Below are 72,089 nucleotides of genomic sequence, written 5' to 3'. Positions count from 1 at the left end.
CATCATATTAACAAGCATGTATGAGAAAGCATGGTAAGAAAGCCTTTTTAGAACCATTTGTATTACAACAATAGAACAAAAGAATCCAGCCTTAATAAGAGAATATTGGATCTAATTAACTAGACTGGTGAATTTCATTGAAAATTTTAAAGCAAGAAATTTTTTTTAATTAGTGCAAAGGAGAGACCAATGACAATGCAACTCAAAGTAAAATATCACTTGTGAAGAAAGATTTTGTAAATAGCTTGAAGGACAAGACAATGAGTATCAATTCGCATACAAGGAAATCAATGAACCTCAGATAGGAAAAATAAAGGAAAACCACCAAACAGATTTATTCTCCCAGTAAAGCACTCATAAAACCCGAAGGGCTTAAGGATATTGTAGACATAAAGACTCCTTATGAAAAACAAAAGTAGTTCAAAGCAAAGGATATTTTTACCACAATCAGAACACTATAAACCTGGACATGAAACAAAGTCTAAATGAAAAGAATGAACTACGAACTCAAACAAGCCACCAGAGCTTGGCATATTACAATAGGAGGATCCCTAAAGAAGTTGGGGAAGCTTGAATTTAAACACATCATAGTTAAAATGCAGGCAATGAGCAATTTTTTATGTTAATGACATACTTGTTGAGCGAATCAAAGCAGAAATAAAAACAACAAAGTATTAAAGATAGAATACAAATTAAAAGATCTCTGAGAAGGGCTAGTTCTAGTTATTTGGTGTTGAAGTTTCAAAGTTGAGGTCTGTGTTTGCTCCTACCTTTTGAGAACTGCCCACAAAATAAAACCTGGACAGTTTCCCCACCAGTAAATGGATTACTGAGTGCACTGGGATTTTTCAACCCTCCAAACAGCAGGCCACGGCCACTCAATGCTAAGCTCCATAGACTAAAGATCAGCCCAAGTATACTCGGGTTTGTGGCTAAGTCTTTTTAAATTAGTTAGTATGGTTAGTACACAAAATAAAATTTTTTTCTAGGATTTTTCAAGGATAAAATGAGCTTTTTCTAGGATTAGTAGGAAGAGTTTGAAATTGTGAAATTTTTAAAAATAATAACTGCTGATTTTGTTCCAGTTCATATAAACAAGTATCAGAAGTAGACAAACTGTTTACGCCACACCATAAAAGCTTCAAAAGCAATCTTTAATAATGGGCAATAAGGATCATCTTGACTGCGATTGAACTAAAAACATAATAAAACCCTACTATTTAAAAAATTAATGATAATGAATAACAATCGGTAACTTAAAAAAACATCAAAAGCAATTTCAAAATTTTGCTGTGCCGGCTGCATCAAGAAAAACATTATGAAATATTTTCTCAACGCTTGTTTGCTTTATACAAGCCAGGATTTTAAGATTTCAATGGCCACAATAGTTTGACATCTGATACATGATTTTTAGCCACATTAGATTCAAAAGTGCCACTATTTGAAACTGTGGGTTAGGCAAATAAGGTGCAGATTGTTTTGTTTGAAAATTATTTAACAACTTAAATCAAATTTTCAAACAATAAAAAACTATTGAAATAAAATTAAGATATGCAGATTTAAGGTAGTATAGGTAAAAACAAAATCTACTTTTTAAAATAATTGTAAAATTTACGAGATGAAAAAAGATTGAAATCTCAAACACTGAGTGCACTTTTGGTAAAGCACAAGCTTGGTGTTAGGAAGAATCCAAAAATAAAATAATTATTAAATGAGTTAATTGCAAAAATTCAGCTAAGTGGAAGTCTTAAATAAGTAATTTCTTTAGTCAACGAAATTCGACACCGGTTTTTCCCAAAAAAAAAAGTTTCCCAAAATAACTGGATTTTCCAAAAAAAATTTATTTTCGAAATATACAAATAAAATTGCAAAACTCTGAAAAAATATCGCAAAAAAGGGGGAGTTGACAAGTTTTTTAATGTACTTCTTAGAAAATACATGACAAAATTCAAGGACTAAAGCTACTTTATAAAAATTCTCAAGGTTTTCTAATTAAAAATAAAACTTTTTATTTCAAGTAGTTTTCAAGGTCTTTTTTAAAGTCAGGGTTCATACTCTATTTGAATGAAAAAATTCCATGACTTTTCCAAGACTTTTTCATGACTTCAATGAAAATTTTCATGACCTCGTTACACGAAGAGAACAGCACTATTTAATCTCAAACTTGGTAATATTTGGAAATGAGCAAATTAGCATCAGCTAAACGTCTATATGAATGCCACAGCCATATTGAAGCACTTACTCGTATTGGAAAAAATATAAGTGCACACTTAAAAAACTAAATTATTCTTATTTGTCTTCATCATATAAACTTAAGTAAAGTAAAAATGCAGTGAAGCGAATACTTAAATGTCTGATATTTTTTAAAAACAGGCAGAATGATATTGAATGGGACAAAGGTTGAATGAGTCATCACTAAGTTTCAATAAATTTGCTTCAAAAGTTGCCTTTTAGTGTCAACAGTGACTTTAATCATTTACGTAACTTGACAGTATTTTGGTTCTTTGAAGTAAAGTCACATAGTTTAGTTCTTTATGTTTCTAAACCAGATCTTTTTTGAAAAAACCATTCAGTAATGAATAAATCTTCTGATTCAAAAGTATATTTGTTTTGTTTACAAATTTGCATATTTTCAAATGCATGTAAATTAATAGGTTCAAAAATTCCAGAACACGTTTTAATTCCCGACGTTGAACATAGCAGTGGATCGCATGGATTAGTTTTGCGTGCCGTATGTTGGGCACTACTGTTTTAGAGCATTAGAATTCCTCTTTTTCTGTATTCTATCTCCTGACTTAAGATCTTTATTTTCTAAAACATTCAACAAATTAAGATTTAATAATAAAGTCCTTACGAGTGATGGAAATGGAATCAAACTCGCATGCAATTGAATTGCTTTTTTTTTTTGAGCGGATGTGGCAAAACTAAGAACGTGAAATTTTGCTACTACAGAATATGAAACATAAGAAGTGTTGAAAATAACAGAAAATTCAAAATAAGATGTCCAGGCAGTAAAATCACATCGCAAAAAATGGCAAGTGGCTGCGACAGAAGTGGATGCAATGAGATTTAAAAATTCAGATTTGATTTTTGGATCGTTCAATTTTCCACTTTCAATAGCTTTTATGTGCTATACTGTTAAATCACTCAAGATTTTTAATGCTCCTTTAGCTACTGTTCTTTTCTCTTTGTCCAGGAAATTTTTCCATGACTTGAAATAAATTTCCATGACTTTCAATGAAAATTTCAATTTTCCATGACTTTTCCAGGTCTGAAATTCTGTTTTTTTTTCCCCATGACTTTCCAGGATTTCCATGACCCGTACGAACCCTGTAAAGTGTACAAACTATGTACTATACAAATCTATTTCAAAGATGCAAAACCACTTCAGTTAGAGACATATTTTTGTTCTTCTATTTTTTTCATTTTTTAAAAAAAGTTTTATTATATAACATTTTCTTTCAATCCTTCCAAATCATACAAAACCATTTTTTTTTTTAAATATTACATTTGATAATACTTCAGGAGAGTCTATTCAGGAGTTTTGGGAAAGGCAATAAAATTTTGGAGCCACCCGAGTTAATTTTGATATTCAGAGAGTTAGCAGCTAATGCATGTAGCTTAACAGAGTTTGCATGGCATAAAAAAAGCGAATTTCTCATTACAAGATAACGTATTAAGATTCTAAAACTTTTATTAGAGTACCAACTGCGTTAATTTAAAACAAAAGGCAAGATCCATTTAAAATTATACCAAACAGAAAACAAGTAAACTTACTCTTTTTAGAAACTCTTCAGCACAAATTCGAGCCCTTGCATTCAAAGCTAATTTCATTTCACTAATTTCTTTATCTATTTCTTCCATGAAATGGATGACAAAATCCACTAATTTATGTTTATACATTTGTTCAGTATGGAAGTTTGTTATAAGAAATGAAATGTCATAACCCTGAAAATAAATGAAGAAATAAATAGAATGTAGGGGAATGTGTGGGACAAAGTGAGATAGTTAAGATAACTTTTATCAAATTGAATAAATTGGAAATTTGTTATTAAAATTACAGTACATGGAGAAAGAGCAATATATTTTACGACAAGTTCTGCAATGAAATATTTTTTTTAGTTTTGACAGTAAATTTATACCTCCAGAAAAAGATGGAAATTCTCCACTTTTATTTTTTATGGGGCAAAGTGAAAAATAAAATATTTTTCTAATGACATATTTTCTATTTAATTATTAAAGATATTTTTGATCAAATGAATGAGTAAATAAAAGAATAAAAGAAAAGAAAATGAAAGAACCAACAATGAAATAAAATAATTAAAATATGAGAAAAAAATAAAGAGTTAATAAAATAGTGAATGAATAAGAAAATAAGTGAATGAATGAACAAAAAAGGGTATTATATAGTGAAGGAATGTAAATGAAAAGGTAAATAAATGAATATGTAAGTAATTTAATATATGGTTGAATAAGTAAATGAAATGAACTATTTCACTTTGCCCTGCACGTACTTGACTAATAATACAGAATATTAAAAATATGAATAAGTTTAATATTAACTAAATAATTACTTCACCGAACATTAGAAGGTCTCAGTTAATATTTATAATGTTAATATCAAGAATTTTATCGTTTAGTTTATAACAAAAATAATTTTTGACTTACAACAAAATATTACAATATGATGTATGAGTACCAATCTTTAAAAATTGCCTGTATTATTATCTTCTCTGATTTTCAGAGGTAACGTTTTCTTGACTGGAAAAGGCTACATGTGTTACTACATGGTTAAAAGATTACCAGATAGGTGGAGCTAAAAGCAGAGTATATATTTCACTATTTAACTTTACCCCACATTCCTCTATTTATGTAATATTCCATGAACCATTTTCCATAAGCAAAAACAACTAAAACACTAACAACTGATACACTAATTAATCAAATTAATAACATTTCATACATAGGAATGATATTAAATGCTAAAATATTACTTGATAAAACTTTGCCAAATGTTTCTCATTAACGCTATGAGGACCATTTGTAAAAAAAAAATCTCTCCTGGTAAATCTTAAGGTATTCAAAATAAAACTGAAAAGTTTTTCGAATCACACATCCTAAGATCATGTTTAGAGACACAATTTTAAATCGCCGAAAACTATGTAATTCTGTGTCAAATTTCCGTACATAGAAACGCTATACAGCAAATGTTTAATCTTGGACAGAGTACAATGTCAGGCTGCAAAGGGATAAAAAAGACCAGGCAGCTCTACAGTTTGGTCTTTCACCATTTTGCTTAACTTCAATATTGTGTATCAGGATGGAGGATAGTTCTGTTGCACATAATGAGAATGTTGAAGTCAATGAGTGAAGAATACAGCAGACCACTCCCAATTATAAACAATTCTTCAGTAGTATAATAATAGTAAAAGATGTTCTTCCAAGTCTGTTAATGACCTAGTACAATGCTCATGTTTTTCCAGGTTTTTGACAAAAATTATGATTTTTGTCAACTTTTTGATCACAATAAAATTCCTGAAAAGTTTTTCCTGAGTTGTAGGAACCTTGTGAAAGGGAACAGGATGCTGATCCCTACTAAAAAATACTGCAGCTGTACATGTAAATAACTTCTGGAACTCTTAAAATTTCAACTGGCATAACAAAAACTGGAGGGAAAAAAAAAAAAAACTTTTCTCTAACCCAACTCCAAAACATTCCTAATATCTTTTTTCGTTTTACTTATTTATTTTCATATGATGAAATAAACACAACATTTTGGCTTTAAAACTTAATGCTAGAAAATGCTTAACACTTTTTCTGAAGATTTTCACTGAACAATTCTTGGGGGAAAAACTCGAAAGCGGGAATATTTTCCCGATTTTAGTCCAACCGTTTTAAACAGATGCTAAATAAATACTTACACATTCTGCTACAATTTTACAAGGTCTGACTATAAAATAAGGACTATATAATTACAGCAAAAGACCGAGTAAGCAAAAAGTGCAATAATTGTTGTATTCATAACTTTTCCTGATAGTGTGAATAAAAGCTCTTTTCTTAAAAAAATAATAATGTAATACGGCTACAGTACAAGGTTTTATCGATATTAATACAAAATAAAGACCATAAGTAACAAAAATCATTATCCAAAAATGAACCATTTACAAAAATTGTGATCGCAGAAATGAACTTTTTTGTGCAAAAGAATGAAAAGTGGACATTTTAGACATAAAAACGTTCATTTCATTTTATTTTCCTTCTTTTTAAAAAGATTATTTCTAGTCAAAATCGTGGAAAAAGGCTCCTATTTTTTTTTCAGAAAGTAGGCGCACGACTTGCATGTGGGTGTTTGATTTTCTCCCGATTTTGCTCCTGAAAGTAGGGTGTCAACCTAAGCGAGTATATACAGTTTTTAAGAATGTCACATCTAAATGCAATTTTTGAATAAAAAACAATATACAGGACAAATGTATTTAAATAAAAATTCACTGATATAATTTAAAACTCAAAAATTACAAGAAACTGAACTTGCCTCAATAGGTTTTCTTCGAAGAACAATAAAGTTTTCAGCTCGCATCATCATGAACCTCATAAACTTATGACACAGAATCTTTTCAATTTCATCAGCCTGTTTAATTGCAATACTGATTCGTAAAGAATTTATTGAGCCTTCAATTAAGACTTTCTCCTTTTCGTTACGGCTTATGACCACAGGTGTAAGCAGTAACTCTTTTCCACTCCTGAAAGAGTTTGATACAAGTAATAAAAAAAGTCAAGACTCTGAGAAAATAAAGACATTAATCCATTACACTCGAACCTCGTTAAAATGAACTAAAAGGGATCTTTTGAACAATTTGCATACCTGCCAACCTCCGAGAAAAAAAATCCGGAAGATTTTTTTATTTTTATCTACAAGATTTTAACGCAAAATAAAATCAAACAGGACACCTACCCTCTTTACATTTAACAATATATTAGTTATGAATTTCATATCAATTGAAATTACTTTCGTTTAGTAAATATTACTTTTATTGCTTTCTTTAAAAGTTTGGAAATAACATTTGTTACTCATCTTAAAAAAAGAACGAAGCAAAAACAGCTCGAATTGAGAGAATGAGAAGATAATTGGCGCCGAAATTGTGCCCCTAGTTGCCCGCCGCGACGCTTGCTTTGATTGGATCCCTATGAAGTCATGCGTTGTATCACTCAGTGACGTCATAATCTTGCCTTGCTTCTTCTTGTGCCATTCTCTTACGGCAACCTTTCCTTGGCTACTTGGCCTAAAACGCGATGCCACGTTCCACAAAATTATCGTTACCGCCAAAATTGGCGAGATAATTATTTTTCCTACAAAACGTGAAAAATCCGGAAGATTTTGCTCATAACCGGAAAAACGGAAAAGGACATAAAAATCCGTAAAACTTCTGGGAAATCCGGAAGGGTTGGCAGGTATGAATTTGTCTTAAGTGTAATTTACCTTATTCGAATTACAACAAACAAACAATAGGACACGGGTGAGGGGCGGATTCAGACAACCATTTAAGGGGTGTCATGCTGACGAATGACCATCCCCTCCTCCCCCTCATGAATGAATACCAAGTTTTGGGCACAAAAAATTTCCGAAATGCTTGGTGTCAATAAAAAACAACAAATCGGCCAGAAATAAGGCACGTTTTGAAAGGTTAATACACTTGTGGTTAAAAAAAATTCCCCCACGTTTCCAGGTTGTTTTCTAGAAAATTCCAGGTTACTCGCTTCATTCAAAACTAAATTTGAATAACAGTATTTTCAAAATAATCAAAATTGTTTAAAGGAGCAATGCTTAAGAAATGAAATGTAATAAATAATTCATAACCCTTAAAACAATACAATTAAGACAAAATAATCACCCAGCTCATAAGTGTCACTTTCTTGGCGCCAACAAGAAAAAGTCGCCAAGCGGGGGGGGGGGGGGATATGACATTAATTACAAAACTCTCAATCATCAAACTTTAACAGGATTGAGGTGCATATTGAATTGCATTAAATCATTATGAATTGTTTAATTAATTAATTTTATTTTTTATATGTTATGTTTTTATTCGGTTGACTGACACTGTACACATTGCTTGAAAAATTCATAGTTGTTACATTTAAATGCAAAAATCAAACCTCCATACCTCATAACCTGTCTTTCTCTATTTTTTATTTATTTATTTTTTTTATTTATTTTTTTTTTTTTGAACCATCAATATTTAAGATAGATAGGTTCAACTGTATATATACAAAGAGAGAAAGACTGAGAGAGAGTTGAGGAGGGAGGGGGAGGACTGGGCTTTTAATGTAGAAAAGAATTATCATTAGTGACAAAAGTTAGGAGAATTTGTCACAATGATGAGAAAAAAAAAATTAACAATATGAATTGTAAATGTACTATTTGCGCAGAATTGAGCAGGTTGAGAGAAGTTTCTAAAACTCTTCTGAAATTCTAGTTTAAAAAATGGAATTTTAGACTACAGTGACTCCCAAAAGTGTTTGTACACTCTGACATTCTTTAGTAAAACCCAAAAAACGCGAAACCGAATTTGAATATGAAGACCAATATTTTTTTACATCCTCTAATTTTTTCAAAATATTGACCACCAATACGCCACAGAAGTTATCGTACACTCAAATATTTTCGAATAAATTCATGATTAAAATCATCATATGTCGTTTTTTTTTTATTATTTTTGCATTTTGACCCTTATAAGTCATTTGGCTTCAATTTTTTGTTTATTTTTTCTTTAATATTCTGCTTATTACTTTAAAATGGTAATATTCGTAAAAACCACCAACACCATTCCAAATTTGTATTTTTTCACAGTAGTGGTAAATTGCTTTGAAATGTCTCTAAATTAGTAAATTTATTCCATTCCATGGTAAGATGCTGGATAAAACGCTTCAAAGAAAAGAATCGGACCAAAAACAAGGTAAGGAAAGGTCAACCGGCAAAGTTGACAAAGCGTGATCGGAAATTTACAGTTAAAAAATTTATGAAAAATGCACATTTGAGTGCTGTAAAAGTTTCTGCAGAGTTAAATGAAAACTTTTACATTTAATTTTCACCTAAAAATTTTCGTCAAGTTCTCTGATTAGCTGGATTACATGGGACCTCTTCGGCAGAAATTTTCTTGGCGAAAGAAAGAAAGTTTACGCTTTTTGTCGCAAAATCAATGATAAATAAGCTCAAAACATTTTGGAATTACGTCTTACTTACAGATAAAAATTAATTTAACATTTTTAGTTAAATTGTTGTATAATTGTAAATAGAAGAAAAAATGAGGAACTTAATCTTAAGAACTCAGTTAGACCAGTTAATCAAGACGATGAAAGTGTTCTTGCGTGAGGGTGCATATCAGCATTAGGACTTGGTATTTTTTGATGAAATAATGAATCATGCTGTTCATTTAAATATTTTAAAAACCAGTTGTAAACTCTTAGCCAAAAATTTGGTTATCGGAAGCAACTTTGTTTTTTTTAGATAACGATAAGAAGAACACCGCTTTCAACGTTTGCGTCTAGTGCCTCAAAAATTGTCCTAAAGTTTAGAAAATACCCCTTCAATCTGAAGATTTGAACTTTATGTAACATATTTATATATATCTGGAGGCTAGATTATGAAAATACGGCTTTGAAACAAAAATAGAGATAGAAACAGTAAGACTCGAAGTGTGGTTGAGCACTTACTCAGAAATTACTCAAAAAAAAAAAAAAAAAAGAATGAAATCTATTCCTAGACGTACAATAGGTGTTGTTGATACTTCATAATATTCTACAAAATAATAACTTAATCAAAAGTAAGATTATTCAATAATACATAGATTTTTATAAGTGTACAAAGACTTTTATGAGATAAAATTTCCGCCACTTTTTGGTTTTTAATTTTTAAAAAATTAAGTTTTCAAATTTAAAAAAAAATTTCATGTAGTTTTGTATAAAATTGATCATAGATCTTATAATTAAATACCTATTCGGAAACATTAATTCTGACCAATAGATAGGGTCCTATTTCATTGAAAGTCGCAGGTGTAAGAACACTTTCCGGAGCCACTTTATATTTGGAAGAAGAAAAGTTCAGTGCCTTTCATCTTAAATTTTTCGAAATTGAAGTATTAAAAACGAGATTGCAAGGGGTCAATGAGTTTCTATCCACAGTTTTCCGGTATTGAAGTTTGAAAAATACAATTTTAGATCTTCGATGATGTTAAAAAGACGGAGTTCTTGGGTTATACCCAGAAAATTGAATTCCTAAAAATGCAAAAGGCCACCTTTTGTAATGTTAGGTGAAAGGATGAGGTTCAAAATTCTTCCCAAGAGTTTGTTTTCCAAAATAGCAATTTTAAACTTTCTTTAGTGATATTAAAAGGATGGAAGGCCCATGGACTACCCTTCAATTTTTAAAATTGAAGTTTAACACACACAATTGTGACATATCTTTGGGGTAAGGGGAAGAGATCAGGGATTCTTTCGCAAACCTTACAATATTAAAGTTCAAAAAATGTAATTTTCAAAGAATAACAGCAAATTTCTGCCTAAAACTTGATTGAACAATTTACAAAAATCACATTTTTGCTTGAAATTAGTGGTTGATGATTTTACTAGTTTGGAAAATTTTTGGTGTAAAGAACAAAGAAAACAACTGACTAAATTATAACATAGAATGAAAAAATATTTAAAAAAAATAACAGAGTGCATGTATCTAGGTAGAATTACGGTAACCGGGTCGCGTTGGCGTATTTTTTCAAAAACAGCCAAATTTGGCACCTACGACTCAATGTAAACAAAGTACTACAATGTAAACAAAGAAAATTATCCAATGAGAGTTGACCCAAAGAAAATGGGTGGAGCTTCGGATTGCTAAAACTATCACCTTGGTAACTACAACTGTTTATTAACCTTTTTCTTTCTCTGATTGCAACCATAAAGAAACAAAAAAGAAAAAAAGCATTAGAATTCTTTTTCCTTTTTAAAATGTTGCAAAACATGGAAAGAAACAAATGATTAAACCTATTTTTTTCATAGAACTATATTATTTTTCTTACTTTGAAATTAAGTTTGCAGAAAAGACAACTTTTTCAAGATGTTAACATAAACGTGGGAAGATAAAGCGCAGTATCTACAGAGATGAATTTTTGAGACATTAAAAGAAACGTATTTTGGATTAGGTACTAACAATAGCGAAATGATGGAGTTTGACCTTTTTTTTTTTCAGTGGAAAGCAAATAAGCAAGCTTGTACAAGAATGCTAAAGTACAACACATGACGAAAATGCGAAAAAAAATTTAAAATAAAAATTTGGAGATACTGTTCTTTATGTTCTCATTTCAGTATTGTTGAACTCATTTTTTCCTTTAATTTGATGATTTTTTAAATAAAAATAATATTTAGAAGCGGAGGTGTAGGAAAAGAAATAAAATAGCATGATGTATGTAAACGAAACGCTTCATGACGTAAATGGTGTTACACTTTTCATCAACATGTTGAATTTCTTAACATTAAAATAAAACATAAATTTCTACCGAAATTTAACAACAGTAAAAGTTGGATAGAACACGACATTAGTCTGAAATAATCTGAGAAAAAGCTATTAAAAATACTTACTGTTTAGTTAAGACTTAAAACGATCTACTAAATAAATTAAACCACATCAAAAGATCCGAGAACATTATCAAAACTTAAACTATAATTTTAATTTTCTGAATAAGTTATTACGATAATTAATAAATTTTAAATGTAAGATAGAACAATAAAATATGAAGGAAATAACTTACTGAGAACACATTCCAAAAAAGTATCCAAAAGGTATGAATAACTAATTTTTAAATCTATAACTTAAAAAAGTAAAAAGTGGCAAACATTTCACTATGTAAAATTTCAACATATTCAATGTTTCGAAGATCTAAAAATTGAAAAAACACAACATGTTGCCAATGTTCAGAAAAAAATCACCTTTGAGAAAATTAAAAATATTATTCTATGGAATTAAAAAAAAAGATTTATTGGACAAATAAATTACAATTTTGTAAATGTGAATTCGGAAATGGTTGATTGGCCAAACGAATAGCGAATCAGCTATGGTGTAGGGTTACCAAAATTGCTCCGTCGCCAAGGTAAGGTAGCGGGCTTCCAGAAAGAAATATTTATCGCCGCGACCCGGTTACCGTAATTCTACCTGTATCTCCTAAATATTAACCATTTTTAATACATTTAAAGAAGATTTTGCACCTTCATTTGACAAACCAATATTTAATTTTTTTCCCGTTCCCGAAACTTGACATCTAGCAATGGTATTTCCAGAAAAATTACAAAACTATTAGACAATATTCTTGTATAAACCATCATGTACTGTTTCAGAGATCAGTTACTGGTTATACCATTATAATAAGTATAAAATTAAAGTTTTTTGACATGGGTTTTTCAAAACTTGACAACTCTGGCTACGACATTTGCGCATGAAAAAACGTTCGAAACATACAATTGGCAAAAAACATTGATAGGAAACCGAAACAATGTATCAGCAATTAATTAAAATTTGAAAACAAAAGAAATAGTTTTCTAATTACCTTACTTCTACTTCCGGCTTGTTATGCCTTTCTACGACTTGTGATGAAAAATTTTCCAAACACATTGCAGCATTTAATGTGTGCCTGACGGCAGTAAGGTAAGGTCTCAGGGTAGCAGACTGTAGAATGGTTTTATAATATTAATTATACTGTAGAACAAGATAATTTACATTTCATGCTAGCAAGAACTTCAAAAAACAATGTCATATTCTAATGCTTTGAACATAGAATGAAACGAAACAAATTAAAATTTTATTCAAGAAGTAAAATAATATATAATTGTTATGAATAAAGAAAATAATAAAACAAATAGAAAAGAGAACCTTTCACTCACCATTGTAAATAAATTTACAACACACCTCACCGAAGCGTCAACACGCTGAACGTGATCCTTAAAATGGATTGCATGATTGGTTAAAATGATACATATGTTTCTGCGATAAACCAATCACAGATCTCGAATGCTGTCTCCAAAATCCCACGCTGAATACTTAGGTTGCGTTTGACAAACTCAGCCGGTGTACCGATGACTAACCAGTTATTAACCAACCAACTGGTAGCGACCGGTCGATGTCGACAAACGTAAGCTTATGGTTACGTTTGCATAGAGTTACCGATCAACCGTGGTTGGTTGAAAGGGTGGAGGGAAAATTTTTTCAGATTCGTCGCAAATGTTAAATTTCAACTTTATAACACGTATAAGGACCGTGGTAGCCCGATCGGTAGAGTGTCGGATTCGGGGCCGGAGTGTCCTAAGTTCGAACCTCGATGGTCGAAGATCCACCGTCGTCATTAAAGGGGACTGGGCGACGTTAAATATTCTCGTTGTCTCAATGTCCTCCAAGTGAAACCATACCTCTGGGGGTGCTAGCACCAATTAGCAATTTGCTCCTGATCTAGTTCTAAATTCTCATTAACTGTTCGATCTAGTTCGATCCGGTGATGGTGCTGCCATCTATCGGTATAAAAAAATGATGGAGGTAAAGCACTTAGTATGCAGTCCTCGATATAAATACAGTTGTGTCTCGGAATCGAAATCGAACACGTATAAGCCGCGGCTTATCTAACCAAAATTACAGTATTTAAAACTGAAATTTTGGAAAGTTGCCAGAGGACTGTCTCAATTCTGAAAAATGCTCCTACATCATCATTAAAGGAATGATCATCCTTTTGTTTGTCGGACTTCAATTTGGAAAAATTTACTGGTTTCTAGAACTTTTCCTTCGTTTCTAGAATTAAAAAAAAATCCTCTAAAATTTCGTTTTTAAAAGCTTCAATCAAAAAAACTATTTAAAGGGAAAAGCCTTCGAACCTATGATAACATCATCAAAGATCATCTACAGTTGCGTTTCTGAAATTTGAATCGCAGAAAATTGTCAAAGAAGGGCCCCCGAACCCCTTCTTCCACAACATTACCAAAGATCTTCTAAGAACTGCGTTTCAGAAGCTAACTTAAAAAATTTTCTTGAAGATTAATCTTGCCACCATCATTTAAAGTCGTCTTAAATTTTTTTAAGAACTTGTGAACTTCAAAAAATTTCCCAAAATACTCCTAACCCGAACACTCAAGTCTACAAAAATTAGGTTTTGTAGCAAGAGTTTCGAAATTTTTCCATGCGTATTCACCAAATATCCTAAAAAAACAAACAAACCACTGACGTAGACCGGAAGTAGCGAGTCTTATTTCCGGTTAAGCGCCAATCTCCATTGCTAGAGATAGGTGTTCATAGGGAAAGCGATTTTGTTGTGCTTCTTTAAAAAGCAGAATAATGTCTTCTGCGTATTTCAATGCATTAAATAAGAAAAACAAACTTAGTTATTGTTAAAAATTATCTTTCAATGGCTGTGACCTTACCGATCCTTTAGTAGATGGATGGCGAATCTATTGCTAACGATTGATGTTTAGTCTTCAGGCAATTTTGTTTTCTTTCAGTTCTAGGTAGAATCATGGCTTTTGCGTATTTTAATGCATGAAATGAGTATAATAGGCTTTGCTATTCTCAAAAATTGTCGATCAACGGATCTGATTTTCCTGATCCTTTAAATACAGAAATAAGAAAAAAAAACGAGTCTTCGTTTGTCGATCATTACATGTCGTCGATTTCAATGATAAGCATTTATGAATACCTCCTAAACAGAAATAAAGTTGATACAAAGTCTGCTTTCAAGAATCACAAATCTACTGGATTGCAAGTACATTGTGAATTGTAATTCCTATTCTTAAGTTGAAGCTATTTTTTCAAAGATGGAAGCTTTTCTGCACTGTGTTCACACAGAATGGCTATGACAGGGAGTTTTGGTGTCATATTCAATCAATTCTCCTGTTGTAGCTTTTCAGTTCACACACACTTATTACAGTTGCTACCTAATTTTCAGGTTTGATTTTTAATATATTTTATTACATATTTGTTCATCACTTTTTTTTTTTTTTGTTTTGTTTAATCAACTTGCTTCTGTAGCAAGATTGATAGGCATAAAAAAAAATTGAAAGATAACAAAATTTAAATTTAATCTCCGAGTTCTTTCTCCTGCGTTAAAAATGCTTTGAATGTAATACCAATAGCTGTACTATGATACTATACTATAACTTTAATTAATGTGTTTGTTTACCGATTGTCGAATATCTAAATTTGTTTACAATTAGAGCGCCTAATATTAAAGTACCGTCAATAACTCGAAGTCCCAAGAGACGGGCTAAATGGTTCGAGTTATTGATAGTTCGAGCTATGGGAAGTTTTTTTCTCATGAGGTAATGAATAGTGGTTCTTTATTTTAATCACACAAATCAAACTGTTTGAAACCCGTCAAAACACTGGAAACTTTCAACTTTGCAGGAAGCAAATAAAAAATTGTTCAGGTTGAGTTTTTCTAATAATCAATTTAATATAGATCAATATAGATCTTCACACATTACAGTAAAAATACAAAGCTGATGAAATTAAGTTGAATGTTTCCAGCTCGTAAATACCTCGCACAAAGTGTGTTTACTACATAATATTCATTAAGATTCAATCCTTTCGCTTTAAAGCATTGGCTTTGATTCGACGATCAGGACCTTTAGAAATTTGAACATCTTTATTTCTGACATCTTATTTGCTCCTGTCCTTATGCTGTACCCGAAAGCAGAACAACATCCCCTCATTTTACGAAAATTTTGCGCCTTTGAAATTCATGATTAATTTAAAAAATTCAATCAAATTACAGATACGTAAACAGAGCAATTCGTCGTAAGAAGCAATACAAATAAGACTTCCGCCGGAAGTTATGAGTGACCCCGTGCAGCCCTGCCACCTAGTGTTCAAAAGAGTAAGCGTGGCTTGGAATTTGGTGAATAGGCGCTTGAGCCCCTCTCTCTCTAACGCAATCAAATATAATATACAATTTCTTTTTTAAAGTTTCGATTCAAAAAAATGATCGGACCGCTGAGCCTTTTTCTCTCCTTGTGTCCAGTCCAAAACATTTTTTGACCTACCCTGGATGTCCAGGACTCCCTCGCATAAGGCGCATTTTTGCATTATTGTTTAAGAGGGTATGTTTATTACTTTTTTCATATATATATATAAACATTTCCCAACTACTTTAGACATTTGAAAACTTCCCAAAAACTGTTGAAAATCATTGTTGAACTATATATTACGAGTGGCGTGCATAAGATCCACACGACGCGGAGGGTGCAAGCTCTGAAAAACAAAAGAAAAGCTTAAAATGTTTTGAAAAAATTTTTCTGGAGGGCCCACACCGAAGTCTGTACACTACTGTATATTAGTTTCTTTTACTATACTTTTTAAAAAGCTGTATTATTCAATATAAAATACTGAGTGATAATATAAGAGATAGAGAGAGACATAGGGGTCAAGTAAAATTTTCGGAAACAAAAGGAAATCCGATAACCAGGCAAAGTTCGGTGGGAGATTTTCCTCTGGCAGAAATGTTAAAAGGGATAAAAATCTATGCTCAAAACCAGTATTTAGTAGCCAATGAAGAAGCCTCTATTTACAATGAAATTCCCTTTTGAAAATTTTCGTATTGCGGGTAAAGAATTCGCGTTAGCTCTAAAATTAGCTAACTTGCTTTTATAGCTATTTCGCATGGGTCAAATCTTATAATGCAAGTCCACTGTATACTGAATACCACTGGAATATAAGAAAAACTGAATAATTGGATCGCCCAATACTTTAACGTTTGGCGACAGAATAATAAACAAATTTTAATAGTTGACCATTGGTAATCATTCTTACTAAAAACTACTATCACATTCTAAGTAATTTCAGAGCTCTTAGGATATTTTTGTACCTAGAGAAAAAGGGATCTAAGTTCGGGGGGGGGGGGGGGGGGGCTAAAGAAGAATCTTTACATTAACACTGTTAAAGGTTAAACTAAAATTACTTTTTCGTAGAACAAGAAAAAAATGCTGAATGAATTACATCTAATGGTTTCACCATCAAGGTACTTTAGCTGTCATACTCCATTTATAATTTAGATTACTATTATCATTGCAGGGTTGTGAACAAGAGATGCATATTTTATTTTCAGAAAAAAAAAAGGATAAAAGATGAGGTTACAGGAAAAACGCAATAAACAAGTTGAAAAGGAGAGAGAGGGGGGGGGGAGACGCTTAGGAAAAAAAGAACCAGTCTCAGCCTTTTAATTTTAAGTTATAAGAGAAAACACTCAGACGCAAAGTTTAAATTTTGTTGCTTTTCCATTTTTCTTGAATCATAAGATGACATCGACCATAATTAACAGTTATCAAATCAAATATCAGGATAAAAATTATGAATTTATGCAGAACTACAGATGAATAAAAACTGCTGCTGATTAATAACGGAGGAAACGCAATGAAAACGGAGGTAAAATCTGCACAAGAACAAGAGGGTTTTACTCAACTTAGTTTTACTTTTGTAAACACACAGACGGAAATCATGTCAAGTGTATGAAATATAGACAAACTGCGATAGGAAACAAAGTAGGGGAGACTATTGTACCTTGGACCATTTCTAAAACTTTTTGGTTTTCAAAAAAAAAAAAAGAATGTGTGATTTTTATGGTTTTTAGTTATTAAAACTTAACTTCAAGCCTTTTTGCATAAGTAAAAAAATATTTTTCTATTTTTGTATATTTTTTCACAAATTTTACGTAATTTGGTCCATGGTACATGATAATCGTGTACCTTGAGTCAGACCTCCAGTACTTGCTTAACTGCATAACTTAAGTTGTATTCAAGTTTATTGGACCCACTTTCATTCAAGTTTCTTATTAAGCGCCTAGTAATGGTTGACCTGCTCACTTTGAATACTTTTTCGGCCTCTCTAAAAGTCATTTTTTTTTGTCAGGATCATTACTTCTTACTGCTTTAATAGCAATTTGCAATGTCTCAACATCTACCAGATCCAGAGGAGTAGCTAGACCCGACTTTCGGGGGGGGGGGGGGGTTCTTCTTTTCTATATATATATATATATATATATATATATATATATATATATATATAAATTTTTTTAGTATTAAAAAAAGAGGGAGGTGAATCTTACATACTTTGAAATGGGGTGCCCCAATTCCGATACTTGCGTCAAACAAAACAAAAGCAAAGAATTTATTTTTTTAATGTTGTGGAAAATTTAACTTTTCTTTCTTTTTCCCTCCATTTAATTTAAAGTGAAATTTTCTAGCAACGTCTTGTCAAAACCAGTCTACCTAAATCAGGGGGAAATCAAATATCTGATGAGCGTGTTCCGTTTATTTCAGTGTGAGTGTTTGATTTAGAGGCTAACACACATCTACAAAAGCTTGCATCCCTTGAAAGCTAATAGATACTTCCATTTCCGCCTGTAAACTGGATGTTTGACTTTCAATCTCATCGATGGTCAGACTATAAAGACTATTTTTATTAACTTGGTTTGCACTAGAAGTATGAAGCAAAATAAAAAAAGACTTCTTGAATTATAACCCGCAACAAATGAAATTGCTTTTCATATCGTTATATTTATATGTTGCTTTTTATGTATTTACATTTATGCTAATTCTTAAGCATTTAATAAAATTTGAATAAAAAAGTTAGGGAAGAAATATTGGCGGTAGGAAGTTATTCGCTCAACATCATACCATCAGTTCTCCTTTCAAGTCTTTATTTTTAATTTTATTAGCTGTTTTAGAATTTACATAAATATCTTTTTGAGAGAGCAACAGCAATTTCGGGTATTATAAACAGAAGTCTTTTTTCTTTTCTACTTTTTAATCTGAACCAAGCTAATAGAAATAATCTATATTCATTTCGTTTTTAAACATTTTATTTTTGTAATGCTATGCAGTTTTTCTTTTGAATTAAAATAAAATTACCTTCAGAAGGGTCCGATGGGACTAATGCTGCTTTGCAGTCTGTACTTCGTTTTCTTCACAAGACGTTAACTTTCTCTTTTTAGAGCTATCCTTTTCGTCATTTTAATTTTTTTCTTTGGATTGCAAAAAGCTTGTTATCGGTTTTTCTCCTTCATTATGCAACAACTTTCACTTTGTACTATTTTAAACAGACTGTACGTTTCTAAAAGAAAACGCAGTAAATACTGGCTGAAAAATCAATGTGATTGCAATGGATACTCTGGTTAGCAAAGGTCGTTTTGACTATGACCTATGACACACACGAGACCAGACCAACAAAAACCTCTATCGTCTCGAATTCCGATTATGCTATCATTTTTGGATTCGAAGCCCAATGATCTTTAAAGCAGCAAACAAAAACATTTTCTTCAACTCAGAAACAGAGGAATTGTCTTCAAGAGCTGAGGAGGTAGTGGAAAAAGGGAGAAATGTGTTCCACGAATAGGCTTTCCAGGAAGATTAACCAAAGGACAGTCGTTTTGCGCACTTTCTTGGAAGAAGAGTAAAGGGGTGAAATTCACAGGTTTGACATGTAAAATGAACATTTCAAGATCATGGTTAAAGGTCATTCAAGTTAAAAGCCATTTCGCTCTGTTATCTGGATTAGTACTGTTCTTTGGTTGCACTCTTTCTTAAAATTGTGATTCCTTAGAAAACCGAAATGATTGGAGTGAAAAGAAAGTATAAGTTTTTTTCAAGTGATGAAAAAAGGAAAATCGTAGAATACTGGCCAAGTTAGATTTGCAGCAATTGCTAACCTCAAGATCCTTCAATCCTTCAAGATAATGAATCAAAAAAAAAAAAAAAAAAAAAAAAAAAAAAATCAGGGACCAAAAAGCAGTAAAAGACTTTTTCTTGAAAAAGATATGCTTAAAGTTTCTTTTACTGTCAAAATGATTCCTTAAACTCGCCATAAAGCACTTAATAATGTAATAATAGAATAAATACCAAACAAAACTAATAAAGAGGAATTTTAATCAAGAACCCATATTGTCTTTAGTATCGATTTCAAATTTTCACCATCATATTTCAAATTTCTATAAAAGGTTTCTTAAAGCCCCAGTATCTCAAAACCTCTTTATCTCGATTTTTTCTTTAATGTGAAATTCGAAATATACAGATTCGACTGTATGCAATATTCCCACTGCGCGGCTTATAAAATTAAACATATTTAGCAATTTGCAGAATCTATGACAAAGAAAGGCTGCATATACGTTGATTTAACAAATCAATCTCATTTCTAAAGCAAAGTGTCAAATTTTACTCAATTATCAAAAAATTGTCGCAGCAGAAGGAGGCGTCTTTATGCTTGAGGATTACACATGGAGCTGATTTTCAATGGCATTGGAGGGTGGGGGGGGGGGGGGGAGCAAAGTGAATTTTTGACTTTTGTTACTCAGAAAAAAGTCGTTTTGATTATTTTTCTTTTTCTTCTTTTTCTATTTTTTTGAGACTAACGTTTCGGGGGGGGGGTTGTCCCCAACGCCCCCCCCCCTTAGCTACGCCCCTGACCAGATCCCTCTTGATTCCAGTTTTACTTAAAAAAAGAAAAAAAAAAAAACAGTCACTACAACCTATTGTACCTTGATCCAGTGGTTCAAGGTACAGATGGAGCTTGTTTTCAAGGTACACAAGAGTGCATGTTTATACAAAAGTGGTTACCCTAACCTAACAGCTATGTAAAAAGTAAAGACTAAATGTTGAATACACTTACCGAGAGATAGGCAATAGATATAATGGTCAATCAGTTGGGTAACACAAAGTCCAATTTCATTTAACCCCTTCCCTCTCGCTCCCGTGAATATGCCGGGCTGGGGCTTTGATCTTCATTTCTCGCGCCCGTGATATTGCCGTGATGGGGTGTGCAATATTAACACGACGAAACGATTAAAATCAATTCATTTCTTTGGCCCGGAATACAATTTATTTCTCTTTTTATACTCTAGATGGCAGCACCAGTCAATTTTAAACATAATTGCAGATTCTAAATGTAATTGCAGAGATGCAGGAAGGAATTTTGGTACTAACTTATCTGATTGTGACGTTGGCCTCTGAATGTCAAGCGTTGAAATTTACCATACAAGAAAAATTTACTTATCTTTACTTATATTACACAAAAGATTAATAAAATTCTTTTTTAATGTTTAAAAGATGTATTTCTTAAATTTTTGCTGCTTGCTTGTTGACTCTTCATAAAATTTTAAATTTTTTAATCTAAAAAATATTGAAAATGAAAAATTGAATGCACATGCTGTTCATATACTTATTTTTACATAATTTTCTTAAATAAAAAAAATAGGCACTTTTATGACCGTTTTCTTGAAAATTATCCGATTGTTAAAGGGTTAAGTAACACTGGAATTATTTACTTTTGTTTGCACAAATCACAAAACAATCACTGTCCCAGGGCCAGATTTAAGGGAGGGCAGGCGGGGCTACTGCCCCGGGGCCTCCACAACAAAGGGGCCCCCACAATAAAAAATTTTTACAAAATATCCTAACTTTCACAGGTCGAAAATATCGGATATATACATATATATATATCAAAATATTCGGATACACATCAAAGTATCGGATATTTTCGAAAATATGATGATCTTTTCGAACCCTGATTAGGGGCCTCCACTCCTTTGTTACCCCAGGGCCTCGACACTTCCTAATCCGGCCCTGCACTGTCCACATAAAAGCTGGAGTTTCAACCTACAACTCACTCTGACAGGTGGAGAGACTGTCATGGCTGATATAGTACTGTGATTCCTCACTAGGTAAAAGCGCTAGCTGATTAGAGTGCATGGCGCAAGGTAAACCATGGTCAAGGTACAACAGTCTCCCCTACAATCCAAGCAGGGGCCTTGGTAGCATGTCATTCTAATAATCCCAAGGTGGTGGCTTCAATTTCTACCCTTTGCAATGGTTGCAACCAAGGGCGGCTCCAGAAACTTTTTAACTTACCTCTACTACTTAGAAGTAAGTTAAAAAGTGCACTACCTGAAATGCCAATAATCGCATCAAGACTAAGTTTTGCAAAATACCCGAAGGAAGGATTTCAATCTTTTTTTTGTAAGAGCACTGAGTTACATGAATATTTTATGTTTTTGTAATTTATAATATATTTTCTTTTCTTGCTCTGACTGCATCGTCTATCAGGCAGGGTTGGCCGGATTGGACCCAATTGGGTTGAACCCAATGGGTTTTTCTGAAAAAACCCATTTAAAAAAACCCATTATTTAGCCCACTTTTGGATTTTTTAAAATTTTCCGAGAAGTTTTTAAAAAAATTAATTAATTTAAATACTTTCACAATTTAAACTTCTTTTTTATTTGTTCTTCACCACAGACAATGGACATAAAAAATGAATTTTTAACTTTAATAGTATTTCTTAAGTCTTAGCAGCACTAAAACAAATACTTCAAAGATTTTAAATAAATATATTTAACTTTTTTCTTTAACTGGTCGATAAATAACTCAAATTATCTTGACTAAGTCCTGTCACGTCTGATTTTCTCAATATTTGTAGACTATACAGAGGAAACTACTCTAGCTAAAAGACTTTCATGTGAATTATTTTCTGCAAACCAACAAGTCACAAATCTCGAATAAACAAGGTATATTTTTTAGAAACTAACAGGTTTTCAAATGGTCGGACAGAAAACAGAAAAGGATGTACAGTATTTTCATTATCTTACGAAAAAGTTTAATATTTGTTACTCCGTACACAGAAATAGAAAAACAGGCAACATAAAATTCAAAGAAATGTCTTGATTAAGCTGGAATTCAGTAAAAAAGGATTTAAACTACTTGAGGTTCAACAGTAGTTTTGCATAATAAAATGAAATACAATAAAGTAAAATGAAAAAAATGTAGTAATTACAAAAGAACAATAGATTTTATCACTCAAGAAGTAACTCTGCCTTAACTGTTGATAATCATGGAAACTAAAAAAATCAGAAACTTCACCATTCTTGGGTTTTGTTGCCTTTTTTACTTTTCTTTAGAAAATGCTGAATTTTCCAGCTTTTTTTACCCCAAGACAATTTTTGTGCTTTGTCCATATAGTTACGCTACAATATGCTACTACCCCACATTTTCCCTAAAAAAAGACAAAAAAAACACATTTCTTTTAAAAAACCCAGCTTTAGTTGGGTTTTATCGAAAAAACCCAAAAAACCCTGGGTCCATGGGCTTTTAAAAAAAAAACCGGGTTTTTGCTAACCCTGCTATCAGGGATGCAAAAAGTGTGCAGGTATAAGCAGTTTTATGCCTACTCTAAGTGTTCTTGTCTAAGTGTTGTTATGTACCCAGGGTTACCAACCTTGGAGAAACTTTTGAGGAGCATCTGTAATAATTTTGAGGAGCATTTTAAAATTTTGCGGAGCAACTCTGTATTTTGTATAAAAATCAATATAAAAAAATTAAATCTCTTATCTAAAGTTGTTTTTGTGCTTTGATATTCATTTTAAACACTAGATTAAAAATAATTGTTTTTAAATTAATAAAACTGCTTTTTAAACATTATGTCATGCTTTGAGCATGAGCAGCTTTAATTTACCATATTTACACGCTTGTAATAACAAACTTGCAAAATATAATGAAAGTAAATTTAATTTATTAAAATCTTTGTTAAACCTGGTCAGCGTTAAGACCAAATGGGAAATGTGGAGCAAAATAACTTCTTTGGAGATGCGGAGTTTCGCTATGTTTGCCAGTATTGCACTATAAGTTAGGCTTGCTAGATTTCTGAAGTGTTCAAACAAGACCTGGCTGGTTTTAAGAGTGTGGTAAAGGGAAGTTAATTTTCAGTACTTTAAATAAATGGTTACTAATTATTAACCTAAACCAGGGGTAATAATAAATGACACGAGTGGATAAATTTGAATATTTTATTTCTTAGATGTTGATATTTACAAATAAGTTGCTTTAAAAAGAAACACTTTGAATGAAAAATAAAAATTAGAGACGTACCGAGCACTCGGTAACTACTCGGTACTCGGCCAATTTGCCGAGTACTCGGTACTCGGCCAAATTCTGATCAGATACTCGGCCAATACCGAGTAGTTGCAAAAAATTGAATATTGTCCAAGACAGATACTAAAATTTATAAGTCAAATTTAAATTTTGAGAATAATGAAGTTTGTAATGCTTCAATGGAATAAATCTTTATTTTAATGTCCCCAAAGTTAATAAAACTTGTTTATTAAAAATTATGCAAAAAAGGTAAGTATAGAAAATATGGAATTTTTATATTAAAAATGGATTTTTGCTACAAATAAAAAATAGTTATAAAAAATATAAAAATACCTTTGCTTAAAAAATAAAAGGAAATAAAAATGTTAAAAGCACAGTGCAGAAACACTGCAGAGACGTATTTTGGCGTTACAAGGAATTCCTTTTTCAATGCACTAAATGGGAGCTCGTAGATTTAAAGGCATCCGACAAAAGTCGGATTTTTTTGTCGTATGTCTTTACATTCTTTAGCTCACATGTTATGCACTGAAAAAGACGTTCCTTGTAACGGGGGGTCAGAAACACGTGTCTGCAGTGTTCCTGCACATTTGTTTTATCTGCTTTTAAAAATTATTTATGTTTGGCGGACTAGAACTATAATTGATTGGTATACAGTGAAACCCCTCCTAACGGGCACCCCTCTTATGCGGACAGTTTTTAATTCCCCAGTTCCAATGCAAATAACATTATTAAACCCCTGTCCTGCGGACACCTCTCTATTGTGGACAAAAAAAAATTGTCCTGTTAGTGTCTGCATTAGAGGGATTTCACTGTAATTTGTTTTAATTCCAACTTGATTAATCATACCTTTTATTTATTTATTTTGAATTTTAAAAATAATTTTTTTGTAAAATTTTTGACACAAACAAAATTGTTTATATAATGTGTAATTAAATTTGAGCAGGAATTTAGTTTTAAAAACTATTATATGGACAAGGAGGTTTATACTACTATTCCAATAAGTTCAAAATTCATCACATGTGTGTCGGTGGTTCTTCTTAAAACATAATTGGTACTTGGTAACTCGGTACTCGGCCGAGTAGTGAAAGGCCGAGTACTCGGTACTCGGCCAAAGTGCTACTCGGTACGTCTCTAATAAAAATTCAAACAATATTTCGGTTTTAATCTTATTGTAAAAATCTTTGCATGAAAATCCAATATTAATTTTCACGTCAACGTTTCAAATGACAAAGTAATTTCCCTAATTATTTTTAGACTGTTTTTGTTCATCCGTGTAATCAAATTGATCTTTTATTGGGACGGGAAGTAAACCAGCCAGAACACCGGGGTTTTGTCTGAAAACAGGGACTGTCCCAATTAAACTTGGATGCCTTGGTCACGATTAGTCGTGACCAAGAGCAGACTCGGACCATATGTTTTTAAGAAACCAATAAATCAAAGCATTGCAAAATTTCCACTGAACAAAATTAGTGCAAAAGATTTTAAAATCTTTTAATTTGTAAATGGCAATTATGTGAGCATATTTTTTGAATATTGCTCACATAATTGCCAATTACAATCAACCGTATGAAATCTATAATCGACTAAAATCAATTTCAGATGTATAACGGGTTCAGACAACGGAAAAATACAAGGTGGGATTTTCCAACATGAACAAAATGTTAAGTGAGACTTAACTGCTTGGAAATGGGCTTTTTTCGAGTGGGACCAGGGTTCTCGATAGAGTGTTAGAATCAAAAGAAATCTCACTCAAAAATATTTCAAAACAGGACTATCTCGAGATTTTCGCAACGTCTGCTAAATTGAATAACAATTTTATTTTTCAATCTCTCCTAATTTTTAATAATCTCACTCTAATTTTAACAGAGGGCGAGATTCTCTCATCCAAATTTTGGAAATATTGGGTGGAAAATATTGGGGGATTTGTGCTTAGTCATGCTTCCTAGAACAAACCTTGGTAAAGCAAAAAAATCCATCGAAATTTAAGCCAACAATAACATCTTGAATGTTATATGTCAAAAAGAAAAAGTCTAAAGGTTTAATTTTGAAAAATACGATGTGAATTGAAATGTGTGAAACTAATTAGTTAATGATTAGTTAGTTATTCAAACATGAATTTAACACAACAAACAAACCAGAGTAGTCTCTACTAAAAAATAATAAATTAAAAATATTATAAAAATAGATCAAATGCATGAGAACCTTACTTTTTATAGCAGTTATCTGAATAACTTCATTGGTTTTTCTTACAGAAAATTTGACGTTGACAAAATGCTTGATCCCAGCTGTATGTAGTTAGAATCGACTATATTTTCTTTATAAAATGTATTCTGTACTAATTTCATTTTAGTAATTAAAAAAACAGGAATTTGGAAAAAATTATCCTGAAGATAAAATGTTTTAGAGGTTGCCTTCTTTAAAATGCTTTCTGACAAACAACACTCACTCAGTAAAAAATTCACGATTCGGCCCAAAATTTATAGATTTGGGCCTGTAAGTACCTACAGCAAATTTCCGATTATTAGTGGAATAGAGTGGCAAGGTATACGACACAGAAAACCTGAATAGCGGTATAACTTTGATATACACCCCCAAAAATTATGCGCCAAATCTGGCATTCCCTACGGACTTTTTAGGGTTGCTGTTCCTTATTTTGGTGTTGCCAATTTAGGTTTTTTCAGCTTTTAGGTTTTTACTGTTGCCAAATTTAGTATTTTCATGTATTTTGTACCATTTTTTGAGTTTTTTTAAAAGTTTTGTGGCAACAATTTTTGTGGCAACAAAGTTTTGTGTCAACAAAAACAAAAAAAGTCGCCAAATTTCCAATTTGGGGGGGGGGGGTACATCAAAGTAGTTCCACAATAGCTAAAAAATATTAATAAATGTCACACATTCAAATAATAAACTAAAAACATTGCTACACTGCATCTACTAACATTGAATATATAAAAAACGTAAGTAAAATGTAAAAGCAAACAGTAACACAATCATAAATATAAAAAATAAACAAAAATCCGAAAAGATCGGGAGTTTACTGTCTTATAATAATAATCACACGGCAATAGTTTTTAGTCAATTAATGCATAAATTACTACTTTGATCAAATCAAACAATTGTTTGAATAAATAATTAAAAATCAGGCAAAACAGAAAGAACGTCCAGCCACATTTTGAGAGGCTGGCCATCGTATTTCAAATCTGGAATAAATTGAGCACCCTGTTCCCACCAGTCAGTTAATATATCTCCAAAATTATCAAGTGTTGAAGAAGTGTCATTAACACAGGAAGATGCTTCATTTAATTTTTGCGTCATCTTTTTCAAATCTTCAAGAAAAACGCTGAACATCTTTAAATTATTAGGATTATAAACATCAATAAACATATTTTTCTCAAAATCATTCTCATTCAATTTAACTTTTAATTGATACCACTTTTCATGCACTTTATCAATATTTTGAAAAGGTAAAATGACAAAAGATTCCAACAAATCATTTGATAAAGAACTTTCTGCTCTGGCCAAAATATCTGTCTTTATAATATTCTTTTTGTCACAATATTTCCACATCGTTATTCCATCTTGCTCCAAGTGCTGTTTCAATTCCACAATACATTTTCTTAAGACATCTACTTTAGTGAAAACATCTTGGTGGGCAAAGTTACGTAATCGCGCACTTTCGGACAAAATACATTGATCTGTTTTTTCATGAGCATTAATTAACCATGAAATCTCATTATAAAGCTTGAAGTACTCACATTGAAGACACTGAAGTTCATTAATCCTTTGTTTTTGAGCAGTATTTTTCTTTAGAATCTTGCTTAACTCAGATTTTTCTTTTTTAAGACACTCTTCTAAGAACATATTGCTCTTGACATACATATCATTCTCAGCTAGGATTTGTAATAGAGGTAATGCATTAGCATACTGGGAGTTGTTTAACTTATTTGACAAGTAGTTTTCGCTCTTTTCTTTTTGTTCAACAACGTGAGAAATAGCTTCTGAAGTCTTTTTAACTTGAAGGCGATTCAATATGTAATCATATTGAAGTTGATTAATAAGATTATCTTTATTATGCACTTTTTTCTCATCATTGCTTGACAATCTATTCTGCAATGATAAATTGATCACACTGTCTAAGCTGTCATTGCATACTTTTTTTAGAGTTACAACTAAATCTGGTAAAAAAACAGTATTCTTAGCAAGTATACTGTTGAAATTTTGCAATGAGGTTTCATAATTATTGTCATGAGTAATAATACTAGATAGATTTATCCTATAAGAGCAATCGTGTAGCATACCAAAGATTTCATTAAAAAACTCTGGAGTCTTAGTGGTTGCTCCATCAAAGTTAGAAATGAAATTTGTTTTCGGGAACAACTTATTCCTATTAGCAAGGGCAGTGATATTATTGAGTATTATCTTGAGAGACTTATTTTCTTCTGTATATCTGTGCTGTAATACATTTAGAAAGGCAGATTTCTGATTACATTTCAACGTTTCTGCCTTAATATTTTGGATGTCACGTTCAATACCAATGATACGACGTTGATTAGAAATAGAATCTTTTAGATGAATTTGTTTTTCCTTAGCTTTTGCAATAGCATGGCGCAAGGCATTAGCCCTTTCACCAAACAAGTATGGCATATCTGCTTCATCATCCTCTAATTTACGCTTTAACAGCAAGGATCGCTTAATTTTATGTACTTTAGATTCTGAATGAACATGATCGAATACATATGTCCAAATTCTTCTATTTTTCCCCGTCGTAAGGCAACGTAGGCTTTCTATATTTGGTATCTTTTGTAATCGACCTTCAGAAACGATGTTCAATTCCTGAACAATCCACTTTTGGAGTCTTTCTGCCGGATCATTCATTTTGCTGACTTTGAAAAACGAGGTTAAAAACACAATCACTATACATTGAACTCAACGTATCATTGAATAAAAGGGCATTCCTTAAACTAGAATTGAGAACAAACTACAGTGGAACATACATCCTCACACCTTTCTTACAGCGTACAAGTGATTTTCAAATGTTGCGCCACGAAAATCGAAAAAATTAAATGCAGCTTACTGCTTCACTTCATTTCATCTGCTACAGTTTGCATTTGAGGTGGAGTTTCAAGATTTATGCGTCGGCGGAACTTATATTCTGAGTTTGATAATTAAAAAATTGTCAAACTCAATTGAAATTACTGAATTTAATCTCTAGTTATGTGGTAATTCATCCACATAATATAACTTTGTTCACTAATATTGGTGTAAGCCTTTCAACTAAACTGGTTCGATTTCCAAACATTTCATGAAATGGTGACAGCAGCAGAGAAGAGTGCAAATTATATGTCACGTGATCAAGTTTCGTCAGTCTATCATTTATGGCGCCAACAAGTAAGTTTATTTAATTAAAAAGAGAAAAATTTCGAATTTTAGATTTTTTCTTCATTACTTTTTCATCTTTTCTAAAAGCACAATGTAAAACCATTGAACTGTTTGGTTTCAGTTTTTAACCATTCGGATGGAACGTTCTTCCTGCATCTTGTTCAAACAAATATGGAGGCGCCCTCTTTACTAGTGATTAATGAAATCATGTAGTTCTGGTATTAGACATTTTCTCTTTATATTTGAATATGTTTTGATTTGATACTCCTTTTCTTTTATTGCTTTTAAATCAAGCTAGGAAATGATCGATAAATATTTCAGCATAGTGAATTATTGTTTCTTGTGCAGTAATATTGATATGGAATTTACATCTTCCTGTGAGTTTTTTTTTTTTTTTTTTTTCGCGTTCAAGGAAGCTTCACATATTCTGATTGTTAATGGAGATTATTTTCTATTATTATTTAATTATTATATATCATTTATTAAAGTACTTCATTGCGTATTAGTTGCGCAAAGACCATTTTTATACCAAAAATATGCTTCATTTTAAATGCACTTTTAGAATGTTGTTTACATATTTCCTACGTTGCTTTTACTCTAAGATGTCCAGAAATCGAGATTATTTTTGCGACTATTAGTTTCATCTTTTAATGTTGCTGCTGTTTAGTTAAGATTTTTTGCACCTTTTATTTTGCATTTATTATTTTTGACATAATAAAGCTCTGATCAGGTTTTTTTTTTGTAGATGTGTTTGTTCAATTGTTTTGAGTAAACCTTTGAATCAATATTTTTTCTAGGTTTTAAGTCTTGTTTATTATTATGATATGTAACTAAGGATAATTAATCAATAAAGGTTCATTCATTCCAAAACCTGTAATTAATATTTAATTTAGTGGTTTAAAGACAAATTTGCACTTGACTCATAATTGTACATTCATCTTTTAAAAATGTTATTTGAAGTTTTTTTTTTGCTGTCCTGTGAGTATATTGAAATAGAGTAACTGATTTATTGGTGATTGACCAGGCATGTCAGACTAGAGAGAGCTAATGGTTGCTGTAAAGTAATTACAGAGCAGGTGGCTGCAAGATTGTACACGAACAGGCAAGACACAAACAAAAGCAGAAAAAATAAAATACACATAAAATAAATAAATTAACAAAACACATTGACAATAATTGATAAAATAACTAATGAAGTAGAAGAGAAAACTAGTGGTTCTAATAGTTGTTAATCCCAGCAATTGGCGACAGGGCCGTTGTTAAATTTGTGGAATTCATAGGTTTAATCACTGAAATCTCAGCTGAAGGTGAATATACTGAGAAGTTTGCCACAAAATCATCTGCCAAATTATCCTATGTGCTCCTCAAGAAAGATGACATTGATGTTGTGCAAGCATCACAAAGTTGTAAAAATATTACCTCAGCCAAATCGCAAGTCTTTGCCCAATGCGCCTTTTGTTCATAAATTTTGTTCTGTAAACATTTTTTGTGGTTGTTTTGGATTAAAGTTTTTATCCTCCAATGCAATAATACTTAATTTAAAAAAATTTTCTCCATTAGTTACAGTGTAGTTCAACTTTAAACAGCATATACCCATTTTACCCCGAAGCATGGGGTAAAATGGGTATACGCAGGGGTAAAATAGGTATACCCCTTTACACTAAATTTAAAGCAAAAAGTTAATACAAACTATGTCCAAATTAGATCTAAGATACACAATGTATAGAATATTGAAGAAAAACACAATTATATTTCATGATATTTCTGCTATGGGTCATTGAAATAAAAAATGCTGTTTTTTATACCCATTTTATCCCAGGTGACCTTATATAACATCTGATAGACTCAACAAGACATCATCAAATCAACCAACCAGTGCAACCGGTTATTCTGTCTGAACATACCTTGTATATAAATCAATTTCATTAGTGTGCTAAGCTTAATTTTTTTTTTTTCGTTTAAAAAGTAAAACAATAAATTATGGTTTAAATGTACATATTTATTCAAACTAAATTATTAAAATTGTAATAACAAGCTTGCATTATTTTCCGGTGTCCCGGTTGATCATATCAGAAATCGGGCAAGCTTACGTATAGTGTTTAAAATATTTAATAAAATTTTAAACATTCAAAGCAGTTGTGAAATTTTGTTAGCATTTTGATGAAAAATGATTCTAGTAGAAACTTGGTTATTCTTCAAATTAAAAAAAAAGTTGAATAAAGTAAAAACCAATTTATTTGATTCAAATAAATGTGATATGGGTTTTTAGACTTGTCTTCCCTTTCTAACAGCATTGAACTGTTTGCTAAGACATGCATTTACTATTGTTAACTTCTGATTTCATATATTTTCTTATTTTAGCTTGCCTTATTGACAGCACATTTTGAAAGCCCAGTGAAAAAAGGAAAAGAAAAACAATGAAGAGGCCTCCAAATACAGATGTTGAATCGGGTAAGTGGAATTAATTTATTTTCAATCTTATAAATGTTCCACTGTTGGGAGTGTTAGATTTTTATGACAGTTTTTATTAACCAAAAAAAAAAAAAAAAAAAAAAAAAATCAATATTTGTAGCGGATTTTTTACAATCCCTTACAGGTTTCCAATTGTTCTCATTGGGCTTGTGTTAGCATTTTCTAATATCTCTGAAGGCCAATCAGAAGTTCAATTTACAAACTTGTTTGGTTTCTATTCCTATTTTTATCTTTTTAATTTGTGCCTATTTACGTTGTTCATGGTTCATATGCTTAAAAAAAATCTGCTTGAAATAAAAAGTTGAATTTTCCAAGTGCTGGAAAAGCGTTAAAATGTATCTTTAGTCCTTGAATTTTGTGTTTTATTCCAAAAAAGGTACATTAAAAAAAAAAAAATCTTGTGTGGAGGGGGGAGAGGAGCTAAGCCCAAAGACCATCATTTGGGGAATCAGGGGGAGCTAATTTCCCCCTTCATGATTTCAAAACATGTTAACAAACATATCTTTACGTATTCTGCTGCTTTCTTCCTTTTATATGCATTGAGTATGTACCATCCCTCCCCCCCCCCTCTCCACTCTTCTATGCAAATCTTTGAAATGAAAGGCTTGCTAAGCCCCATTCAAAAAATAGCACTAAAATTAAATGATGATAAGTGCATGTGGCAAGTTTGGTAGGACGATAAAAAACTTTAAGTATTGAAATTGCCGTTGCCCATTTCACTTTTACAGAAAAATAGAAATAAGGTAAACTTACAAAAATTTCACTGCTTCTTTTTTTATATGTGTAATTTATTGCTTTAGAAGAAGGCTAATTACCTTTAGTGAAATCGGAGGAAGGACAGAAAAGGTTGTTAATCGATCAATGCTCCTCTGAAATTTTTTAAAAATTATAGTCTTAAAAACGCAATTTTAGTCGATCTTTGATGGTGTTTGGAGAAGAAGGTCAATATGTGTGTAGGGGAGAGGTATTCAAGAAAATTGTAATATTGACATTAGAAAATGCACTTTTAGGCAGTTTTTGGTAATGTTACATTGTTAAGAGACTGAGTATTCCTTACAAATTATTTTTTTCACTACTGAAGTTAATTTTAAGTTATCTTAGGTGACTTAAGGAAGTTGAGTGCTTATCTTGGAAGTCTTCCAAGTCTAAAAAACTGAATTTTAGATTGTGTTGCATTGCAGTAGAGGAAAGGAAAGGAGATTTACTCGCGAAAATGTGTTCATAACTGAAGTCAGTTTTAGGCTCATCTTTGGAAAGAAAGGGTTTGAGCCAATAGTATTGCTGAAAACGAGAAAAAAACATTTTGAAACTGAAGTTTTAAAATGCAGCTTTAGGCTATCATTGGAAACGTTATGCTATTTGGGACGGGGTATGGGGCATACAGAGCTGTTTCGTAAAATGTTCAAAATTGAAGGCTTAAAGACGCAGGCAATTTTTCACATTTGGTAAAGACTGCTGTTCAGGTTCTTCACTCGAAGTCTTTAAAGTTTCCAAGGACCGCGCCCCTAGTTTCTGACAAAGCTGACATGGCCTCTCGTGGGCCCTTAAAAGTGAATGTGTGTTGGTTTAGAAAGCATCTTAATGCAACATTTACAAATTAAACAGTTGAGGTATCATCACGATTCATAGTTCAAATTAAACATAAACCATTGATTGATGTTGCGCTGAATAAAAGGCATAAGAAAAATACTGAACAGAAATATTTTTATTAAAAAAAAATGAAAAATGAAAAAATCCTAATTAGATTATTTTTGTCACATATTTATCTCACCAGAGAGAGCGCAACTAATTTCCTTCAGTTTTTGTCCTGAACGAATATAACTTTTAATTCATAACACACAGTGCCGCTTGAAACGATGATAACTCTCGCTATCCCCAAACTCCGAACCAAACTGAAACTTCCTAACTTCACTTGTCGCCAGGCAAGCAAGCTGCGTATTCGGAGTTGAAGGAAATTTTCAACTCTAGAATGAATTCAACTTCGGGATCCATGCACGAAAATGGGGTTTTTATGTAAGTTCTACGCATTAACGGATTTGAAGCCGGAATGATTATAGCAATGCCAGTACGAGAGTACTTTCATTTTCATGTTTTTTCAGTAGTTCATTGCAGCTCTTTGATTTGATATTTTTTGACTTCAATTGAAGACCGGAATTGAACCTGCCAATTACTAGAAAACCACTCGAGAGAGATATTCTCGATAAGAAGAGGAAAACACTCAACTTTAAGTTTAAATGATGCAGTTTGTGCCATCTCTAAATTCCAAAATTTCGTTTGAACAATTTTTTTTTTTGAGAAATATTTCACAAAATTAATTCATTTTTCATAAAATTATTTGATTTTTCACAAAAAAAGACCCTGTAAAAAATCCTGGACAGACCTCTGAATTTATGCTAGTGGTTAGATTTATATGAATTTCAAATGGTAAATTGTTAAAAATAAATATAAACTGAAAAAGTTAAAACTTTTATTTATTCAATTACAAACTATGAAATTTCAAATAACAAAATGTAAAATAATTTTCTGAGTTAAGAATTTTTCTGTACAAACTAGTTTCATAGGATCATGTATAATAGTTGTATAAAAAGCAAATTACTTTACTAAAAATATTCTTTTTTTCTTCAATACTTACTTTTTTTGTTGACCTCAATATCTGCAGTAAGAAAAGGTTGTTAAATTTATATTTAAAAAAATGTTCCAGCTTCATCTGGGTCTAAAAGACGTCGGAGAATAAGCAGCAGTGAAGATGAAGATTTAAGTATGTATGTTTTGTTAATTTTTGTAATTATTATGTCATTTTTAGTTGCAAGATAATAAAATCTGTATTTACTTTTCAGGAACAACTTCAAATTCAGGATTTACTGAAAATCCTCCCTTGCATAAAATTTATAATAGTTCAAGCAGGAAAGAAAAACCTGATGAGGTAAATTCATTCATCATTTTTATGTTCCTTAAAAAGTATGCTATAGTAAAAACTTAGGTTATAAAAAGCGTTTTTAAACATGAGTTTATTTGCATAGCATATTTTGTTACTAATAGGCAATTTCACTGTTACAGATGTAACAATCAGTATTTAAACTTGCACAATTTAAATTTGGCTTGATAAAAATGTACTTTTTTTTGTATAAATTTGATGTTATTTATATTATCTTTAATTTGAGTGCTGATTCCTTAATAACAATAAATAAACACAGCCTGATTTGGACTTAACTTAGAAAACAGCAACATTTCTATGTTTTATATTCCTGTGAATTATTCATGGAAGTACTTGTTCTAAAGAGTTGAAACTTCCTAAAGCCATAAAATTGTTATGGATATTGTTTGTAAAATTTATAATAGAAATTAATATATTTGTTACAGACGTAACCTCTCTGATAACTGCACAAAGCAAATAAAAGCATGTATGTACTAAGAATTTTTGTTTAGAGAGTGCAATGGTATAGATTAACGCATCATTTTAACATTCTAAGTTATACCTTATAGTTTTCAAAAATTTGGGGAGATATGTGGCAGGACTCCCTGCATATACCACCAGGTAAATAACTCTGTAATAAATAAATTGGTGCACCATAAGAAGTAATATTATCTTTGGAAAAATTAGGCAAAAGAAAAATTTGAAATTATCTAGTTATTTTTTTACTTTTTCTAATTCTTAATACAAACAACTGGGCGGGGGGGGGGGGGGGTCTATATGCCTAACTCTGATAAAGTCTTTTCCTGTGAATCTGTAACAGGCTCTGGGAGGAATTTTCTATGATTACAACATTCTTTATTACTGACCAAACATATTTACATCCAGGTTTATTTAAAAAATTGACAGCTGTTTATTATTTTGATGGATAATCTATAGATTAGGCATGTTTCTGCTTAAAGTGGAAAAAACTGTCCTCACAAAAATAAATTTTTGCTCAAGTCGCAAAATAGGCCTTATCTAGGGAGATCAGATGTACTAGTTTATTTTTTTTTTAGTAATTTTACTCTAAAAAACTTAATTAGATAATTCTAATCCAATTTTTGTTTGAACACATGTTTTGAAACTAAAGTATTCAGTGCATCAATGAAACAGTAGTCTAAATGTTAATTTTTTTACAAAATACTTTTAATGGAGAGTAAATAACAATAAAATAATAACTCAGTGACTTTAAACAACACTCATAACTATTAAATTACAAATTCTTTGTGTTAGTTTTTAACAAAAATGTAATATTTATTTGGCTAAGCTGTCAGAATGATAGAAAAAAAAATAATTTGAACTTTGACATCTTGAATTCAAATTATGTTTTTCGCAATCACGAGTGTGTGTGTGTATGTGTGTTTGTGTGTGGGGGGGTATTTGTTTGTGTGTGTGTGTCGGTGTGTATATGTATGCGTGTGTGTGTGTGTGTAGGCAAGTGACACAGCCTGGAGACTGTTTTCGGAAGGCCTGGGGAAAATAAAATCATAGGAATTCAAAACAGTCAAGTGAGAACAATAAGCAATTGTGATTGCTCAAAAAAGGGGGAAAACTTACATTGAACTATAATTTTATTGATGAAAATTATATGTAAAGTATAAAATACTTTAGATTTCATCTTGTTGAATGATCAAACTACTTGGTGAAAAATCTACTTGGTGAGCAAAATGTTTTTATGTTACACTTTTTTTCTCACTGTTTAAAGTAAATGCATTGATAAAACAACGTTTGAAAAGCTAAGCAATTTTCCATTATATAGTTAGGACAAACCTTACCTGGCAGCGTAATAATGCTGTGATTAGTATCTGCGCAGTCTTAACAATGCTGCCAGTTTAGTTTTCCCCTGTTGAAGAACATTCAATTGTAAGTTATTAAGCATTTGAATTTATTGCATCATGTGGAGGACAAAAAATCTTACATTGAGAGGAACACATACATATTTTAATAATCTTAAAAAATAAAATTGAATATTTAGTAACAATTGTAAAAATTCAAAAATTAGAATACCAGAAGTTTTGTTATATTATATTACATGGCATAGTCTGTTTTTATTGCCCATGCTGAACTTTTTTTATCGATTTAATTAGGAATAGGCTTTTGTTATGTTTGTAACATACTGCTTTTTGTTACGTCTGAAACAAAAAATGTTGCGTCTGTTGTGCCATTTTTTAAAATATAAAGGAGTTGTTATGTTTCAAACAATGGTAAACAATTACTTTAATAAATTGCTAAAAGGACTATAAAGGATTTCTTTTAATTTTGAATTTTAGGAAGTAATTACAAATTTTGTTAAATTTTTGTTTCAGACATTATATTAAACTTCATTTTTTTAAAATTTCAATTGCATAACTCTATTTTGTAAAAAAAAATTAAATAAGTGCATGTTAATATTGTGTCATGTTAATAGTTAAAACTACTGCAATTTTATAAATTTTTATTTTGTTATTAGAAATATGCATTTGAAAACGTGGTATTTTTTCCTGGTTGTTATGAACATCTGAATATTATATTTCCAACTAGGAAAAGAAAAGTTATTTTAACTGTTATTAAAAAAAACCAATGCAATATTCTGAAAATACACATTTTAAACTTTACATTGATACACAATATCAGCATAACTACAACATGAAATTCAGACCTACTAGTTTCTCTTTTCATGGAATTGTCCTAATTTATTACGAATGAAATGTAGAAATCAAGAGTGTTTAAATTATGTGCACAAAATGTGTTTCAATATATCATCAAACTTAAATTTTCCAGCTATTTAGAAAAGATTTGATCAGTGCTATGAAACTACCTGATAATGAACAGTTAGATGACACTGAATTTTGGGATGTCACAGACTCTTGGAAGCAAGAATGGGAAAGAGGAGTTCAAGTCCCTGTGAATATTAAGAACGTCCCAAATCCTGAAGTGAGGTAAGTGAAATGAAGAAAAATTTTCCCCTCAAAGAACAATAAACTCAGACCACTATTTTTATTTACCTATGGCTATTTGAATACTTAACTTTTTTATGTTATCAGTTTATATTGAAGAAGGTAATTCAGTCATAGTTCCGGCCAAATGCTCTCGGAAGCCCTCCTTAAAAATAGTCTAATCAATGAGAAAACTCCTGCCTGAGGAAAATCCAAAAAAAGAAAAGATTCCATGAAAGCACGGAAATAACTTTTTAAAAAAAATTGCCCTTGAAGTTGCGGAATAATTGAGACACATAGTTTCAATAGCAGAATTTTTCCCTTCACCTTTTCTTGTTTCATTTACAGTATGTATATTCAAATTGAAAAATGCATTGTATCCTTAAGCTGGATTTAAAGTTTTATTGGTGTGAATTAATGTTTTTTAATGCGTATTTAACTCAATTTTTTGTTATGTATGTTACCCTCAGTCTTCTTAATTTCATATAATTATCCTTATTATATTAAAATATTGATTTGAGTTTTCATATTATTTAAACTTTTGTGTAAGTTAACTTGTTTAATACATTAAATTCTCAATTATCCACGACCTTTCTCTTTCAAAAAAATTGAAATGAAAAAAAATGCCGATGATAAACTGAATGTAGATAAATGCGTACATTTTAACTTAACAAGAGCAAAATCTAGTTTTTTTTAGGCATTTCTATTTCTTTCTTCCTATTCCCTACCAAACTGTTCGAGATCCCTGAAACCTAATTAGTTGAAATCTAATTTTTTGATCTTCATTACTCACTGCTTTAGACGTACACTACTTACTGATTTTTAGATCTACACTAAGGTTCATAAACGAGGCACCGAATCAGTCTGGAAAAGTGCCTCTGCACTATGCATTTTTGGTGTAACCTAATTTCATTTGTTGCAGTTAATCTGCTTGCACGATATGCTTGCGTCTATGTGTGTAATTCGTTTGCAATAATGAGCGATCCTTTATTAGCTTTGACATTGCATTCTGTTATAGTTTTATCCACAGTTTGTATGTGTGCAAGTGCTATTGATTTTTTAAAGCTATTGCATACACCAGCACCGCTTTTACCTAATTTGCAGCTTATCAGCATTTAGATTCTTCCTTAATCAATTAGAAAATTATAAAATCTTCAAATTGACACCCACTTAATCAATATGTTTTATGCTCCCTTGAGGTGTTGAGTTATCAAGGATTCATTGTACCAGCTGTAAGTGACGGAATGGGACTATTTGGCGCGACCCATTTCAATACGACCTGTTAAAAAATCAAAATTGTATGCATGCAAATATGCCAAACATTGCTTCAAAATTCAAGATATCTTTTGTGTTTTAAGTTTTGTAAAAAGTTTTATGAATGAATATTTTTAAAGATGTATTTTGTTTTCTTTTTTAATATTAGTTGATAAAATATAAGTTTAAAAACATCTGCATAATTTTTCAAAGTAGATGAGTTAGGAGACAGCATTGACATTTTTCTATGAAATTTAAATTTAAAACTCATTGAATTTTTTTTCGAGGCTGATCATTAATTTGTGCACTTACTTAAAATATCTTTTCTGTAAAAAATTAAAAACTGTCAACTAATAATAAGATTAATTTTTTATATTTATCAATGTAAAAAGTTAACGTGTGTTAGGAAAATCACTCGTAACCCTGCTCTCTACAAAGTTTTAAGTTGTGTAGCGTGCTTAGAACACAGTATAGACAAGAAAAACTTATAAGACTACAAGATACAAATAATATTTATTGTGTAAATACTATTATTATATTATTATATATTGCTTTTAAGTTTTATAAAAACTAATACAATGAATAAAAAATATTTTAAACTTTTTTTCAAATTAAAATAAAATATTTTTGTGTCTATTTAGTTCCTGTAACTGTTTTATAGCTCTAAACTGTCGACTAACTGTTTGGTAACAAAAAAAAAAAAAAAATGTAATAATAAGAAACTATAATAATAATAAAACTTTAAAAAAAAGTAATTTGCAATAAATTTATTAATCGATTACAGAAAAGTAATAGTGTTTTAAACTAACTTTCAAAAATAAATGATTTTTTAGTCAATAAAAAAAATCAAACATTGCCCTAAATTTACTTTGATGTCCATACATGGGTTTGCACTAGTTAAGTCAAGCTTTTTGGTTAGTTTGTAAAGTGATTTCACAGGAAGAAGACTTATGAAATGATTTCCAATAGCTGCTACAACAAAGAATTAAACGCCAAAGAAACACAAAACGGCTCAGCATTAATAAAAAAAAAATTGAAAAGGAGGTAGGGCTGGTACTGGCATTATTTGATAATTTTTCAGGATATTTTCCTTTATGTTATTACAATAAAACATTCGTGAATCACAATTGGCCCCCTCTTTCCCCCCACTGTAATTTTAAAAAAAAATAATAATAACTAGCTTCTAGAGCGTAAAATTCATACTTCGTCCAGAAATCTTTTTTCTTCTTTGAACTAAAATTTCTGAAATTCAAAGTTCAGAATGCAAAAATCTTTCACCGAAACAGTCAGCGACGAATCGGCCAGCGCCCAAACGGCCACGCCGAAACAGCTGTGCCGAATCGTAACCCGTAAGCAGGGTTCGTACGCTCCTTAACCCATTCGATGATCAGCCCGAAACCCCTTAACGCGCATGCCGCAGATAACGAACGGAGTTGCTTTTTGTTACGTTGTAATAGCGCTTTTCTCCCCATTTTGCTCTCGGGATTTTAATGTTGTTTTTGCTGTTCAGCTTGCATTCGAAAATCGCTTCGCTTTATTAGTTTTTTGGCACTGAATTAAATAGTGCAATAAAATACAAGGTTGCTAATATGTGCTGAAATATTCATTAAATTTACACAGTACATAACGGAAAAATAATAAACAATAGAGGATAGGACGAAAAGCAATTATTTTTATAACACTAATTATTTTATTGATTTATTTTTCTTTTTGCTTTTATCTCAGTATATCATTCTTTTCTTTTTATACACTTAAGAAATCAAAACTGTTAAATGTAAGATGATCTACCTTTCAAAAGGGCTCAACAAATCATTCTTCAAACAATTGACTGATTGATCCCACCTGTGAGCAAGGGGTTTGAATTGACAAAAACGCTTTAACTGTGGGAATGATTTTCTAAGCGGATAAAAAGTATTCTTCGGTGCCTTTTGATACATTGTGACCCTTCAAAACGACCAATAAACACAGAGACATCTCTTTGCTTTCCGGTTCTTTTATCGTAATTGCGATGACTTTTAAATCTCTTCTGAGTGTCCAGATATCAGTTGCTCAAGCGTGGGAAATATTTTAAAGATAAATGATTACAAAAGATCAAAACTTGCGGCTAATCCCCTATTTCCCTAAAGGATACTTTTGTGCAAGCAACTAAAAGCCCCCAGCGGAAAGAGGAATAACAGAGACTGCCTGGGCGGATTCCCTAAGGAGATGTCCCCCTTGGTATCTTGCGGTCAACCCTTCCACATTATTTTCTTACAACAAAACAGTTTGAATCAGAAAGGAATTTCAAAGCAAGCTTTACTGCTTGTATTTGGGAACATGTCTTCAGAAGAAAAAAAAAGAAAATCTTGCTTGAAATCGAGTCGAATTGTTTTTCTTATTTTAAAACATATTTGGATAAATTTTAGTTAGTTTCATAGGATTATTTACTAATTAAGGCAACTTGATTATTGAAAGGAAACCAAATATTTATTTCTATTTTTAAAATCTCATAAATAAAGGCGCAATTAAAACATTGGAGCTATTTTAAAATAATAAATAAAATCTGAAAAAGAAAGGGAGAAAAGGAATGTTTCGTTTCGTATGAGTAAAGCGAAAATAACTCAAGATATTATAATTTCATTTATACTGTAGTATATATTTTATGTTTTGCATGGTCAACTATTACGTATAATCAATGCGGTCGTCATAATTTTTGTTTGTGAAATTAAAAATATTCAAAACTGTATCACTAAAAAGCCATCAAAGGATGCCGCGAATATAAAAAGTTAAAATTTAAGTTTGAAAATATCACGATTTAAAAATTAATAAATAATAAAAAAATAATAATAGTATACAAATAAATAAAAAGCGTAGTAAACACATTATAATTAAAAAAAACATACTCGTACAAAATTAAGATGTGTAAGATAATTTTTAAAAAATGTTGTGTAAAACAAATTATAAAATTTGAGGATTTTGAACAATTTAGTGAAGGTTGCTTGTGTAAGAAGGTGGGTTTTTGATAACAAGAATAAAAAATTCTGTTTATTTGCTTTATTCAGGCATGGAAATATTGTTAAATGTGTAAGGAAATATTTTCACACTTGTTCATCAGGAGTTCAAATGCCAGAATGCTAAGAAACAAAGCTTCCACGAAAAGATAAAAAATATAATGCCTGATTATTCAAAGCATTATACGTGTCCCATTTAGGAGTACTTGAAAGGTTAATATCTTAGTAAAATAAAATAAATTACAACAAGTTTCGTGAAATACTGTAAGTTACATCCCTTTTGTCTAAGGAAAAGAGCTTGATTACCGCTCCCCTAAAAGCACCAGAACCCAACAGAGAAGCGCAATAACAGGGTTCTGCCCCTGGAAGGATCGCCGACACATATTCGGCCGAGGCAAAAACTGCTAGAAACGCCGTGACGACACAGGTTCGTCGAAGGCAGTTAGGAACCATTTTCTTGCGACGAGCCTGAATCGGCCGGGGCAGTATTAACACAAACTGCGCGGCCGATCCTGTATCGGCCGGGGCAAAGAATGGGTTAAAAACTCCTCCAATACTCCTTCATTTAGGAAATTTTTTTGAAGGGCCCTTCAAACTCCTTCATTTTCGTTTGAACTCCTTCAAAATTCCTTCTTTCTTAGTTCAAGACTATATAGCTAAATAGTCTTCCTCTATGACAGTAACTTCAAATATTTCGATCGACAACTTATCTTTGTCACAAGAGCGATTTTAAAGTAGTATTTTCGTATACTTTTTCCTCACCAAGATGTGATTTACAAATTGATCATAGAAATTATAAAAGTTGAAGGTGAAAATATTATTTGATGACTAAGACACTTCAAAAATGAAGTAAACCATGCTCAAATGGTGCTTGGCTATTTTTTCAAGTTAAATGATTATTGCTTTTCCCTCCACCCCACTCTCAGCAGCAAAAGTCAGTTTGTCTAATTATTATTTAAATATTTAAAAATACATAAGCAGATGTACAATATTAAGTGATTGTGGTAAAAAACAATTGTTTAGCAAATCGCGGTTATGATATTGTAAAATGAATAAACCAAAAGTGATGTCATGCCTTGAGAGGGGAGATGGGTTCATGAAATTGTGACAAGGGGAAGAGAGAGGGTGAAAAAAAGTAACATCATGCAGTTATTGTAACAATATGTTTTAAAAAATATGACATGTGTCAAGAGGAGGAGTAAGATCGAGTGTAACACTTTGCGACAGGTGAAGGGGATCAAACATGTTGAAAAAAAAGTGTGACACCATTTAAGGACAACCCATTAGTACTCCTTCAAAATCTCATTTCACTCCTTCAGAACTCCTCCAAAACTCCTTCATTTTATTTCTGAAATTGAGTACGAACCCTGGTAAGTGATGTTTTCCATGATTCTGAAGGTTCTAGTTTGTTCTTGAACAGGGTGGCGACAGATCAGGGAGATCAGGGAAAAGTCAGGGAACTTTATTAATCAGGGAACTTTGAAAAAATTACAAAAAATCAGGGAAAATTGATTTTATGCAGAAATTTTTTTTTTGCTTTACAAAATTAACTATTAATTCCTTAAGTATTTTCCGCCAATTATCTGTTCAAAAAAAAAGTAAAATTAATGAGGTGCGATTATACACTGCCGCATATTTGTGCATCTTTTTTCCTCAATGTCAAAGTATTGAATCTTACTTATTATTGAATCTTACTTTAATAACCACAGGAAGAACTTCCTAAGATTACTTCTGTGTTTGTTAGGTTGTTTATTTTACCTAGCTTAAAATTTCCTTTTATGCTTTCAATGCTATGTAAAATAAACAACCATACAGGCAAAGAGGAAGCCTTCATTAAAGCCTTAGCTCCTTTGCCTTTATTCCGTTGTCTAGAAGTAATTAGCGTACTGTAATGACGATTTCAAGAAGAAATCTGTGGTTTTTGAATTAATACTATAAAAGCGTAAAAGTTATTACTTCTTCGCGTTTTTAATTTAATTACCAAAATTGAACTTCAATTAAAAAAAAAAAAACTTTGTTTTTTGCCTTTATACTATTTGTTGTCACCGCAGATTATAAAGGTTTTCTTTTCTTCAGACTTAAGTGATTCTTTAATTTTTTAACCAAGTTGTATTCTTCTTTTATATATTTCGAAATTAACTAATTGTTTTTGTTTTTTTTCTTGCATTTCAAAGTTTGTTACAAAAGCAATCTTAAGATTTTTTTTTTCGTTACATACTAAAATCATTTGAAATAGAATTAACTTGTGTACTTAAGTAAATATCTTTATTTTTTTATTGTTAAAATGCTGTATTCATTCATTAAAAACCTAGGTTCTTGATTAGAGAAAAGCTCCCTATGAATGGATGTCAAATGGTTTCATCACTTTTGCATAAATACATCAATTAGTTATATAAGAATAACTACGTTACTCCTATTCTTTCACTATTACTTGTTGCAACAACTATTATGCTGTTTGAAACCTTAGTTCAAAATAATTTCAATTACTTTTTAGTTCTATCATAAATATACGTATGTTTTTAAGAGTAATTTTAAAAGTTTCTTAAAATTCTTATGCTAAGTGGTTTTTGGAAGTAAAGTATTTTTTTTTTTAATTTTCTCTAATCTTTCCATTGTAGAAAAATTTAATATACTGTTTTGTAGGGGTTTTTTCCCTAAAAAATTGACTTGATATGTTTTTTTTTAACCATTTTAATAAAAAAGTAGCATCTTTTAAAAATATATCTTGAGTTCAACAATTTTACACAACTTAAAACGTTTAAAATACTGCATTTTATACAAACATACAATGGATTTCAAGTAGAGAAAAGAAAGAAAACCATTATTATTGGTAACGTAAATCAGGGAAATTTGGTGAACTTAATCAGGGAAATCAGGGAAAATTCAGGGAACTTTTTTTCACATTTCCCGTCGCCACCCTGTTGAATCTATGACGTCTTACACACGTCTGTTGACCTAGTTGTACAGCGAAAAAGTTTAACATGAAACTGTAGTGACTGAAATATTTTTTCATTGTTAAGAGAATTTTGTGATGAAAGATTTGTAGAAATAGGACAAAAATCAAAGACATTTTCCATGTCACCAAATTTTATTTTCATCTCATGTTAAATTACTAGTAGGTTGAAAGAAAAAAGCAAGTATGAAAAAATAGTTTTTTTTTAGGGGAGAGGGGGGAAATCATATCTTTCTCTTTTCTTTTTTAAGCATCTTTTAACACTATATGTCCAAATTGTTGGAGATCATCCATTGTTTTATTCATCTCTAACGTAGATACCATGAACTTCATCATTAATTCAGTTGTCAAATGTCATCTGATTCCACATAGCTGTAACAATTTGGATTATAAGCTACTGCAATGGATGAAGACGCTTAGAGAGAGGTGGAATGTGGCATAGATGAATCTAAGAGATTTCTTTGATAAATTTAGCTGCAACTGTAAAAATGATATAGATTAATTTCACTAGCTGTTCCCAGACCACATGAAAATTGCCCGTGGGCCACAGGTTGAGAAACATTGGCATAGATGATAGGGGCCAGGAAGAAAGACACGAAGTTAAGCAATTTTATAAACACATCCTACAGTTACTTGTACCTAACATACCACTGATGATCAAATTGAATTTTTTTCGTGTCAAACATTTTTTGTTTTGTGTTAAAAGAAAAAAAGGTTTCAGGTTTACTGATTTTTTATGTTAAGCATTTTTGATTTAAAAGTATTTTACTGTTTATAAAAACATGCTGAAGTGAGTTAAAAACAGCTAGGAATCTGCTCATGGGTTTGGTAGCTCTTGATGGTACTAGCATAAATATTCGATCTTCATCGTATTCCAGTATTTTCTAGTAATCTTAATTTTCCCATGACTTAGGTAGGGATTACAGGGAAGAGACTACCCCAAAATTAGAATTGTACATGTTGGCTCAAACTGCAGCAAATAAGTTGTTTCTACTGCAGTATGCAAGATGCAAAAGTTATCGCATAATAGTTAAGCGATAAGCACCTTAAATAAAACTCTTGCTTGACATCTGACATCTCCAGCCAAATATAGATACTAGGAGACTTCATTTGTTGTGCAATGAAATAACAAATAAATATTTTTTTGTTCATTGTTCAAGAATGAATCAGTTAATGTAGATTGATCAAAATAAAGAGATTTAATTGCAATTTTTGTGTTCAATTAGCTGTGTCTTCTTTTTTCAGTTATATTATTGTTTTTCTTTTTAGAATTATTGGAGGGAAAACAAAATCGCCTGCATTTAAACTGTAAGTAATAAAATTATTTTTTAGTTTGAAAAAAGTTATTTTGACTTAATTTAGATTAATGTTGCATAAACACAATCTTTTTTCTCCTTAAAATATTGGTTGCTGCAAAAAAAGTTTGAAAAAGAAAAGTTTCATGTTTTAATTTGCAGGTTGATAATGCAAAACTGTTTGCTTGTACTACCTTTCCTTGTACAAATTATGCTTTGATTGTAGGATTGTATGGATGACCGCTCATTTATATAAATGTTGAGTCTTTCAAACATTTCATGAGTAAAATTTGTCAAATGCAAAAAACTAGAATTTCACCACCCTTTGATTCTAATTTTGACGATTTTAACAGCTTAAAAGGAACCACGCTGCTAACACATGTACAATCTTGACAACTTATGCATTACATATAAAAATTATGTATTTAGGCATATTTTTGTAAGTATATTCAAGTTGACCTTTTACAAAAATTTTAGCGTTATGTAAACCGAGGCTTTTTGCATTTTAATTTTATTGCTGTGTATTGGTACTTTCATAAGTTTCTAGTCAAATTGGTACATTTACAAAATGTTTTTAAATTTGCCGTTTTTACAAAAATCCTCATTTTAAAATGGGTTTATTTTGTACTCTAATTGGCAAAATGTGCTCGTGGAGTAGATTTTGAATTGTTTATTACAAGCATTGTATGAATATTATTTCTCCCCTGTATATTAACTCATTTTTATCATATGTACGTGGAAAAAAGGTGTACCTGATTTTGTCTTGCTTGTAATTGTGCAGCAATCTTTTAGCATCTGTTTCTGCTTTGTTCTTCGTATGTTTTGCTTATTTTACTCATTACAAAGCATAGTGAGCAACAATACAAGGGTATCTTTGCATCCCTTATTGCTAATCAATCAGGAAACTTATTATGCAAAAGAAAAATTAAGGTGCCTAATAGTGAGCAAAAGTATGGTCTCTAAAAATTTGGTATTTATTTTGCAAATTATCTTAACTATTAATGTTAAGTTATATCTTTGAACATTTTAGGCCCAAGAAGCTGATTAGAACCAAGGAAGATAATTTCTTTTCCAGTGAAATCCATGTTTTATCAGACACTGCTAAAAAGTGTGAAAGTATATGCAAGTATGATTTGGATGACCTAGATTTTGAATGGTTACAGCTGCTCAATGAGAGACGTGACGACTTAGGTATGTACCTTGTCTTTTGTTATTGTTTGATTTATATCTTCTGTCTGTGTGTGTGTATTTTGTATTTAACTTTGTTTTGGATTGATCCTGAGTGGCTTTGCTTCCAACCCTCTGAAACATGCCAATATCTAGAACTAGTATATCAGAAAAATAATTCAATTTAGGCAGTGAGAAGTAAATGGACGTAATTGCCAAAATTACAAATTTGGAGATTAATAGTACAAATAGTAGGAGAACCTCTCCTCTATTTTGGGGCAAAAGATAGTACTAGTAGCCATTTTAGGTGCTGTACAGTATGATTTAGGATGAATTTTCAATGTATGTCTACCTATGATCTGAACTTTAAATGAACTTTGTTTATTATTTAAAAAGTCTCTGGATGATTTTAAATGCTAAAGTTCCCTTCTTTGCATTGACAAAGGGATTCCTTGAAACCCCCCAACATGTATCTGCAATCAATTTCTTAATTTGTACTTGATAAATGTTGTTCATTATTGTTACATTGTCACACAAAAGCATTTGTTCATTTCATCGCTATGATAACGTTGGTGTCTTAGTGCTAACTGCTGTAATGTAAATAGTGTTAGTGCTTGCTTTAAAAAATGATCTTTATATAATGAAACACAAACTCCACATTTGTATGTTTGGAGTAAACTCTGAAATTAGTGGACCGATTTCGTTGAAATTTTCAGTTTGTGCTGGAAGGGTTTGTAAACTGTTTAAAAAAAAATTGATGAATAGTTCTTTCTTTGTTCAAAATTTAATTTTTTGATATAGAAATAGATCTTACTGCTCAAAATAATTATTGTGTGGTCTCAATTTTCGGTTCATTTAGAAAGAGCAAATAAATAAATAAATAAAAGAATAATACATCTTTAGAACATTTCTATGCACAGTATAAAAGAACAGAGACCCCCCAAAAATTTAGCATTTTAAGTAAGGGAAAATCAATTTTCAATGCAACATTTGAATCATTGCTATTTTTTCTCAAATGTGAACAAATAAAATTCTTTAACTTTTCAAGTTTCTCCGATATTGGGGTACCTCAAGTTTTCCTCTTTTGATTATTATTTGTCACTTGCTGTCTATTTAATTGTTTGTGCAGCTGACAATGACTGTAAATGTTATTTTTAATTTTGCATTTCCATTTCTGTTGTATCTAATCCAATCAAAACCAAGATTTATTGTTTTAATGTAGTTATAAATAGTCTAAGCTTATGTTTCATAATTTCTTTGGTAAGTGGAACCCATTTTAATATCCACTTTTTTTCACAGAACCTATGGTTTATCTTTAATAGTATCAGACATGTGATTTTTCGGTATTTTTACTAAATTCAGTGTTTTTTGACAGGGCAAAATACTATTTATGCAGAAAAAAGAAGGGGCATTGGAAGTTAAATTCGACATATTCCAGCTAATTTCATGCATCCAATTAAAAGTTTGCTATTCAGGTACAAAAATACATGGAAGAGCTTTCAGGTGTAGTACAATGTACTAACAGTGTTGTGTTAGTTCACACAACCATGCAATTTCAGTATATTTCATCCTGTTTGGATTACATGTCTGTAGTATAGTTATGGAATGCGACATTCATAGAAGGCTTACTTGCAATAAAAATGAGAAGTATACTAAATGATACTTATTGTCATCAAAAAGTAACACAATTGTTTTCATAATTATTAAACGTCATTTCAGTAAAAAATTTATTACTAACGTAGTCACAGGCATGCATAAATTTTGCCATTTACAAGAAACAAGTTTTATAAGTCACAATTCCACAGTTTGTTATGATGTTTCCTCTGCTGTTCATTCAGTAAGTATTCATTGAATGTTTCATTCAAAACTTATTTTTAATGATTTTTAAAGTGACTTTTAAATAAAAAAGAACGTTAAAAAACTGTAACTTGACTAAGGCAAAAAACACTAAAAGGTAAGAAAAATGGTAAGTGCTGTTTAATATTGTCTTATTGAGTAAAACAAGTCATTTGGTATGTTAGGTATTCCTATTTATTTAGTTCTATTGAATCCTCTGTCACTTCCCACATTGATAATAGTATAATTTAATTCAAATGCAGTGGTCGTGCGTTGTCAACTACAAAAAGCATGCATTTTAATTTGATACATTTGATTATTTTTGTACTGCTGAAAATAGAATTGTTTATTTATGTATCTATGTGTACTAATTTTTCATTGTAATTTTCAGGTTTGTCTCTTGTTACTGAAAATACTATGGAGAAAGTTTTAGAAGATTTTGAGACACAGGTATTTTAAAGAGGTTTTTTGTAAATAAAATTTTTTTCTGAATGAAGTGCCAAGCTTCTAGACAGGTCACTATTTCTATAAAAAGTCTTTTTTTTTCCTGAAATTTATGACCAAAAATATATTTAAACTTTTTTGAAAGCTCTCCTATAGTACACAAAATAGCTCAGTTTTCAGCTTCCAGTATTCTTATATTGGCATAATTTCCCATATCGAAAGTTATTTGAATGTTCAGTTCCAATTCAGAACACTAAATACTTTTCATTTAAAGGGAAGAAAAAAATGTTTAGAAACAGTGAAGGAAATGGAAACTGCAGGAAAATTAGAAGTCGAAATTCAAATTTTTAAGTGATGACAGGCACTACTGTCACCAAAGAGTCATCGGAAAATTTTAGGTTCTTATAGGTTTCAAGCTTCTGTTTTATGGAGAAATGAGTTTGTTGTTTTGATAAATTTTAGAATAAGGTTTATATTTATACCAAGTATGATACAGTGCTAATAATAAGATACTTTTTATTTTGTTGAAATATTGTTTTGATTTTGATTTATTTTATTTTTCAGTGCTCGAATAGATTTCAAGATGCAATAAAAAATGAAAAAGGACTTGGTATTGAATATGATGAAGGCGTTCTTTGTGATGTTTGTCGATCGGTAAGTAATAATAACCTAATACTTAGACTCATGGCTTTATTTCTTTCAAAAGAAGTTTGGGGGAGCCCTAAATTCTTTAGCACTTTCTTTTATGTGAAAACAACCTGAGTTTAGCCCACAATAATAAAATTTGCATGAAATTGTAAATAAATTTGGGAGGTAAACTCCCATACATCGCCCTGCTCAGACTGTGGAACGAAGGTATATTTTTTCATCTAATGGGGCTGCATTAGGAAGTCTCTTTTTTCAGACCTAGTTCAATCCCTTGATAAGGAACCCAAAAATTCTTGTGCCACCATTTAGACACAAATGTCCATGGCAAAAATGTATTCCTTACAGTTTTTTAACTTTAATTTTCACTCCCAAAATAATATTAAATACAATCGATAGGCGCATTTGTATTCAAAATCAACAAGAGAAATTACATTTACGGTCAAGAGATTTTGCAAGTGAGGTTAATGCAGTGAGCAATTTCTTTATGCAAAGAGTGTGGCAAGACCAAAAGTAAATCTGTAACCACGTGATTGAAAATATAAAAAGCTTGTTGCGACTATGCAAGCGAGTTGCTTGCCACCATTTTAAGTTTCTTTGGTTATTATTTTGTTAAATGATATGTATGTGCAATATTTTAAAATCTAGCAGAAATTATTATTCTATTTCACATAGTGATCTATCTCATTTCAGCTTGTACTTTAAGCTATGAAAACTGACCCTACAAGGTGGGCGTTTTGAGCAATATTTGTATTTTAAAAATTTCCCAAAATGTGAACCTTAAAAGATAACCAAGTAAATGGCCCAAATCTTTCAATGCATAAGTTAGAAAACATGGATGTACTTGAAAACTATAGTTGGGATAATCCTAACCTGGCAGCATCTTAAAGTTGTGATTAGGATCTGCGTTGCCTTCACAAAGCTGCCAGGTTAGGACTGCCTCAACTACTGTTTATTAAAAATAATGATGAGGGTAGTGTCCAAAGGTATTGTTATCCTCTGAAGAATATTTTAAAGTAAATGAAGCTTCCAAATACATTGTCATCAGCAGAAGAATATATTCTAATGTAATTTATTTGTGTAAAGTTTTGATGGTCCAATTTTTGACCGATTCCGATCCGAATGTTGACACCGCGGTCCACCAGTTGCCGATCGCTGCTCTAAGCCAGACAAATACTTAAGGTTTTTTTACATGCTACTTTATCATACAGCATGGACTACGCTGGATTTACATATAAGCTAAATAAGCCATTGAAATTTCAAACAACAATGTGAAGGGGAGGGTGATACCAAATTCAGCTCCTTGATATATCCACTGCATTGTGCATAATCCCTCGTAATTCTCTTTTAAGGTGCCTTTTGACTGATTTTTAAATCAGTAAATTCAAGTAAAGAGAGTTTATTTGTTATAAAATAAAATTTAGTGGTTTTTCTTCAGAATTTCCATTTTGGTATTTTTTTTCTTCTCATTATAGCCTGACTGTGAAGAAGGTAATGAAATGGTTTTCTGTGATTCTTGTAATATTTGTGTTCATCAGGCATGTTATGGTATTACGGCAATACCGGAAGGCAGCTGGATCTGTCGACCTTGTGCCTTAAACATAAAACCTCCTTGTATCCTCTGTCCTAACAATGGTGGAGCTATGAAAAGTACTAGGTAAAAACCTTTTTTGTTTAAAAAAGTATTTGTTAAAATTGTTTTTTGCAAAGTAATGAATGGTTGCACCAATTGTGTATGTATATTGTATTTCATCCAAGTGATTATAAGGGTTATTTAGAAGTGGATTTTTTAATGGAGAATGGTATTAACTATTTAGCAAATGCGTTCTGAATTGTTCAGTATTTCATTTGCAATAGTTTATATTTTTTGAATTTAAACCTATATTCTATTCTTAATTTTTATAGATTTGTAATCTCCCCCTCCCATAGGGGGAGGGGGTGGCTCTTCCCATGAGCCTCCAGTTGAAATTTGCAAAATTTGAAGTAATGTAATGAACAATATTTTTTTTAACTTTTGATTGAATAGGAATATTATACGAAGTAATATAAATTAAAGACCAGATTTGTACCAGTAATAAATCACTAATTAAAGCTGGTCCTTGTTTGCCTTTCAATCATTATTTTCAATTTCTAAAGAAAATACGTGTAACACTTTTGATCATTTTCAGTATTGGTTATGCTCTCTTTGAACTTGTTAATTTTACATTGGTAGAAAATATAATGTTATAAAGGACTAAGCATATAATATTGTAACTTGGGACAGAAATGTGCTGGATGCAACTGTTTCAAGGTTACAAGCTCTTTTTACATTGCAATAATTATTTCTGATAGATATACAATAAATTTTTCAACTTATGTTTGTGACAACATTGTTCTCTCATATTGTGTCAATTTTATTTTAGAAATTTTTGATTTCTGTATGCTTGTTATATTTACTGAATATGTATATTGATTCTTTGCAGCAGTGGGGAAAAATGGGCACATGTAAATTGTGCTTTGTGGATTCCTGAAGTTGTCATTGGTTGCCCGGAAAAAATGGAGCCAATAATGAGAATATCACACATACCGGTAACACATATTTTTTAGTGTTAAAAATGTAATAAAGCTTAAGAATTTGAATAAAACAAAACTTCTAAGCTAAATCTAAAATTTTTCTTTAAATATTTTTTTTAAAAAAGATTATAGGAACAGAAGTTTATTACAGGGTTTTTTGTTTATATCACGTTGATTTAAACCAAGTGTTTTTTTTCTTTTTGTAAATGTTTTTTTCTTTTCTTTTGTTGTTGTTGAAAAACTGAATTTTTTTCTCCCATTGGAAAATGTAAAATCCAATTAATGAAAGTAACCAGCAAGACTTTTAGAGATAAATTACCAAAAAATAATTTTGCAAACTAATTATGTTTTTAAATAATTCAAGCTATAAATGCAACTTTTCCTATTTGGTACATAAATATACAAAGCACACCACGTTTTTCTAAAATTGCATGGGGAAGAAACCAAGTAGTTTGCTGTCTTCATTTATTAAGTTATTTTTCTTTTCCATTTCAAAATGACCCGAAAAGCTTGTTAATAGCCCAAAAAGCCTGAAAGCATATTTCAGCCAAAATTTTATTTTACTACCTAATTTACTTGTTTATTAAAAATTTATAGAGATAAATCATATATTTTTAAGGCAGTCCATAGTATAGTAAAACCTGTAAAGTTGACCACCCTTGTAAATTGATCACTTGTCTATCTTGACCACCAAATGCATTAAATTTGACTGAAAATAATATAAAAAACCCTTTGTAAGTTGACCACCTATCTAAGTTGACCACTAAAGTACTGCACCGCAAGTGGTCAACTTACACAAGTTTCACTGTATATATAAATCTTAACTCTGTCGAATATTTAAATGACAAGAGAAAAAGAGCACTTAGAGTAGGCATAAAATGGCTCTAATACCCGCACATTTTTTGACATCAACATTAAATGATGCAGTCAGAGCAAGTACAAAAAAAAAAGTATCAATTTTTTATAATAGAAAACATTTGGGTAGGGTCATTCTACGAAAATGTCAACCGCCAGGCCAAAATTTCAAACTTAATCAATATTAATATGTTATACATAATTTTAGAGATAACATTCTTAATTTTCGAATCTCGTAAAAGGTTTTCCAAGATGGATGCCGTGCATAGAATAATTACTGCTTCAAGAGTTCAACAGCAACATGTTATATTACTATATAGAAAATTTTTGTTTTATTCTCTTCCCAAGAGCTTTCTAGAATGGATTTAAAATGTTGAATTTTTAATAAATTATTTACACAATTAGCTATCAGCCTGATGAACGTAACATATTGTGACAAACGTAATCGCTTGAAACAAACACTGCGTCTTTCGAACGTTTAGTTCAATAAAAAATGAATGAAATGTATATTTTGAAATAGTTGTTTTTTCAGTGTTACTCTATACTATTTTGTAATTTTTTCAACAATTAACTCGATTTTCAACACATATTTGTAGAAGTTTCTTAGGTTGCATTTTATAGAAAAATCAGCAGCTCAAAAAAAAAAAAAAAAGAGAGAGAGAGTTAAAGCAGAGCAAGAATGGCAGGTAAACAAAAAAGAAAATGACAAGAAAAAAAGCAGCAGAAGGGGGGGAAAAAAAAAATTGAGAAGACTGAGGAATCAAAAATGAGAAGTCAGGAGATGAGAATCAATTGTAGAGAAGCTATTAAGCTAGCTTTGTATAGAGTTGTAAACCAATGCAACTTTGCCTTTCTCAACATGCTAAGTTTATGGAAAGACTCTTCCATGTAGTCCCAGGAAAAATAGGCTTTTATATGTTACCTTCTAAGTAATAATAATAATATTGGAATTAATGTGGCAAAAATAAAAATCAAAAAGTTCCTGGAAGAAGCCTTCTTGAAAAAACAATCCTTACAATTGATATTATATTTGTAAAGAAGATTGCATTTCTTGATAGCTTTCTGGAAAAAAAAAGTTCGGCTTGTATGTGATTAGAAAAAGTGTTGTAAAGACTCAAAACAGAAAAAAAAAATCCTTAATCCTTTCATCTTTATTGCATTCTAAACTACCATTTCACCCGTACGTTTTCTCACACGCCAAGCTCTTGTTCTTTCTGCTTCTAACTTAGGCATATTCACAACATGATTGTATATTTTAATGAAGAAAATAGATTATAAACAGTGAGAAAACTAAAAATTACTTGAAATCCGCCTGTTTGCTGTTGCCAAAACCAATAAAAAATTAATAGTAATGAAGTTAGTTTTGATAATGAAAGTTAACAAATTAAATTCTAGGCTTCACCTTAGCAATGTGGATTATGCTTTTGAGCTTGAATCAAAGAAACCCTCGAAAATCTGCTTTATTTGAAACTTTTAAAGTGGCTGAAATCCACAAATATATGCTTGCTTAAGCCTTAAAATTAAATTGATAATTTTACTAACAAAATTAAATTTAAACGCTATCATTTTTCATTTTTCCTGGCAACAATTAAAAAACAACTATGTCACTTCCGTCACATAAAAAGGTTGGAGATCAGAAAATCAAAGCTCTTGCATAAAAAATTTCACTTTAAAACAGAGGAGAAAAAAAAATGCACAAAGCCAATTAAAATGCATTTATTTAATCCATGGTGAAAAATTGTTGATATAAGTGTTACTTTTAAGACGAAGAATCAGTGCTTACTTATTAATATTTAGGCACGTAACAGTCTAAAAAACTACACCAGTCATCCCATGATGAATGTAACTTCAGAGTTAATCTCTTTTATGTTACTTTCGTCGAACGTCATATTTTGAAGAAATCTTCATTTCTGTTACATTATAAGAAAAATGAGTATTATTATGCATGAAAAATAAAGTTAAGGAATGAAGATAACACATTACACTGTTTTTACAAAAATGTCTACCTAAACTTAAGAGAAATCGAGAGCTGAATTTCATGTTGCAAATTCAAGATTGCAAAAATGTTACGTTCATCACACTATATAGTAATTTAGTTTCAAAAACCAATTTATGTCATTTATAGTGTTTTATTGCATGAATATTACACATAAGTTTTGTTCTTTTACAAAACCACAAGTAAATGATTATTAGATGTTTTAAACTCATGTGTTATGCTACCAAACAGTCTGAATGTTACGTTTGTCGCTATGGAATGTCCCTGTAACTCTGTATTCTTATAATAAAATTTAATGTCAAATTTTGCCTTTCAAAGAATTTTTTTTATTCCCAAATAAAGGAAGTCCCTATATGAATGGCAGAAGAATAAATAAACATTAATATTTTAGTCTAAGTCTTGATTATTGAAACGTTTTAAAAGAATATTTACATTATCTGGCTTTATATTGTTGTAAATAAGGAAATTCATTAGGATTTGAAAAGGTTTTTAATTAAAATGATTTCTTTTTTTAACCAAGAAATTATATTCCTAAATGGATTAAACTAGGAGATACAACGTCTACAATAAAAAAACATATTGATTTTCTTAAAGCCTTTTTGTCCGATTTGTTTAACTGTTCTTACTCATACATTAAATAAATTCATACATAACTTTTTATTTAAAAAAATCTTTAAACGAAATGTGTGTTAGTCTTTTGATTTATAAGTTGTGTAATGTACTTGTGATTTATTTGTAGATACTGCAAAATACTTTTGTTTATTCATCGTAGAAAGCTATAATTATGAGGAAATTATTTTACAAGATTATTTTGTAGGTTAGTCATTAATCATGTCTTAACCCTCACAATAAATTATTTGTTTGATTATTTTTGTTAAGATCCATTTTAAGTGTAGTATTTTATAGTAGTTATAGATTTTCAAACAATATTTTCCCAATAGAAAGCTCTAATTATGAGAAAATGAAATTATAAGATTTTACTCTTAGTTATAATTAATCATCAAGACTTTAGGAACGAATATGAATATTAAATCTTCTTGCCTTTTCAAAAATAAAATTCTTCATCTTACAAATAGTGTTTAAACCTTAAAAACGTTTTTTTGGGGGTTTTTTCCAACGCTGGACAATCAACAGAAACTTGACAATTTTATTTTCTCTAATTTAGATTTATAAAGGAAAAAAAAGTATACCTTGTTCAGAATGTATTTTACACGTAAAATGGTGAATCTTTGCTTTCTTTGTTGCAGTGAAGCAACAAAGAAAGCAAAACTAATATGCTACACTCTACGTTAGAGCTGTAATATTTTTTTTTTAAATAAAATATTTGCTACTTTCAAAGGTATCCCCAGTTCAAAGATGCTTCGCTCTCCTCTACTTGTTTGAAATTAAACAATTGTAGCATGTTTTAAAAACATTTTGCATTCATTTTATATAAAATGATAGTAATATTTATATCAAATAAACAACTGTATGAAAAAATAAATAAATAACTAATTTTTAAAAAGTGGAAAATTTGAGATTTTAAGTTTATATGCAAGTAGAATTTATAAAACTTTTAACTTCCTTAATTGAAGAACCATGAAAATTATATGATGCATTTATTTTCTTACCTATCAACAATGAGCATGTATAGCTTGTTGTTTTTCAACACATTTTAAATTTAAACAGCTTATTTAGTTTTATTCATATTTTTCAAGCTACAACTTCTTCGAAAGCAATTTAGAAAATTTAATCATGATTGCATATTTTCTGAAATTTTGTTATTTTTAAATTTCAGACTAAACTCTGCATAGTTTACTATTAAAACAACTGTATTGTGTACAATGATATTTTAAAATTTTTCATCCTATGACTTCTAATTTAACTGTCATAAATGTTATGCAAAAGTTTGAGATAGTACATTTTTATAACTGTAAAGCTTTTTGCTTGAATTGAAGTTTCGCTTTGCATTGAAATGAATATCTGCCAAAGACAATTTTTATCCGCCAACGATTTCTCATTCGGTTTTGATTTTATTAAGATTACAATAAACAATGGAGCAAACATGGTGTGTGAAAATGTAAAGTCTTTCGTTTCCCTCGCTTGGAAGAAACCTATTTCTTCTGGCCATTCTTTCCGACGTTTTTGCCAACCCTGAAATGTGATGGTTTATTTACTTTTCTAAAAACCGTCTTTTTCATAGTAAGAAATGCCTTGTCTTCAGTGTTTTTTACAATTTTACTCTCATCTTGTTGTTATTCTAGCATCACACTAACTTTATAAGATTCTGCATTGTCTGCATAGCATACTTTTTTTTCTTCCAGACTAGCAGATGGGCTCTGATTTGTTCTTTATGCAGGGAAAGAGTTGGTGCTTGTATTCAGTGTTCTGTAAGTATTTTTTTTCTCTTGATGCTTTTTTTCCATCTTTCATTGATAAATTTGCCAAATTTTTTTTTGCGTTCTACAATGTTTTCAAAATTCTGAGTTTTAAAATTTTAAAATGCCAGCAAGGGGGGAAAAAACAAGCAAATAATTTTTGTATTGATAGTGTTTGTTATTGTTGGTATTTAATAACCGTTTATTATTTTTAAAATAGTTCTAATAGTTATCTTCATTTGACACATGTGCAAGATCTTTTGTTTCCATAAAAAGGTTGATGTTCTTCAAAAATATAACTCTAGTTCTTACCTACCAATAAATGAGTTTTTTTAAGAACATGAATCAGTGACATTGCTAATATTCTGAAATGCTCTAAATACTCGTTTTATGAAAAAGGCAACATTTCAATACACCCAGGACTGGAAGAGTAACACTTTTTTTCGAAATAGTGCAGCAGCCTTATAGCTTATGCTTTCTGTTTACAATATTTCTTACTATTTTTCTCATTTACCAAGCATAATGTATTGAGAAAAAATACAAAGCAATTTGTAGTTTTACTAGTGTTGTTTGTTTATTGCTGGTCATATAATGTATAACAACAATATGGTGCATCATATTTTTTGGTGATCTTTTTAAACGTTCCAAATTATGGAAGCTGTAGATTTTAATCCTGAAAATACAGTATAAATTTGAGTTTAGGTGTCTAATATCCCCTCCCCCTTTTTGTATTTCTCCAAGTTAGTTTGCGAACGTCTTCAAGAATCTGTGACGCTGGTTGAAGGGTCAAGCTGTTTCTGTTACTGGGTGTATTGCACTTCTGCTTAAAATTAATAGCTTCTGAAAACTGGTTAAATAGTTTTTCATAAGTTACTTAAATTGGTTTAGAAACAAGCTGGTTACCGCCTTTCAGTAAAAGGAAAATTAATCTCTCTCTCTTTTTTTCAATGCAGATACTACTTGATATTAAGTTTTTTTTTTTTTTTTTTTGAGAAGTTTAATTAAAATAATGTATTCTGTAGGTAAAGCAGTGTAAAGTTGCTTATCACGTAACCTGTGGATTTGAGCATGGCTTAGAAATGGAAATGAAAACAACACCTATTGATTCTAATGAAGAAGGCGTTAAAATGCAAGTAAGTATATCAGTATTATCCATTGCGGTAATGAAAGGCTTGTCATATCATTTTTAAAAATGTATTTCAATATTTTTTTCTAGTCTTTCTGTCATAAGCACAGCAAAAAAGACATTCCAGTTGAAAAGATTCCAACAACAAAATCTCCAAAAAAATTCCGTAAGAAGAAAGAACCAAAAAACAAAGATGTTGAAACTGAAGTCAATGAAGTGGATGCTCATAATGCAAGATTACAAAAGTAAGATTTTTTATGGGAAATTTATGGAAATGAAGTCTGTGTATATATTATTCTTCTTAAAACTAGCAATATTTAACAATTGTATTCTCCATAACTTTCATTATTGTATGCTATTAAAATTGAGCTCTTTTACTTTTGATGCTGAAGGAAAGTCAACTAGATGTTGAGAAACTTTATAAATAGTGTTGTAACGATTTGTAAGCCAGTCAAAGGTTGTAAAAATTCAGAACTAAGATTTTGATGATGTGTTAATTGAAGTAAAAGCTCATTTCTGTGCAAAAAGTGTGGGTCTCATTAAATTCTGTAATTGTAAATTTTTAGGATAGTTCAGCACACATGAAAGTTGGAGGCTTCCTTTATTGAGTATCATAAGACTGCAAGAAATTAAAAATTAAAAGTTGGTGCCATATTTCAGAATAGATACTTTAATTAACAAAAATTGCAATTGTGAAAAGGAACCTTTTTTACGTTTGTAACAAACCATGCTGCAATTTTCTTTTAAAACTTGTGCTTCAGAATGTTCTTGTTTAACCATAGTTAGCATATTGGAATGAAACTTGTTTATTTATTTATTTATTTATTATTATTATTATTTTGTTGCTTATGTTGTTTTTATGTTTTTATATTTAGAATTAGATCTCTTGAAGCCCAGTTCCATAAATTTGTTAATGTTAAAGACACGGCTGAAGAATTAAATGCAGATTATGATGTGGTAGACTTTTTGTATTATTATTGGGTACTAAAGAGACGAGTAAGTATTTCATTTTGTTATATTATATAATTTATTTTTCTTAATAGTGAATTATTTATCAAATTAATGTTTGAATATTGATAGCTTTAATAAATTTCACCCCCTTTGAAAATATGTAGAAAACATTAAACTTAGAAATAAAGACATTTATAATGCAGTAACCCCTTATTAAATAGACTTGTCGGAAGACAACAAGAAAGCGTGAGGTGTCTGAAAATGTGCTATAACATAACCAAGGTCATGAAAAGCAATGAAGGCAAAGGATGTTTGTACTAACAAAATATTTTTTTTGCTATATTAGAACCATCATCTTAATGCAAACACTGGAAGAAAAGGAGCTCATTAATTTTTCTTTTAATCTTAAAAAAGAATTTAAAATGTTTCTATAGTCTTTAGGTGAAATAATAATCCATAGTTCAGGCCGAGAAGTCAGTCACCTTTCTCACCTTTAGTCACCTTTTGAAAATTTGGTTACTTTTAGTCACCTTTTGCAACTTTTGTCACCTTTTTTAAAATGCGTCTTAGGAATTTTTTTTAAATAATTAAATCTTTGAAAAGTATCTGAATGGTATCTTTAACAGTGAAATTAATTTAAAAAATAGCCTTAAATATGCCCCCCCCCCCCCCCACCTTGTTATTGTTTAAGAAAAATAGCTATGCTATCGGGAAATCGGGGAATTTTTTTTATCGCTTGCAATTGCACCCTATGAGCAGAACCAGTCTTTCTATCCCTTCTACAGATGGACTTGCTCCTTATTTTCGGGAATGTATGTTAAAAGAAGCATGTTTATCCTATTATACTTTGAGCTTTGATGAAACTACCAATGTCAAAGACAAAAAAGAACTGCAACGAACAACAAAATATTGGTCTGAAAGCCAATGTTACATCACAAGAAGGCATCTCAAAACTTTCTTCTTGGGCAAGGCAGTTGGTGAAATTTCGATTGAGAAGCTATGTTAAGCACTTACCGAGAGTAATTATCCATGAATAAATGTCTCATACTTTCCTTTGGATGGTCCTTATGTTAATAAAAAGGTTTTTAGGTTGTTTGACACTATTATCCTTGAGACACGAGTAAAAAGCCTAATAAATATTGGTACTTGCAGTATTCATACAATGCATAATACGTATGTCAAAGCATTGCAGTATTTAGGTGAAGAAGCATCTGAACTTCTTCTTAGTACTTATAGCTATTTTGATGGTTGGCCTTCCCGTTATGAGAACTTCGAAGAAGTGCAAGCTCAACTAAATACACCTCATCACAAGTTCCTGAAACACACAACTACCCATTGGCTTACTCTTGGACCTGCAGCAAACAGACTACTGGAACAGTGGGATGCTCTTCAGTATTATTTTTTTAAACATGTGCGTTTGAAAAAGAATTCAGCTATGCAATGCAGGTCATATAAAGTTGTTGCAAATGTTTTAAAAAGACCTTCTATAAAAGCTGAGCTGCATTTTATCTTTTCATCTGCTGATTTGTTTATGCAGTTCACGAAACGCTTTCAATGCCAAGCGCAGGGCCGTGTCTAAGGGGAGGGTTTTAGGGGCTAAACCCCTCCGATTGGGGAAAAAATTAAGAAAGCCAAATTAAGAAAATTTGTATTTGGTTTTTATTAACACAAATGTAAAAGTTAGTGTGCAGTGATATCGGAAAAAAAAGCAAAAGAAATAAAACTTTTAATTTGAAGTTATATGCAATTTACAACTGTGAGAGCTTTATCAACTAGAATAATACCTTGGAAAAACTATGGAGGATGAACCACAGAATGATTTGTCAATACCAAGCATTATGAACTTTGTACCTATATGTTGCAGCAATGAAGATGCGTTGATTGTGTTTGGTAATTTAATTTGCATCTGCAATAAGCTTTTTCTTGTCTAGTATAATAAGCATTACTTCAGAATATGAAGCCTGATATACATGCTGCATTATAAAAGAACTTGTGAAAAGCTTTTTAAACATTTTTATTGAATATACTGCATAGTAAACAAATTTGAATAGAAAGAAACAAGCAAGGTTTTTTAAAGTTTGAATAAAAAAAGCTGTAAAATGATGGAGTACTGCTGTCACTTTCTCAGCCAGAATTATCCTTCAAGTGCGGGAAGGGGGGGGGAGCAGTGTTTACAGGTGTATAAATGTCATACTGGAATCGGCAATTTAACGTAAAACTAAAGTTTGTAAGGGATTGAACTCCCTGCCCCCCAGTTAAGGATGTACTAGTTTTAAAGCCCCTCCCTATATGAAAATCTGGACACGGGCCTGGCCAAGCGCCTATGATACACAAATTGTACCAAGAAATAGAGACCATTGTTCAAACTTTTATGGCTCGAGTTATAAAAGCCTCTGTCATAAAGAAAGTTGATTTTTCAAACGTAGACACGGTTAAACTGTTTGCAGTTGGCAACAGACTACCTCTTAAAGATCTCGTTGTTAGTGGATAGGTGACAGATGAACTGTCAAAACTGAAAGAAAATGAAAGGGTTATGTTCTTAAGAGGTGTTAAAAAGCATTGTGTAACTGCATAAAAGTATGTATTAGAAAAAAGTTGCATATCAAACGGGTTACTGAAAAGTTTCAAATTTTTGGATCCAAAAGAGAGAAGTAAATAGAGAAGCTGTAAGGATTTGATAAAGATTACCAAAATCATGCCTTTTAATGTTTCACTCGATAGGTTGCAAGATGAATGGAAACTTTTGCAGCTGGAAAAAGATGATGAAGCATCCAAAAACAAAACCATTGATATCTACTGGCAGCAGCACATTTCAAAAAAGGACTCAACTTCCAATGTTCTAAAGCTTCCCAATGTTTCTAAGGTGATAAAAGCTTCACTTGCATTATCATATGGTAATGCTGACATTGAAATACTATTTTCCATTTCAAAGCATCTTTTTGGTGACAATAAGACAGCAAGGACTGAAAGATTTTTAAACAGCATACTTATAGTTAAAGACACTGTAAAAGAATATCCTCATTTGCTTTCTTTACCAATTGGTCCAGAAATGATTAAATGTGCACAACAAGCACACGCAAATTACACAACATACATGGAGGAATGTAAAAGGAAAAAGGATTTGGAATTGAAACAGAAGCAAAAAGAAGAGCAAAAAAGAAAGGATTGTGAAGAAGAAACTAAGAAAATGGAAAAAAATTAAAACATCTATTGAAAGTGAAACTGTAGAAATCTTTACAAAAAGCATATAGGCTATTTTGGTAAAAGTCAGTAAAAAGAGATAATCCTTTTCTGTTTTTTGAGTTCTTAACAAATTGCTTTTGGTCACCTTTTAGTTACTTTTTTTGTCACCTTTTAGTCACCTTTGTTTTCAAATTTGTCACCTTTCTCACTTGTTTCAAAGGCCATCAGCAGTCCTCGGCCTGATAGTTGCACTTAAACTGCAATAAATTTAGGTGAATGGAAAACACACTAGTTTTGTCCATTGTTTAAACAAAGTTGATTTTATTCAGAAATGTAACATTTTTACATCAGTTGCCTCAAATTTAAAACAAGGTTTTATTTATTTTTAAATTTTCGGGAGGACAGTGAAAAAGTGAATCAGCAACGCGCAACGAGGTGTGGTATAATAAGGGGTTGCTGTTTTTGAGTCTTTTTAAAGGATATATGGCAATTACTTAGAATTTTTCCCCTCTAAGCAGTGCAAATCTGTCAGTTATTGTTTTATGTAGTTTAAATGTTGAAAGTAGCTCAGGATTTTTTTTTCTTTTTGGTGTGAAATCTGAGCTCTATCAACGCTATGCTGCTGAATCCTACTTGTTAATACTTTTTTTTTGTGTATGTGTGTGCGTAAACAATTGCTTTTTTCGACTCTTAACTCCAAAGCATTGCATGGATATAGTTCAGAGGAGGTCTGGGAAGGTCCAAACCTCTCCAAATTTTATTGAAATTCTAACATGATAGTATTTTACTAAAATAATTTTGCACCCCCCCCCCCCCCATGTATGAAATATAGTTGAGCTTTCTAGTTGTATTTCTGTCTAAGATAAAAACTAACGGTTTTCTTTCTATTGCTTAAATTGTTGTTGACTATTATAACTTTGCCACTTGTTTGCAATATTCTGTAGCTGATTTTAAAAAAAAGTATTTAAAAAAAACAAATAGACAGTAAAACATTTGATTCAAATTTTACTTTTAGCATGAAGTTGAGATGCACTGAATACCATATTTTGCCAAATAACGAATATTTGGTTTAAATTTAAATGCTGTAACGTTTGAATTTGAATTTTATGCCAATTTAAAACACAGAACACTTTTCTGTTTTGTGAAAAATAAATGTATTTCCATTTATAATTTGAAATTTATCAACATTAAGTGTTATAATTACTAATTTAAAATAATCATTCCAAAATCAAAAAATAATAATAATATAGGAAATGGCTAATTTGGTTAATTTTTATCTGCAATTCTGCATAAATGGATAATTAATTTCTTTCCTGATATATTATTTGCTAAAATACATTGTAAATAAAGAATCATGCATGTTCTTACCTTACATAAAAGTACAAACCCAAACCCTAAATTGCCCAAAAAAGCATTACAAATTACAATTTATTCAAGTGACTTTCTGCTATCTTAGTCTCTGCAGTAACTGATGAAAAATTTTACGATTAAAATTGAGGAATAAAATTCAAACATCGCCAGATATTTTTATTTATTTTTCTTAAGTGCAAAGTATTGTTAAACTTCAAATAGAATGCTTCATTTTAACTAGGTTGTATTCAAACAATATTTCATATGACATAAGACAGGGGTTTCCAACTTGTAAGTGTTTGAGGGCCGCAGCGAAAACCAAAGGCTCAGTGGCTAGCCGCAATTAGTTAAAATATTATTGCGCATCATTTCAAATTTTTCTTTTTGTGTGAGTGTGTGTGTAATATGAGGTCATAGAACTTAATTTAAATCTGTGGCAGATCCATCGGGGGGGGGGGGGGGAGTGATTGCCTCGCCCCAAAAAGTTTGTAAATTTGAACAAATTCCGGTAGACCACCAAACTCCCCCCCCCCCCCTCCTAAAAAACACATCACAAAAAATTGTCTGCAACTATATTTATGACTTTACTTCCAAATTTTTTCCAGGGGAAAGTCCCTGAACCTCTTCTCTAAAATGTGTCGATGTTATCAAAGATTGTCAAAAATTTTGAATTTTTGGAGCTTCAATTTCATAGATTTCTTGAATTCCATTGTTCCTTTACCTAATGTTACCAAAGTCATCATATAATTACATTTTTCAGATCCCCTTTTCAAAAAACTTACCCAGAAAAGCTGAAACCTCACCAGTTCCTAACATCACAAATCACAAATGCCTTTGTTAAATGTCTTTAAAGGGGGTCTTAAATTGCGTTTTAAGGACTTCAATTCTGAAAACATTTTTGGGCAGAGCCCCCGAGCCCTTCCCCAAACATCAATAAAGATCCTCTAACATTGGGTGTTTGAAGCTTCATTATCAAGAAGTTGAGGGACAGCTCCTGACGCCATCCCTTCACTTAATGCTATCAAAAATGGTCAGCAATCGCATTTTCAGAATTCCAATTTCAAACACTTTCTGGTAGAAAGTTCCAAGCCCCTTTCCTTTTTCCAACATCATAAAAGATAGCCTACAATTGTGTTTCAGGAATTCACTCTCGGGAAAAATTTCGGAGAGAAGCACCCAACTCCTTCTTTCGATGAAAACTGCGTTTTTGGCAATACTACATCGTAACATTCCTGGGGAAAAGTTTTGAACTACATGTCTTCTGCTATGTCATCAAAGATGTTCTCAATTGCGTTTTTAGGACTTCAATTCCGAAACTTTTTCTGGGGGAAAGCCCCCGAACCCCCTTGCTTTTAGTCTCATTATAGATTTCTAAAATTGCGTTTTTGCAGCTCTAATATCAAAACACAAACTAGAGAGAATTTCTGAATTTCATCCCTTCCCTTCAAATCACCAAAGATGGCAAACAATTGTATTTTTGAAAATATACCCAAAAATTTCTTGGAGAGGGGCCTTCAAACCCCTCTTCCTCCTATTAACCACCGAAGACTAAAAATGCATTCCTAACAAAAATTTTTGGGGAAGAGCTGGCAGACACTCTTATTTATGCAGGAATATTAAACTTTTTAAAATTTTATTTTCATTAGTCCCCCCCCCCCCATACAATTCATTCGCCCCTCCCAAAAGGGTCGCCTGGATCCACCACTGATTTAAATGCTAATGAAACACCTTTCAAAATGATTTATCATGCTGAATTTAAAGCAGCTAGTATCAATACAATATACCAATCATTTAAATTACCTGATTTTTAAAATTTTTTGACACAAATAATTTTTAAACATACTTAAAATATGCTCTTGTACACAAAATGTTAATTGCGTGAATTTTTTTTTAGTTATTATTTTCTATTTATTTTGAAATAAAAAGTTTGCATTGCAGAAAACTTGAAATGAAAAATACAATTTTTTTTAGAGTGCAATGTATAAAACTGAAGGGATCAAAGAAATGGAGAAATTGAAAGACATTTAAATATCCCTATACATGAGTTATATTTACAGATAGAAACATGAATAAAATGAGATGTTTTTTTTTTTTTTTTTTTTTTTTTTTTTTTTTTTTTTTTTTTTTTTTTTTTTTTTTGACAAGTAACTCATGTATCAAATACATCCATGCATGCATAACATATTTCAGTTTTTTAGCAGCATTTTCCTGTTTTATAAATTATTTTTCTCTCTTTAAATGATGCATAAAAATACCATCACTGTGTATTTTTATGTTGTATAGATACAGAAATAAGATAAAACATTGGTTGGACTGAAAACATTTGAGAAAGTTTATGTGGGTGCTTTTTTTTCTTCAAGTCAAAAATAGTCGAATCTTGTTTTAACTAAGTCCAGGGCCCTCCAAAATCTTTTTGATATCACAAAATTTTATCATACTGATATTACAAATGTTGACATTGTTTGTGTATAATTTGGGAGGAGAAAGGAGGTAAAGTCGGGGATTTGCATTCTTTGCTAAAACGGGAATTTCACTTTATGGGACTTCACTAAAATGGGGTTCGACTGTATTTGTATGTTAACTTGTTTATGGTATAGCATGATGTCGTGTCTAATTTCATGGTATACGGAGGCACAGTATAACAATATTCTGATGTATTACGTAGGCCAACTTTTCCCTTCTCATATTTAAAATTGAGAGTGCATGACACATGAGAATTTTTTACCATTTGTTTTTTTATTGATGTCTCTATGTGGCCATTTCGTTTTTTTTTTCTTTTTTGCATTAAAATGTTTTGTATAAATATAACTTTCGTTGCAGGCACAGTTCAACAAGCCACTACTGATTGCAAAATGTGATGAAGCTAATCTACTGCTAATAAAACAGCATGAAAATTTACTTTATTCCCGTCTCAAAATGTTTGTTCATTTGAGACAAGATTTAGAAAGGGTATGTAATTCTGAGATTTATCATTATTTATTCAATTTCTTTTCCAAAGTATGAAAATATATTTGTACCTAAAATTTCCTATTGTATCCTTTTAACTTATTTATATTTTTTCAGGCATCCTTCCCGATTTTAGCATTATTTTACATAATCTAAGCAATAAATAATAGGCAAATCAAATACTTTTTAAATATGTTTTATTCTAGCTCCTTCTATGGTTCAACTAATAAATAATTAGTTCTTTTATTTTATTTTCAAGGCACTCACTGCATCAAATAATAAAAAAATTCAAACATACAGAAGTTAAGCTAAGAGGTACAAGAAACTGAAACATCTTGTTTTTCAATTGTAGAGAATTGCAAACAAATAGAAGAAGCATCACATGTTTTCTTTGTGGGAGCAGTTGGCTAGTGATTTTTCTTATTCTTCTGGTTACAATCCATTCTAGTCTCTTTGTTTTTTAGTTAAATTCAAAACATAGTTATCACCAAAATTTTGTGATAAATCACTTCAGTCAATGTAATAACTCAAAGAATATTTAGGGTAGGGTCATTAGCATAGCCAGATAATGTAGTGCACAGATACATTTGCCACTGTGCAGTTACATTTGCTGCAAATATGTACTTTGCTCAAAAAAAAAGCTAATAATTGTCATAATTTCACAAACTATTAAAAGGTACATGCAATATACCAACAGCCTGGTTATGCCATCCAGAGACTGCAATTTTGTTCTTGTTATGGACTCATCAGTCTGAAATAGACAATAATCAGTCTGAAGGCAGATCTCGTCTCAGTAAAGCTGAGAGTGCCAACAAATTGGTAGCTTATGTAAATTTGGCACACCAACGAGAGACTGCAGCAACGGTGGGGTTTAGCTCGTCAATTGAAGGAAAAGCTTGGATGTCGAGCAATAAGTTTCCACCCTTAATTGTATTGTTTATTTCAGACCGACGAGTCTATGACAAGGACAAAATTTCAGTTTCCGAAAGTCATAACGGGCTGCCTGTATATATCAGGGGTGCCACCCCCCCCCTAAGAGCAAGGGCGCACCCCTAAAGATCATGAAGACTACTCAAAACAAGAGCCTCCCTCCAGAAAAACTGAAATTCCCCATCAAAACGCCCCCCCCCCCCCTCCTCTAAAATTATCAATGCTGCAGTCTGCGCCATGACCCCTCCCCCCCCCCCAAGATGAGCACCTCTGCTTATATTTTATGTAGAAAAGTGCTGTGCAAGTTATTTTTTTTATAATTTGTATTTACACCATTCGAAATTACTTTTAACTTTATTCTATTTCATGAGAAAGAGGTGGAACTCAAGGTTCAGCCATTTGCTGGTCAATAATAATCATAAAACAGAACTATAGTAGTGTTTTGTGCAAAAGTGGCTACTTAAGCATTCAGTTACTCCCAATCTTGTTTTATTGTCTTGCCTTTTTGCCCTCATTGGTTCATTTGTTCGCCAAAATTATTGCAAAGGATTCTCATAATATTGTTCAATAGTATACGTCATAGTATTGCTATGTACTCTTCATAAGTTATGTACACATACCTGCTACTGCTATAATAAAATTTTAATAATGGAAAAATTATTAGCTTAGATGAAATAAATGTTTTTTTTTTTATTTAAAAAAAAAATGTTTTTATTAATATGTGTTGCCTGTATTTGCAGGTAAGAAATTTGTGCTATATGGTGAGTCGAAGAGAAAAGATATTTCGTTCTTATGTGAGAATGAAAACTAATATTTATGAGAAACAAACAGAAATTTTATCTGATTTGTCTTTGACGCTTTCACCAGAAGAAATTACAGAAGTATTGAAAGCTCGAGTTGGTGATTCATTGTATGACCAATTTTATTGTGTGGTATTTGATGATGATAAAAAAGATGTTGAAACTTCTGGGATTACTTGTGATGAAAAACCTGCTAAAACTGCTGTTAACAGTATTTTCACCCGATCTAGAAGACGCACAATCTCTCAGAGCACACCTGAATACAATGCTGAAGATGGAGATGCTGATATGCCAAAACTAACGAAGTACAAATCTGAGGAAAATGTTAGCTCATTTGAAAAGCGAAATATTCCGCAGTCACTTACACATTCACCTTTTGTAATTAAAATAACCCCGAAAGTAGAAGTGGGTGAGATGAAAATTAAAATCAAAGAGGAAGTAGAAAATATATGTAATGGTGCTACAGAAATTGCAAAGGATTTTTGTGAAGACAAAGTTTTGAAAACTGAACCCAACGACTTTGAAATATTCAAAAGCAACTCAGAAAATGCAAATTTGAAATCAAAAAAGATGATGAACACCAGTGAGACATCCAATGATAAGAATTCTCTATGTCTTAGTGATAAAGAAAATATAAGTGCCCATGCACCAGTGAAAATGAAAAAGACTCGTAGCAGCCAGATAGAGTTCAAAAATGCCATCCATGAAATAGCTGCACAGAAAGTTGATTTATTTGATGACGATAGTTCCCTTAGTGTTTCGAGTGACTTAAATAACTCAGATGTGAAAAAGAATTTTAAGCTTGACAAGCGTAACACTCGTTACCAGATGAGAACACGAAATTACAGTAGTGATGTTTTAGAAACTGATGACATTTCATTAAAGTCAACTGATTCTGTTAATGCACAGATAACATTACCTTGTTCTGAAAGTGCTCTTTGCCCACCAGCCAATAGTATTGAAGAATTGACATTTTTATCGAACGCGCACGACATGACAGAATTGGAGTGCAAATCCATAGACGTTTCTCCTCGCAAACGAAGGGGACGTCCTCGGAAAACTCCTCTCTCTGAAGTGTCGGAAACAACTTTTCCAGTGATTAAAAGTGAAGTTAGTGATAGCAGTAAAGGTATTTCTTTTGATGCTGAACTAGAATTAGCCGATTTAAACGAAGGTACTGGCTTTAGAATGTCTTTGCGAACTAATCGGGAACATTTAAATAATAAAACAAATGATCCAAGACCGAAAAACAAACGATCTGTTGTAAACAAATTGGACCTCATTGATTCCTCGCCACTTAAAGAGGCTAATAAAGAAATACTTACAGAAAGTTCTCAGTGGACTTCTGTTGATACCTCTCCATCAAAGAATTCCTCTGTTGATCAACCACAGTCTAGAATAATAATTAGGTTACGAAAGGATCCGAACAGAGAGTCTTGGAAAAACAGTTCTTCTTCTGATGAACCTGCTTTTACTATTGTAAATAATGAAGAAATCAGTGAGGAAAACATCAAGTTTTCTCCTGACAATGACAACAGGCATCGCTATTTAATGCGTGAAAGAACTATTCCTCCAAGGAGTGTAAAATGTACATTTCGGCGAAGCTAGTACATTTTAAATCATGACATTGTAAATATAATATTAGTGGCAGAGCCTTCTTCGAATTTTCCACCATCACGAAACATTCTTTCAGGGCAAAAGATAATTTAAATCATGCCTTTTTAAATTGTATAGTGTGTCATCTTTATTTCATTATCATCTAAATTATGCATAATCATTAAAGAAAAATTGCCATTTAAAAACATTATTTGTACAAAAAATTTTATCAATATTATATGATACTAAATTTTAACGTATCATGTGTTATTACTATAGAGTTTTAACTTCAGTCTGCTTTTAAAATGTCTAGTCTGAACAAAACTTTATAAAATTGAATATTTTTAATGACTATGATTTAAAAATATTGTTTTTATTTCCTTTTGTTCATTAACCTTTTTAATCAATGTTGACATCAATTTTGATTTATGTGGTAAAACATGTGGTAATCACTTTTGTTATTTGCTTTGAGGAAAAAAATCTGTACTGATTTATGTAACTGTGGAAGGCCGAAATTGGAGACAACATTCATTGATGACGCACCGTAAATGTTCGGTCTTTCGCCAATGCCTTTGCTGTTTGAATGTTGACATTTATCAAGTTTTGGTCTTTCACAGTAACATATATATCCCAAAGGGGGGGGGGGGAGCGGATTACGGCTTATTCTAAAGATAAATGTATTTAAATGTTGTTGATCCTGTTGCATTAAATTTTTATTTGCAGTGTAGTGTTTTAAGTATTGTTGCAAAAGTTACCATGCTAAGTATTGTCTTTTGAGTATAGTGTCACGATAAATTTAAACTTGTGAAGTTTATTCTGATTCAATGAAAATAGTTATAGCTAATTGAGTGGAAAAAGGTGTGCGTAGAGATGTGTAGAGATGGTTTTTCTCAATTTCCTTTCTAATAGCTTGTCAATTGTGGCACTCTGTGTACTTTCAGTCTGCTGCATCACTCTTAAGCTATGTTAAAACTTTTGTATAACTTTTTAAAACGTTTGTATAAGGGGTCTGGGATCAATGTAAGATATATGTGTTTGCTGTTCATGTGCAAAGAATTATTTGTTTGAAAAAAGGTTTTGCCTTAATTTAATATATTTTCAAATCACTTGTTTCTTAGGCTCCCCATTTTATCAATTAAATGTAATTCCATTTCCAAAAGTCAAAAACTAGTCTTCAAAGTAACATTTGTTCACTGTATATAGGAATTCCTTCCGCTCCTTCAG

General features: G+C 31.2%; 2 protein-coding genes across 2 annotated transcripts in view; one reads left to right on the top strand and one right to left on the bottom strand.

The window, feature by feature from the left end:
• Window positions 1-12,991, bottom strand: part of LOC129220123 (actin-related protein 2/3 complex subunit 4) — a 14,999-nt gene extending 2,008 nt beyond the window's left edge. Inside the window, exons 1-4 of the mRNA XM_054854467.1 lie at window positions 12,919-12,991; window positions 12,585-12,703; window positions 6,533-6,740; window positions 3,778-3,948 (exon numbers count right to left, since the gene is read on the bottom strand). Coding sequence (XP_054710442.1) covers window positions 3,778-3,948; window positions 6,533-6,740; window positions 12,585-12,703; window positions 12,919-12,921 — 501 coding nt within the window. The 5' untranslated portion in view covers window positions 12,922-12,991. The remainder of the gene's footprint in view (window positions 1-3,777; window positions 3,949-6,532; window positions 6,741-12,584; window positions 12,704-12,918) is intronic.
• Window positions 12,992-29,271: 16,280 nt separating this feature from the next.
• Window positions 29,272-70,877, top strand: LOC129220975 (protein Jade-1-like). Its single transcript, XM_054855411.1, has 18 exons — window positions 29,272-29,307; window positions 29,420-29,516; window positions 31,660-31,749; window positions 34,472-34,528; window positions 34,608-34,693; window positions 37,484-37,641; window positions 46,105-46,143; window positions 47,161-47,321; window positions 49,525-49,583; window positions 50,142-50,231; window positions 51,698-51,879; window positions 52,685-52,790; window positions 57,930-57,995; window positions 59,006-59,116; window positions 59,200-59,354; window positions 59,985-60,105; window positions 67,414-67,542; window positions 69,210-70,877. Exons 3-18 carry the CDS (start codon window positions 31,716-31,718, stop codon window positions 70,875-70,877), a joined length of 3,222 nt encoding a protein of 1,073 aa, XP_054711386.1. The 5' UTR covers window positions 29,272-29,307; window positions 29,420-29,516; window positions 31,660-31,715.
• The last annotated feature ends 1,212 nt before the right edge of the window (window positions 70,878-72,089 follow it).

This window comes from Uloborus diversus, chromosome 4 (genome assembly GCF_026930045.1).
Source record: "Uloborus diversus isolate 005 chromosome 4, Udiv.v.3.1, whole genome shotgun sequence".
Taxonomy (NCBI): Eukaryota; Metazoa; Arthropoda; class Arachnida; order Araneae; family Uloboridae; genus Uloborus; species Uloborus diversus.
Note: the sequence above shows the minus strand (reverse complement) of the source record. Positions and strands in the feature narration are given on the sequence as shown.

Bases quoted from the DNA above. Each gene is read 5' to 3' on its own strand.
- LOC129220975 (XM_054855411.1), top strand. From the start codon at position 31,716: ATGAAGAGGCCTCCAAATACAGATGTTGAATCGG. The intron at 59,117-59,199 runs GTAAGTATATCA...ATTTTTTTCTAG, and splicing joins AAGAAGGCGTTAAAATGCAA to TCTTTCTGTCATAAGCACAG. The intron at 67,543-69,209 runs GTATGTAATTCT...CTGTATTTGCAG, and splicing joins TGAGACAAGATTTAGAAAGG to GTAAGAAATTTGTGCTATAT.